Source organism: Trifolium pratense, linkage group LG4 (assembly GCF_020283565.1).
Source record: "Trifolium pratense cultivar HEN17-A07 linkage group LG4, ARS_RC_1.1, whole genome shotgun sequence".
Classification (NCBI taxonomy): Eukaryota; Viridiplantae; Streptophyta; class Magnoliopsida; order Fabales; family Fabaceae; genus Trifolium; species Trifolium pratense.
In genome coordinates, this window is record NC_060062.1 from 15,914,925 (window position 1) to 15,987,013 (window position 72,089).

General features: G+C 33.7%; 6 protein-coding genes and 1 non-coding gene across 8 annotated transcripts in view; 5 read left to right on the forward strand and 2 right to left on the reverse strand.

Moving 5' to 3' along the window:
• The first annotated feature begins 14,842 nt into the window (after nucleotides 1–14,842).
• Nucleotides 14,843–16,852, forward strand: LOC123922176. The gene is made up of 3 exons (XM_045974921.1): nucleotides 14,843–15,195; nucleotides 16,256–16,709; nucleotides 16,837–16,852. Exons 1-3 carry the CDS (start codon nucleotides 15,186–15,188, stop codon nucleotides 16,850–16,852), a joined length of 480 nt encoding a protein of 159 aa, XP_045830877.1. The 5' UTR covers nucleotides 14,843–15,185.
• Nucleotides 16,853–26,612: 9,760 nt separating this feature from the next.
• On the forward strand, nucleotides 26,613–28,213 carry LOC123924641 (arogenate dehydratase 3-like). The gene has a single exon (XM_045977596.1). It carries the CDS (start codon nucleotides 26,769–26,771, stop codon nucleotides 28,065–28,067), a length of 1,299 nt encoding a protein of 432 aa, XP_045833552.1. The 5' UTR covers nucleotides 26,613–26,768; the 3' UTR covers nucleotides 28,068–28,213.
• A 7,567-nt stretch (nucleotides 28,214–35,780) lies between these two features.
• On the reverse strand, nucleotides 35,781–35,861 carry TRNAL-AAG. Its single transcript has one exon. It is a non-coding gene; the product is annotated as a tRNA-Leu (tRNA).
• Nucleotides 35,862–51,705: 15,844 nt separating this feature from the next.
• On the forward strand, nucleotides 51,706–54,583 carry LOC123921889. Its single transcript, XM_045974592.1, has 2 exons — nucleotides 51,706–52,361; nucleotides 53,933–54,583. Exons 1-2 carry the CDS (start codon nucleotides 51,959–51,961, stop codon nucleotides 54,121–54,123), a joined length of 594 nt encoding a protein of 197 aa, XP_045830548.1. The 5' UTR covers nucleotides 51,706–51,958; the 3' UTR covers nucleotides 54,124–54,583.
• A 2,889-nt stretch (nucleotides 54,584–57,472) lies between these two features.
• Nucleotides 57,473–59,622, forward strand: LOC123922177. The gene is made up of 5 exons (XM_045974922.1): nucleotides 57,473–57,638; nucleotides 57,735–58,076; nucleotides 58,539–58,834; nucleotides 58,916–59,363; nucleotides 59,594–59,622. Exons 1-5 carry the CDS (start codon nucleotides 57,473–57,475, stop codon nucleotides 59,620–59,622), a joined length of 1,281 nt encoding a protein of 426 aa, XP_045830878.1.
• A 982-nt stretch (nucleotides 59,623–60,604) lies between these two features.
• On the forward strand, nucleotides 60,605–64,896 carry LOC123921425 (histone deacetylase HDT1-like). Its single transcript, XM_045973964.1, has 11 exons — nucleotides 60,605–60,823; nucleotides 61,040–61,107; nucleotides 61,599–61,804; nucleotides 62,319–62,350; nucleotides 62,441–62,476; nucleotides 62,571–62,683; nucleotides 62,962–63,021; nucleotides 63,129–63,320; nucleotides 63,439–63,526; nucleotides 64,260–64,359; nucleotides 64,471–64,896. The coding sequence occupies exons 1-11, from the start codon at nucleotides 60,811–60,813 to the stop codon at nucleotides 64,499–64,501; spliced, it is 939 nt and encodes a 312-aa protein (XP_045829920.1). The 5' UTR covers nucleotides 60,605–60,810; the 3' UTR covers nucleotides 64,502–64,896.
• Nucleotides 64,897–72,058: 7,162 nt separating this feature from the next.
• The window catches only part of LOC123920020 (glucomannan 4-beta-mannosyltransferase 2-like), a 6,492-nt gene continuing 6,461 nt past the window's right edge, over nucleotides 72,059–72,089 (reverse strand). For both annotated transcript variants that reach the window (XM_045972100.1, XM_045972099.1), the window contains one exon: nucleotides 72,059–72,089. This exon is cut by the window's right edge and continues 536 nt beyond it. The gene's annotated coding sequence lies outside the window, so the exon portion shown is untranslated.

A 72,089-nucleotide genomic window follows, 5' to 3' on the forward strand; every position in this document is an offset into this window, starting at 1 on the left:
ATTAGAGACTTTATCATTTTAAAACACTTCAATGTCTCAACTCATCACTTGAAGAATCCTGTTGTTAAAGAAATTATTTGGTTGCCCCCCTGTTTAATTGGATAAAATGTAACATAGATGGTGCTGCAAAAGGGAACCCTGGTTTAGCTGGTTGTGTAGGTATCTTTAGAAACCATGTTTTAGATATGCTATACTATTTTGCTGAACCTCTTGGTGCTGCTACTTCCTTTCAAGTTGAGTTATGTGTAGTCATGTCTGCAGTAGAGATTGCACACAAGATGAACTGGCATAACTTATGGATTGAATAGGACTCAGCTCTTGTTGTGCTTGCTTTCAACAAATCCAACATTATGGTTACTTGGAATCTAAGGAACAGATGGAATAATGTCATGTCTCTTTTCAAGCATATGAATGTATAGTGACTCACATTTATAGAGAAGAGAATCAAGTTACAGATTCTCTTGCAAATCATGGTTGTACGTTATCTTCTTTCACTTTTTGGTTGCATGTTGAACAACAAATTAGGTCTCCCGAGTTTTAGAATATGTAATTGATGGAGTTTTGATTTTTGTCCCCTCCATTAAAAAAAATATTATAAGTTTAATTTTGAATTATCAATATACAAAGTATAAATCCTTTTGGAGAGTTTTAATTCAATTTTTTTTTCCTTTTATAAGTTTAATTTTGAATTATCAATATACAAAGTATAAATCCTTTTGGAGAGTTTTAATTCAATTTTTTTCTCCTATTATAAGTTTAATTTTGAATTATTAATATACAAAGTATAAATCCTTTTGGAGAGTTTTAATTCAATTTTTTTTTTCCTATTCTCCAATTTTGAAACTAAAAACAATAATCTAGTCAAAAAGGTTCCCCCGTTGAAAATTTGGCCAATAAAATTTGATCGTGGACTCGTAAAAATGATTTCAATTTTAATTTGAATATGTGGTGGTTAAACCCTTTGACTTGTTTAGGGTTGTGCTCGGTTAATTAAGATGGCGATTACGTGTTACTTTTTGACGTTTGTGTCTTTATTTTTTTTTTGATAAACTTTTTGTATTTATTTGTTGTTAGATGCACCTTGTGCTTAATTTGTTTTAAATATAGTTATTTGGCTTCTTAAAAAAAATAAATTAGATTTTGATAAAAGAAAAGTTCTTATAAATCCTAAGTATCCTATATAGAGATACCAATAAATATATCATCAGTCAAGTCCCCGTAAATTTAACTCAATTAACAAGGACATTATATACAATACTAGTATATAAGAACTGAAGTTCGAACTTTGGTAATTCAACTTATCCATCTTAAAAAATGCAATTTTAACCACTAGACTACGCGGAAAAATAAAAGACCATACAATGTGTGCTCAATAATAACAATAATATATGAAAATGTAATTGGAGACAGTGCTCAAATATAAAAACTAAATGCTTAAAAAAAAATAAAAAAAAAGAGATATGACAAAATTTTCGGTCAAAAAAGACATAGTAAATAGTATATCAATTACAAAATCCACAAGGGATGCTAAAAGAGAGCTTAATTCTTCATATATGGTCACAAATCCACAAATTGGTGGTTTATCATATGTATATAAATTAATCAGTCTAAACACCGAGTTCAAGTGATTAACAAATTCCTCTTAAAATAAATTATTCGGAAGAACTTGAGTTCGATTTCTAGTGAGAATAATTCTCGACAAAAATTAATTGGTGTTTATTTGATTAAAATTTATAAATACCAATCTAAAGAACATAAAATATATACGTATACCGGTATGCTAGTTAGAATGGACGCAAATGAAAGATAACCATTGACATAGTTTATATATATGAAACCTACACCACAAGAATGGCTTATATCATATGTTGTTCTATATCCTTATCAAGTTTGCAAACTTTATACATTTATTGTCCGAGATTTTATGTTAAGAAAATACTCTAATGGTCCATTCAAGATATATCACAGTCACAAGCTCTTGAATGTTTAATCATATTCATTCATTCTTATAAGAGTATTAATTAGTGCAAACTAGATTTGTATTTAATTTAAAGCTTTGTGGTTTTGGAGAATAAGGTGCATCCACGATCCATAACATTTAGACACAACATATTTTCAATGCAAGAAAATATAAAGACAATACGAATAGATATTTATCTGTTTTTCTTTTTGTTGGTAATGTTGGCTTTTTCCCTATATTTTGGCTTCAAATTAAGTTGTTGTGGAGTCCTATTCTTGGGGAAAAAGCATATGAGTTGGTCCACTCTTTTTCTCTCACTTATCCCATAATCAGATATACACACTTTAGATGTAACTAAATTGTGCTTAAGTTCAGCCCCCAAAAAGTGCAAATACGTTCCAAGACCTTGTGATGGGCAAGATTCTATAAATAGAACGTATTCACACTGTTTCATGGTCACCGAACCTGCTTTCTCTCTTCATCGAATTCACACCATCGAGTTTGAGTAAGTAAGGGTTTGGAACGTTGAAACAGAAAGCTTGCAGCATCAACAAGCAAGGAGACTAAGCAATGGCTGGAGGTTAGTAGCTTTTAATTTTGCTTCCGCTTCTGGTTTAAACATGTTATGTGATATTGTTGTTATATGATATGAAACATGTTTAAATTGATTAGAACTCGTATAAGTTTTACATTTGGTATCAGAGCCTTCTTATACCTCTGCCTTGCTAAATCGTTTCCAACGATGTTTAACTATTTCAATTTTTGGATATTAAAGTTTGTTCCTTTTTAAACCAAATTAAAACCGGAAACATATTGGAAACGATTTACATAATGGTTCTGGATAATGTTTCATCGTTTTCGACAACAAAATTGGCCTGAAACCGTCGGGTTTCCGTGCTGGATCGCGGGTCAAAAAGGACCCGGACGAAGGTTGAAGATGACACTTTATAATTATTGTATATTTAATAAATATTAGGTTACTGATTTAATAAACAATAATCGTCCTGGCCTAGTGGTTTTATTACTGATTTATACGTGAGTGTCCCGAGTTCGATCCTTCCTGGTCCATGATTTGCGAAATTATTTTTTCTCATTACGCACCACTAGGCTATGCAGCTTTTATTTGTTTTGTTTGCACAAAATAATATTCATTGTGTCTCTCAGTACTGTAACCTATTAAAGGACTGCACTCTTCAGTTTACTGTGCATACATTCAGGTCCTTATTAAGTTTGATGTTGAGTGATTAATAAAATTATGATTAATTGAGAGTAGCCACAGCATCTTTATTTGATTAAAATTTTACATTGAGCTTTAGAATCACTTTTAAAACATCAATTGTAGTTAAACATGCTTATATGATAAAATCTACCCACAGGAACTTTGTTGTGTTTGTGTGTTCAATTAGGATAAAATATCAAATTACTGTTGAAGTACAAAAGTAAGTATATTTTATCGTCTCCACAGGGACTGATGCGATATCGATGCCGTTCAACAATCAATATAATTTCAAGTAAAATGGTTTGAAAGATGTTTGATTACGAAAAGTTGCGAAAACATGAAAGTAGTAACAATGAGTACGTTGACAGAGAGATTAAATTGCTGGGATTAAATTTCAATCACTCATTCATACATATTCCCTTAATCAGTTACACATATTCAAGCTACTTATCAATATCATCACGTATTTACTCATCGAACGTTTCCGTCCCCAGATAACGTCGAGAAATCTATTAAACCTATCAAACCCTAATCCCTCGGGTGCTTAATCGATCCAATAGCATTAAGTTCCAATACTTTAAGTGAATATTAAATCTAAGTCTATTCCTAGATCTTAGCTTTTAATAGATTTTATCCTAGAGCAAGATTCAAAACATATATTCCTATACCATTTCAAATCCAAAGATGAAAACAATAACAACAAGGATAACATCAATATTGATTTGTAACTAGAATATATATAACGCCATGATCAAGAAAAACACATATTAATAGAGTAATTTACATTCAATCCCAACAACAAGAGAAATTAGTTACCCATATTCATGAGAACTTTACAAAAGATTAAGAAGAAAAGAGATGAACAAACATTACAATGATGATTCCTCAACTATTGTTGTGTATCCACCTCCAAAACCCCTTGAATCTGCCTCCTAGGTCTCTCCTTGATGAATTTGAGTGGTGGGAATGGTATATCTTCTGTTTTTCTGCATCTGGTATCTATTTATAGTGAAACTGGATTTTTAAGCTGGCCCAGCCAGCTATAGCTGGCTCAGCCAGCTACCTTACTTCATAGCTGGGTTTGCTAACACGTGTCCTCTGAGTCACCTCCCAGCTCTTCTGGCTTTCTCTGGCTGGAGCCAGAAATGTTTTACCAATACAACAGGGTATGTAGCTTTATCTGGCTTAAGCCAGAAACTCTCTGCCAATTCAACAGGATCTGTAGCTTTCTCTGGCTTAAGCCAGAAACTCTCTGCCAATTCAACCAAATTTCTAGCTTTCTCTGGCTTTCTCTAGCCCAGCCAGCATATATCAGTTCAAACATTAATTCTTCATCAAAAATTCAACTTTAAGTACAAAAACCTGTCAAAATGATTGAGATTAAAGATAAACTAACCAAAATTAGATCAACACGTATATGTACAAGTTCTTGGGGACTTATATACACAAATCTTGCAAAATAAGTCAATAAGTGCATAAATTATATATGTAAAATTACTACTTTTTGGCACTTATCAACTCTCCCAAACTTAGGACTTTGTTTGTCCTCAAACAAAAGGTAAATTCAAAACATAAACAAGCTCAAAATTTACAATCTCAAGAGTGGGTTTGTGATCAATCAAAGTTTGAAAAGCTTCTTCTTTTAACATGAGTAAAGCAATGTCAACTAAAGACTAATCCTCAAAATATTCAAAGAAACAAAGCATGATCATGAAGTGATTGTTATGCCTAAGCAAAATTCTCAACATTCTTATCAAACAATTAAGATTCAAGTGTTACCTCAAATTCCTCACAACTATATCACTCAAGGGCAAGTGTTTCACTCAATCCAAGCAATGTGCACGTAACAATTCAATTCAAACATTCATCCAAGCAATATCACAAAACATGCTATCAATCGTGGATCACTAAGGACTTCATAAAGCTTGTAACGGGGCTGGGCTACAAAAATTCATTGTTTTTCTATGGATTCAAAAAGCCTCAAGGATAAGAGAGCATAAAACTTGCATAATTTCATCTCATGATTCATTCACTCCCTTTCACTTTCCCCTCTTTCTTTTATGGTGATTCTTTTGTTTTGACACTTCTTCATAAAACTTGTTTTCTTTTCTCATTTCTTTTGAATTTCAATTGTGTCATACAAATCTTTTTCAACAATTATTTATTTTATTTTTTTTTCTTTTCATTTTCAATCACCAATTCAACTACTTTTTCAAACCAATTTATTTATTATTCTTTCAACCTACTTCTCCCAACTTGAATCTTGACATAACCCTTAATGAAATATAATTGCTCTCTTATCCTAAGACAAGGGTAGAGTAGTTGTTTTTCTTTTCTTTTGGTTTCAGGGTTTATAAAACAAACAATTTTTCAAAATTTAAGGCTCAAAAGGGGACACAAAAGATCACTATCTCACAAGGTAGGTTAAATTTGGTCAAGTAGTTATCACTCAAAAAGAAACAAGGCCTTGATCATATCCACAACATCAAACACATCAGTGACAGCAAGATTAAGTTAAAATCAAACGAGCATACACAATTGCCGGCTCTCAAATATTTATGTAAACAATGGAAAGTTCACACATTCTCACCCGGCTAGATTGGATAACACAAGCTTCAATCATGTTCAACAAAAATAATGAGAATCATCTTAGGACAAACAACACAATTCAAGAACATGTTGAGTTCCTAAGCATATTTCAAACATTAATCAAAAGTTGATATAAAGCTCTACAAATCAAAATTATCATGTTTGCTCATTGGTTTACCACAAACCTGTCTTTTGAATCTTCAAAGCATGTGAGCTTGTTTAAAATGACCATAAAACATTCAAAATAAACTAATTAAACAATAAAGAAGTAAATGACTGAAAGCTTTTAAATTTTCACTCAGTTTTGATGAGCTTTTCAATCATCCACACATATGCTCAGCATCATCACCTGCATCACCCTTAGCACCAGCACCAGGCCAATCAACATAAACCAGAAACTTGAGATTCATAGTGGTGGCTGGGCCACCAAATTGCTGGCTAGGCCAGAGTAGCAGAAAACAAAATTTTCCTGCATAATTTCTTGTGCACAGCTGGTCCAAAATCATTCCTTTCTTTAAACACACAAAATTCATAATAAAAACATAAATTACTTACAAAATTGGGTTGCCTCCCAACAAGCGCTTCTTTTACGTCACTAGCTTGACGCCTTTTTTGTTAGGGTGGCCAAAATGAGACGGAAAGCACATCATCCGTCTTTTTCCTTTGATTTGGGAGGTACTCCATGAATTTAAGATATATATGTTGCGGAGTCCATATCCTCCCCAATTGCTTCTTGTTGAACAAGACACAAATTTCATCTATGACTCGATCAATCTCCGCCTTGTTCTTCATCTCCTTCTTTTGTTCACATGATTCTTCCTTGTTAACTAATCCTTCATTTTCTTCTGCTACCATCATCATTTTTTCATTATCAACAATATTGGCCTCCACAGTACATGGAAAATCTTGAGGAAGTTCTACGTCGTGTGGTGTCTCTAGTTTTTTCATTGTTTTCTCTACACCACATCCATCACACATTTTCTTTTCCTCATTGTTTTCAACACCTTCCACACTCCCTCTACATTCCTCATTTAGAACATTATCTTTCTCGTCAGGAATGGTTTGAGTATTGGTTTGGATTTCCACATTTTGCTGATTAGACATTTGTTGTGCCAACTGACCAAGTTGATTTTCCAAATTTTTGGCTTGTGCAAGACTATTTTTCAGATATTGTCGGTGGTGGTCTTGCATCTGTTGCAGCTGTTGTTGTTGCTCATGCATCTGTTGTTGTAGTTGTTGCATTTGTTGCTGCTGCATTTCCATAAATTTAATCATGGTCTCTTCCAATCTAGCCTCTGGAGTTTGCCCATAATTATCAGGTGGACACTGTTGATATGTTTCGTACTCATCCGGAATATAGAAGTTGTTATAACCATGATCAGTCATGGTTCTTTTGTGATGGTGAATCTGAAAAAGGATTGAACTAACAAGAAAAATAATTCTTTGTCTAGCAAAGAAGGATTAGTGCAAGCAAAAACTATACAAATATATACAAATATGTACAAATACATAAAAGAATACAAATTGTTGCAATGCTCCAATATCTAAACGCCAATCCCCGGCAACGGCGCCATTTTGTTGAAGTACAAAAGTAAGTATATTTTATCGTCTCCACAGGGACTGATGCGATATCGATGCCGTTCAACAATCAATATAATTTCAAGTAAAATGGTTTGAAAGATGTTTGATTACGAAAAGTTGCGAAAACATGAAAGTAGTAACAATGAGTACGTTGACAGAGAGATTAAATTGCTGGGATTAAATTTCAATCACTCATTCATACATATTCCCTTAATCAGTTACACATATTCAAGCTACTTATCAATATCATCACGTATTTACTCATCGAACGTTTCCGTCCCCAGATAACGTCGAGAAATCTATTAAACCTATCAAACCCTAATCCCTCGGGTGCTTAATCGATCCAATAGCATTAAGTTCCAATACTTTAAGTGAATATTAAATCTAAGTCTATTCCTAGATCTTAGCTTTTAATAGATTTTATCCTAGAGCAAGATTCAAAACATATATTCCTATACCATTTCAAATCCAAAGATGAAAACAATAACAACAAGGATAACATCAATATTGATTTGTAACTAGAATATATATAACGCCATGATCAAGAAAAACACATATTAATAGAGTAATTTACATTCAATCCCAACAACAAGAGAAATTAGTTACCCATATTCATGAGAACTTTACAAAAGATTAAGAAGAAAAGAGATGAACAAACATTACAATGATGATTCCTCAACTATTGTTGTGTATCCACCTCCAAAACCCCTTGAATCTGCCTCCTAGGTCTCTCCTTGATGAATTTGAGTGGTGGGAATGGTATATCTTCTGTTTTTCTGCATCTGGTATCTATTTATAGTGAAACTGGATTTTTAAGCTGGCCCAGCCAGCTATAGCTGGCTCAGCCAGCTACCTTACTTCATAGCTGGGTTTGCTAACACGTGTCCTCTGAGTCACCTCCCAGCTCTTCTGGCTTTCTCTGGCTGGAGCCAGAAATGTTTTACCAATACAACAGGGTATGTAGCTTTATCTGGCTTAAGCCAGAAACTCTCTGCCAATTCAACAGGATCTGTAGCTTTCTCTGGCTTAAGCCAGAAACTCTCTGCCAATTCAACCAAATTTCTAGCTTTCTCTGGCTTTCTCTAGCCCAGCCAGCATATATCAGTTCAAACATTAATTCTTCATCAAAAATTCAACTTTAAGTACAAAAACCTGTCAAAATGATTGAGATTAAAGATAAACTAACCAAAATTAGATCAACACGTATATGTACAAGTTCTTGGGGACTTATATACACAAATCTTGCAAAATAAGTCAATAAGTGCATAAATTATATATGTAAAATTACTACTTTTTGGCACTTATCAATTACATGTCTTGATTTACCCGCAGGAATTAAGATTTCATGTTTGGTAGTTTTATCATAAAGTTGTTATATAAATCTAATATGAGTAAAACTTTAGCTCACAAGCAAGTGTTATGTCACTGGATTTATATATAATTAAGATATGATTTGCATTGGTAAATCATATAATTTATTTACTTTGTCTCAATTATGGTTAATGAGCATGTTTGTTGATTTATGCAGTTGTTCAATCTGCAAATTTCTCTGACTTTAAGTGTGAAATTCCCGAGCTAAGCGGTGATAATTACAAAGTCTGGAAGGAGAGAATTCTTCTTCATTTGGGCTGGATGGACATTGACTATGCCATAAGGAAAGATGAACCAGCTGCAATTACTGCAGCCAGCACGCCAGATGAGGTTGATCTTTATGAGAAGTGGGAGAGGTCTAACCGCCTCTCCGTAATGTTCATAAAGACAAAAATTTCTGCCAGCATTCGGGGTTCAGTAGAGCAACACGAGAATGTCAAGAATCTTATCGCTGCCATTGATGAACAATTTGTGTCATCGGATAAGGCTCGCGCCAGCACCTTGATAATTAAGTTCTCTAACATGAAACTCACTGAAGTGAGGGGAGTGCGTGATCATATCATGCGTATGAGGGATATAGCGGCTCAACTTAAGAGTTTGGAGGTAACAATGTCTGATTCTTTCCTTGTTCATTACATCTTATGCACTCTTCCTCATCAATATGGTCCTTTCAAGATATCCTATAACACACATAAGGATAAGTGGTCAATCAATGAATTGTTGACCATGTGTGTTCAGGAAGAGAAAAGGTTGATGATGGAGGAAGGTGAGAAAGTTAATTTAACTGTTCAAGGAAAGAAAAAGAAGGGATCTGCTAAGGATAAAGGCAACATCCCTCCTCAGCCAATCATAAAGAAAGAGTCTAAGTGTTTCTTCTGCAAAAGGAAAGGGCACATGAAGAAAGACTGCATAAAGTTTAAGAGTTGGCTAGACAAGAAAGGTACTCCATTTACATTTGTTTGTTATGAATCTAATATGGTTAATATAAATCATAACACATGGTGGATTGACTCTGGTTCTACAATCCATGTTTCGAATACCTTGCAGGGTATGCAAAACCTCAGGAAACCGGTGGGAAGTGAACAACATGTCTATTCAGGAGGGCAGGCGCGTTCACATGTGGAGGCCATTGGAACGTGCAATTTAATTTTAAGCAGCAATTTTAATTTAGTTTTAGAAAAGACCTTTTATGTTCCTAGTTTTTCGAAGAATTTGATTTCTGTTTCTAGACGCGCGCCTCTTGGCTATTCATTTAATTTTAAGGATTCTGGTTTTACTTTGGTTAATAAATCTGGAATTGTTGGTTATGGTGAATTGCGCGATGGTCTTTATTTTATTAATTTACAAAATAACGCTGCTTATAATTCAATGCATATTACTGCTACTGCTGGTTTGAAACGATGTGTTATGAATGAAAAATCCTCAATGTTATGGCACCGAAGGTTGGGACACATCTCAATCGATAGAATTAAGAGATTAGTAAATGACGGGATACTTAGTACCCTAGATTTTGCCGATTTCGAGACTTGTATAAATTGCATTAAGGGTAAGCAATCTAACAAGTTCAAAAAGGGTGCACATAGGAGTTCAAGCCTATTAGAAATCATACATACAGATATTTGTTGTCCAGACATGGACGCAAGTAGTCCGAAATACTTTATCACCTTTATAGATGATTTTTCACGGTATATGCATCTCTACTTACTTAATTCTAAAGATGAAGCTTTAAAAGCATTTAAGGTTTTCAAGGCTGAAGTAGAGAAACAATGTGAAAAACAAATTAAAATCGTGAGATCTGATAGAGGTGGAGAGTACTACGGTAGATACACTGAGAGTGGACAAGCAACCGGTCCATTTGCAAAGTTTCTTCAAGAGCATGGGATTGTTGCCCAATACACTACACCTGGATCCCCTGACCAGAATGGTGTGGCAGAAAGAAGAAACCGAACATTAATGGACATGGTAAGAAGTATGAGGAGTAATGTCGATCTTCCTCAATTTTTGTGGACAGAAGCTTTAAAGACGGCTGCGTATTTATTAAATCGAGTTCCAACCAAGGCTGTGTCAAAGACACCATTTGAATTATTCAAGGGTTGGAAACCGAGTTTGAACCACATACGCGTTTGGGGTTGCCCGTCTGAAGTGAGAATTTATAATCCACAAGAAAAGAAACTAGACCCAAGGACTTTTAGCGGGCATTTCATTGGATATGCTGAAAAATCTAAAGGTTATAGATTCTATTGTCCTTCTCTTAAAACTAGGATTGTGGAATCAAGAAATGCAAAATTTCTTGAAGATCACTTGATTAGTGGGAGTGATCATTTCAAAGATATAATATCTGAGAAAAATCACCATGAGGCTGAATCTTCTAGATCAAGTGATAGGCTGTTTGTCATTCACACCCCTCAAGTACAAAAGGGTGTTAGACAGACAACAATTGAAATTCCACAAAATGTTAGAAATGATCACGTAGGTCAAGTTATTGATGAGGAACATCAAGAAAATGTTGAACAACCTGTTATTGAACCAGTTGAACAACAAGATCCTCAAGAAGATAATGAGATAACATTAAGAAGATCTACTAGAGTCAGAAGGCCAGCAATTCCTAATGACTTTGAAGTGTATCTACAAGAATCAGACTACAATGTAGGAACCGAAAATGACCCTGAAACGTTTTCACAAGCCATGAGTTGCAAGGAATCAAACTTATGGCACGATGCTATGAAAGAAGAGATGAATTCAATGGTGTCAAATAAAGTCTGGGATCTTGTCACGTTGCCTAATGGTGTAAAAGCCATTGGATGTAAATGGGTCTTTAAAACCAAACGAGACTCACAAGGCAACATTGAAAGATATAAGGCAAGACTTGTTGCCAAAGGATTCACTCAAAGAGAGGGAATCGACTACACAGAGACCTTTTCTCCTGTGTCTAAAAAGGATTCTTTTCGAGTAATTATGGCATTAGTAGCTCATTTTAATTTTGAGTTACATCAAATGGATGTGAAAACAGCATTCCTAAATGGTTCACTAGAGGAAGAGGTTTACATGAAACAACCTGAAGGATTCTACTCTAGTGAAGGTGAGAACTTAGTCTGCAAGCTTAATAGATCCATCTACGGATTAAAACAAGCCTCTCGCCAATGGTATTTAAAATTCCATGAAGTAATCACTTCATTTGGTTTTGAAGAGAACGTCATGGATCAATGTATATACCAAAAGGTCAGTGGGAGCCATATTTGTTTCCTTGTGTTATATGTGGATGATATTTTGCTTGCGACAAATGATAAGGGTATGCTATATGAGGTGAAACAATTTCTCTCAAGGAACTTTGATATGAAGGATATGGGAGAGGCATCTTATGTCATTGGCATTAAGATCCATAGAGATAGAAATCGAGGCATTTTGGGTTTGTCTCAAGAGGCCTATATCAATAAAGTTCTTGAGAGATTTAATATGAAAAATTGTTCACCGAGTGTGGCTCCCATTGTGAAAGGTGATAGATTTGAATTAAGTCAATGCCCACAAAATGACTTTGAACGGGAACACATGAAGAACATCCCATATGCTTCAGCTGTAGGAAGCCTTATGTATGCTCAGGTTTGCACCAGACCTGACATTGCATATGCTGTTGGAGTTTTGGGAAGATATCAGAGTAATCCAGGTGTTGACCACTGGAAAGCTGCAAAGAAGGTAATGAGATATCTTCAAGGAACAAAGAATTTCATGCTCATGTACAAACGAACAGATAACTTGGAAGTAATTGGCTACTCCGATTCAGACTACGCTGGTTGCATTGATACCCGAAAATCAACATCGGGTTATGTTTTTATGCTAGCTAGTGGAGCTGTATCTTGGAGAAGTGCAAAGCAGACATTGACGGCTACTTCCACTATGGAAGCCGAGTTCGTTTCTTGTTTTGAGGCTACCTCGCATGGTGTATGGTTGAAGAGTTTCAAATCTGGGCTTAGAGTTGTTGATTCTATCTCAAGGCCAATAAAGATGTATTGTGACAACTCTGCTGCGGTTTTTATGGCTAAGAACAATAAAAGTGGAAGTCGAAGTAAACACATCGACATCAAATACTTAGCTGTAAGAGAACGTGTTAAAGAAAATAAAGTGGTCATTGAACACGTTAGCACAGAGTTAATGATTGCCGATCCTTTGACTAAAGGCATGCCACCAAAGAATTTCAAGGATCATGTAGTACGGATGGGACTTGGTTCCACGATGTAGTTTTAAGTAACTTTTGTTATTTTGATGAAACTCTTATTCAGTTTGAATTTTTCTTCTTTTGTTATGTGCACATTTATTAATTTTGAGAAAAATTCACTTCATTTAGACCAGAAATAAACATGTGGTTATTTCATTAAGTTGGGGATTGATATTGAGAGACTTGATATATTGTAATACATGGAAGATACTACTCATAATAAGAGGACATGTCGCCATGATTCCTATATTTAGTTCCTTGTCATGATCGATTATGGGTTAGATGGACCAAGTGGGAGAATGTTGGCTTTTTCCCTATATTTTGGCTTCAAATTAAGTTGTTGTGGAGTCCTATTCTTGGGGAAAAAGCATATGAGTTGGTCCACTCTTTTTCTCTCACTTATCCCATAATCAGATATACACACTTTAGATGTAACTAAATTGTGCTTAAGTTCAGCCCCCAAAAAGTGCAAATACGTTCCAAGACCTTGTGATGGGCAAGATTCTATAAATAGAACGTATTCACACTGTTTCATGGTCACCGAACCTGCTTTCTCTCTTCATCGAATTCACACCATCGAGTTTGAGTAAGTAAGGGTTTGGAACGTTGAAACAGAAAGCTTGCAGCATCAACAAGCAAGGAGACTAAGCAATGGCTGGAGGTTAGTAGCTTTTAATTTTGCTTCCGCTTCTGGTTTAAACATGTTATGTGATATTGTTGTTATATGATATGAAACATGTTTAAATCGATTAGAACTCGTATAAGTTTTACAGCTTTAACATAGCCTTGGAGTGTTTTGCTAATGAGGGATTATCCCTTTTAGAGTTGTATTTATTTGTTGTTAGACGCACCTTGTGCTTAATTTGTTTTAAATACAGTTATTTGGCTTCTTAAAAAAAATAAATTAGATTTTGATTAAAGAAAAGTTCTTATAAATCCTAAGTATCCTATATAGAGATACCAATAAATATATCATCAGTCAAGTCCCCATAAATTTAACTCAGTTAATAAGAACATTGTATACAATATATAGGAACCGAAGTTCGAACTTTGGTAATCCAACTTATCCATCTTAAAAAATGCAATTTTAACCACTAGACTACGCAGAAAAATAAAAGACCATACAATGTGTGCTCAATAATAACAATAATATATGAAAATGTAATTGGAGACAGTGCTCAAATATAAAAACTAAATGCTTAAAGACATAGTAAATAGTATATCAATTACAAAATCCACAAGGGATGCTAAAAGAGAGCTTAATTCTTCATATAATATATGGTCACAAATCCACAAATTGGTGGTTTATCATATGTATATAAATTAATCAGTCTAAACACCGAGTTCAAGTGATTAACAAATTCCTCTTAAAATAAATTATTCGGAAGAACTTGAGTTCGATTTCTAGTGAGAATAATTCTCGACAAAAATTAATTGGTGTTTATTTGATTAAAATTTATAAATACCAATCTAAAGAACATAAAATATATACGTATACCGGTATGCTAGTTAGAATGGACGCAAATGAAAGATAACCATTGACATAGTTTATATATATGAAACCTACACCACAAGAATGGCTTATATCATATGTTGTTCTATATCCTTATCAAGTTTGCAAACTTTATACATTTATTGTCCGAGATTTTATGTTAAGAAAATACTCTAATGGTCCATTCAAGATATATCACAGTCACAAGCTCTTGAATGTTTAATCATATTCATTCATTCTTATAAGAGTATTAATTAGTGCAAACTAGATTTGTATTTAATTTAAAGCTTTGTGGTTTTGGAGAATAAGGTGCATCCACGATCCATAACATTTAGACACAACATATTTTCAATGCAAGAAAATATAAAGACAATACGAATAGATATTTATCTGTTTTTCTTTTTGTTGGTAATGTTGGCTTTTTCCCTATATTTTGGCTTCAAATTAAGTTGTTGTGGAGTCCTATTCTTGGGGAAAAAGCATATGAGTTGGTCCACTCTTTTTCTCTCACTTATCCCATAATCAGATATACACACTTTAGATGTAACTAAATTGTGCTTAAGTTCAGCCCCCAAAAAGTGCAAATACGTTCCAAGACCTTGTGATGGGCAAGATTCTATAAATAGAACGTATTCACACTGTTTCATGGTCACCGAACCTGCTTTCTCTCTTCATCGAATTCACACCATCGAGTTTGAGTAAGTAAGGGTTTGGAACGTTGAAACAGAAAGCTTGCAGCATCAACAAGCAAGGAGACTAAGCAATGGCTGGAGGTTAGTAGCTTTTAATTTTGCTTCCGCTTCTGGTTTAAACATGTTATGTGATATTGTTGTTATATGATATGAAACATGTTTAAATTGATTAGAACTCGTATAAGTTTTACATTTGGTATCAGAGCCTTCTTATACCTCTGCCTTGCTAAATCGTTTCCAACGATGTTTAACTATTTCAATTTTTGGATATTAAAGTTTGTTCCTTTTTAAACCAAATTAAAACCGGAAACATATTGGAAACGATTTACATAATGGTTCTGGATAATGTTTCATCGTTTTCGACAACAAAATTGGCCTGAAACCGTCGGGTTTCCGTGCTGGATCGCGGGTCAAAAAGGACCCGGACGAAGGTTGAAGATGACACTTTATAATTATTGTATATTTAATAAATATTAGGTTACTGATTTAATAAACAATAATCGTCCTGGCCTAGTGGTTTTATTACTGATTTATACGTGAGTGTCCCGAGTTCGATCCTTCCTGGTCCATGATTTGCGAAATTATTTTTTCTCATTACGCACCACTAGGCTATGCAGCTTTTATTTGTTTTGTTTGCACAAAATAATATTCATTGTGTCTCTCAGTACTGTAACCTATTAAAGGACTGCACTCTTCAGTTTTCTGTGCATACATTCAGGTCCTTATTAAGTTTGATGTTGAGTGATTAATAAAATTATGATTAATTGAGAGTAGCCACAGCATCTTTATTTGATTAAAATTTTACATTGAGCTTTAGAATCACTTTTAAAACATCAATTGTAGTTAAACATGCTTATATGATAAAATCTACCCACAGGAACTTTGTTGTGTTTGTGTGTTCAATTAGGATAAAATATCAAATTACATGTCTTGATTTACCCGCAGGAATTAAGATTTCATGTTTGGTAGTTTTATCATAAAGTTGTTATATAAATCTAATATGAGTAAAACTTTAGCTCACAAGCAAGTGTTATGTCACTGGATTTATATATAATTAAGATATGATTTGCATTGGTAAATCATATAATTTATTTACTTTGTCTCAATTATGGTTAATGAGCATGTTTGTTGATTTATGCAGTTGTTCAATCTGCAAATTTCTCTGACTTTAAGTGTGAAATTCCCGAGCTAAGCGGTGATAATTACAAAGTCTGGAAGGAGAGAATTCTTCTTCATTTGGGCTGGATGGACATTGACTATGCCATAAGGAAAGATGAACCAGCTGCAATTACTGCAGCCAGCACGCCAGATGAGGTTGATCTTTATGAGAAGTGGGAGAGGTCTAACCGCCTCTCCGTAATGTTCATAAAGACAAAAATTTCTGCCAGCATTCGGGGTTCAGTAGAGCAACACGAGAATGTCAAGAATCTTATCGCTGCCATTGATGAACAATTTGTGTCATCGGATAAGGCTCGCGCCAGCACCTTGATAATTAAGTTCTCTAACATGAAACTCACTGAAGTGAGGGGAGTGCGTGATCATATCATGCGTATGAGGGATATAGCGGCTCAACTTAAGAGTTTGGAGGTAACAATGTCTGATTCTTTCCTTGTTCATTACATCTTATGCACTCTTCCTCATCAATATGGTCCTTTCAAGATATCCTATAACACACATAAGGATAAGTGGTCAATCAATGAATTGTTGACCATGTGTGTTCAGGAAGAGAAAAGGTTGATGATGGAGGAAGGTGAGAAAGTTAATTTAACTGTTCAAGGAAAGAAAAAGAAGGGATCTGCTAAGGATAAAGGCAACATCCCTCCTCAGCCAATCATAAAGAAAGAGTCTAAGTGTTTCTTCTGCAAAAGGAAAGGGCACATGAAGAAAGACTGCATAAAGTTTAAGAGTTGGCTAGACAAGAAAGGTACTCCATTTACATTTGTTTGTTATGAATCTAATATGGTTAATATAAATCATAACACATGGTGGATTGACTCTGGTTCTACAATCCATGTTTCGAATACCTTGCAGGGTATGCAAAACCTCAGGAAACCGGTGGGAAGTGAACAACATGTCTATTCAGGAGGGCAGGCGCGTTCACATGTGGAGGCCATTGGAACGTGCAATTTAATTTTAAGCAGCAATTTTAATTTAGTTTTAGAAAAGACCTTTTATGTTCCTAGTTTTTCGAAGAATTTGATTTCTGTTTCTAGACTCGCGCCTCTTGGCTATTCATTTAATTTTAAGGATTCTGGTTTTACTTTGGTTAATAAATCTGGAATTGTTGGTTATGGTGAATTGCGCGATGGTCTTTATTTTATTAATTTACAAAATAACGCTGCTTATAATTCAATGCATATTACTGCTACTGCTGGTTTGAAACGATGTGTTATGAATGAAAAATCCTCAATGTTATGGCACCGAAGGTTGGGACACATCTCAATCGATAGAATTAAGAGATTAGTAAATGACGGGATACTTAGTACCCTAGATTTTGCCGATTTCGAGACTTGTATAAATTGCATTAAGGGTAAGCAATCTAACAAGTTCAAAAAGGGTGCACATAGGAGTTCAAGCCTATTAGAAATCATACATACAGATATTTGTTGTCCAGACATGGACGCAAGTAGTCCGAAATACTTTATCACCTTTATAGATGATTTTTCACGGTATATGCATCTCTACTTACTTAATTCTAAAGATGAAGCTTTAAAAGCATTTAAGGTTTTCAAGGCTGAAGTAGAGAAACAATGTGAAAAACAAATTAAAATCGTGAGATCTGATAGAGGTGGAGAGTACTACGGTAGATACACTGAGAGTGGACAAGCAACCGGTCCATTTGCAAAGTTTCTTCAAGAGCATGGGATTGTTGCCCAATACACTACACCTGGATCCCCTGACCAGAATGGTGTGGCAGAAAGAAGAAACCGAACATTAATGGACATGGTAAGAAGTATGAGGAGTAATGTCGATCTTCCTCAATTTTTGTGGACAGAAGCTTTAAAGACGGCTGCGTATTTATTAAATCGAGTTCCAACCAAGGCTGTGTCAAAGACACCATTTGAATTATTCAAGGGTTGGAAACCGAGTTTGAACCACATACGCGTTTGGGGTTGCCCGTCTGAAGTGAGAATTTATAATCCACAAGAAAAGAAACTAGACCCAAGGACTTTTAGCGGGCATTTCATTGGATATGCTGAAAAATCTAAAGGTTATAGATTCTATTGTCCTTCTCTTAAAACTAGGATTGTGGAATCAAGAAATGCAAAATTTCTTGAAGATCACTTGATTAGTGGGAGTGATCATTTCAAAGATATAATATCTGAGAAAAATCACCATGAGGCTGAATCTTCTAGATCAAGTGATAGGCTGTTTGTCATTCACACCCCTCAAGTACAAAAGGGTGTTAGACAGACAACAATTGAAATTCCACAAAATGTTAGAAATGATCACGTAGGTCAAGTTATTGATGAGGAACATCAAGAAAATGTTGAACAACCTGTTATTGAACCAGTTGAACAACAAGATCCTCAAGAAGATAATGAGATAACATTAAGAAGATCTACTAGAGTCAGAAGGCCAGCAATTCCTAATGACTTTGAAGTGTATCTACAAGAATCAGACTACAATGTAGGAACCGAAAATGACCCTGAAACGTTTTCACAAGCCATGAGTTGCAAGGAATCAAACTTATGGCACGATGCTATGAAAGAAGAGATGAATTCAATGGTGTCAAATAAAGTCTGGGATCTTGTCACGTTGCCTAATGGTGTAAAAGCCATTGGATGTAAATGGGTCTTTAAAACCAAACGAGACTCACAAGGCAACATTGAAAGATATAAGGCAAGACTTGTTGCCAAAGGATTCACTCAAAGAGAGGGAATCGACTACACAGAGACCTTTTCTCCTGTGTCTAAAAAGGATTCTTTTCGAGTAATTATGGCATTAGTAGCTCATTTTAATTTTGAGTTACATCAAATGGATGTGAAAACAGCATTCCTAAATGGTTCACTAGAGGAAGAGGTTTACATGAAACAACCTGAAGGATTCTACTCTAGTGAAGGTGAGAACTTAGTCTGCAAGCTTAATAGATCCATCTACGGATTAAAACAAGCCTCTCGCCAATGGTATTTAAAATTCCATGAAGTAATCACTTCATTTGGTTTTGAAGAGAACGTCATGGATCAATGTATATACCAAAAGGTCAGTGGGAGCCATATTTGTTTCCTTGTGTTATATGTGGATGATATTTTGCTTGCGACAAATGATAAGGGTATGCTATATGAGGTGAAACAATTTCTCTCAAGGAACTTTGATATGAAGGATATGGGAGAGGCATCTTATGTCATTGGCATTAAGATCCATAGAGATAGAAATCGAGGCATTTTGGGTTTGTCTCAAGAGGCCTATATCAATAAAGTTCTTGAGAGATTTAATATGAAAAATTGTTCACCGAGTGTGGCTCCCATTGTGAAAGGTGATAGATTTGAATTAAGTCAATGCCCACAAAATGACTTTGAACGGGAACACATGAAGAACATCCCATATGCTTCAGCTGTAGGAAGCCTTATGTATGCTCAGGTTTGCACCAGACCTGACATTGCATATGCTGTTGGAGTTTTGGGAAGATATCAGAGTAATCCAGGTGTTGACCACTGGAAAGCTGCAAAGAAGGTAATGAGATATCTTCAAGGAACAAAGAATTTCATGCTCATGTACAAACAAACAGATAACTTGGAAGTAATTGGCTACTCCGATTCAGACTACGCTGGTTGCATTGATACCCGAAAATCAACATCGGGTTATGTTTTTATGCTAGCTAGTGGAGCTGTATCTTGGAGAAGTGCAAAGCAGACATTGACGGCTACTTCCACTATGGAAGCCGAGTTCGTTTCTTGTTTTGAGGCTACCTCGCATGGTGTATGGTTGAAGAGTTTCAAATCTGGGCTTAGAGTTGTTGATTCTATCTCAAGGCCAATAAAGATGTATTGTGACAACTCTGCTGCGGTTTTTATGGCTAAGAACAATAAAAGTGGAAGTCGAAGTAAACACATCGACATCAAATACTTAGCTGTAAGAGAACGTGTTAAAGAAAATAAAGTGGTCATTGAACACGTTAGCACAGAGTTAATGATTGCCGATCCTTTGACTAAAGGCATGCCACCAAAGAATTTCAAGGATCATGTAGTACGGATGGGACTTGGTTCCACGATGTAGTTTTAAGTAACTTTTGTTATTTTGATGAAACTCTTATTCAGTTTGAATTTTTCTTCTTTTGTTATGTGCACATTTATTAATTTTGAGAAAAATTCACTTCATTTAGACCAGAAATAAACATGTGGTTATTTCATTAAGTTGGGGATTGATATTGAGAGACTTGATATATTGTAATACATGGAAGATACTACTCATAATAAGAGGACATGTCGCCATGATTCCTATATTTAGTTCCTTGTCATGATCGATTATGGGTTAGATGGACCAAGTGGGAGAATGTTGGCTTTTTCCCTATATTTTGGCTTCAAATTAAGTTGTTGTGGAGTCCTATTCTTGGGGAAAAAGCATATGAGTTGGTCCACTCTTTTTCTCTCACTTATCCCATAATCAGATATACACACTTTAGATGTAACTAAATTGTGCTTAAGTTCAGCCCCCAAAAAGTGCAAATACGTTCCAAGACCTTGTGATGGGCAAGATTCTATAAATAGAACGTATTCACACTGTTTCATGGTCACCGAACCTGCTTTCTCTCTTCATCGAATTCACACCATCGAGTTTGAGTAAGTAAGGGTTTGGAACGTTGAAACAGAAAGCTTGCAGCATCAACAAGCAAGGAGACTAAGCAATGGCTGGAGGTTAGTAGCTTTTAATTTTGCTTCCGCTTCTGGTTTAAACATGTTATGTGATATTGTTGTTATATGATATGAAACATGTTTAAATCGATTAGAACTCGTATAAGTTTTACAGCTTTAACATAGCCTTGGAGTGTTTTGCTAATGAGGGATTATCCCTTTTAGAGTTGTATTTATTTGTTGTTAGACGCACCTTGTGCTTAATTTGTTTTAAATACAGTTATTTGGCTTCTTAAAAAAAATAAATTAGATTTTGATTAAAGAAAAGTTCTTATAAATCCTAAGTATCCTATATAGAGATACCAATAAATATATCATCAGTCAAGTCCCCATAAATTTAACTCAGTTAATAAGAACATTGTATACAATATATAGGAACCGAAGTTCGAACTTTGGTAATCCAACTTATCCATCTTAAAAAATGCAATTTTAACCACTAGACTACGCAGAAAAATAAAAGACCATACAATGTGTGCTCAATAATAACAATAATATATGAAAATGTAATTGGAGACAGTGCTCAAATATAAAAACTAAATGCTTAAAGACATAGTAAATAGTATATCAATTACAAAATCCACAAGGGATGCTAAAAGAGAGCTTAATTCTTCATATAATATATGGTCACAAATCCACAAATTGGTGGTTTATCATATGTATATAAATTAATCAGTCTAAACACCGAGTTCAAGTGATTAACAAATTCCTCTTAAAATAAATTATTCGGAAGAACTTGAGTTCGATTTCTAGTGAGAATAATTCTCGACAAAAATTAATTGGTGTTTATTTGATTAAAATTTATAAATACCAATCTAAAGAACATAAAATATATACGTATACCGGTATGCTAGTTAGAATGGACGCAAATGAAAGATAACCATTGACATAGTTTATATATATGAAACCTACACCACAAGAATGGCTTATATCATATGTTGTTCTATATCCTTATCAAGTTTGCAAACTTTATACATTTATTGTCCGAGATTTTATGTTAAGAAAATACTCTAATGGTCCATTCAAGATATATCACAGTCACAAGCTCTTGAATGTTTAATCATATTCATTCATTCTTATAAGAGTATTAATTAGTGCAAACTAGATTTGTATTTAATTTAAAGCTTTGTGGTTTTGGAGAATAAGGTGCATCCACGATCCATAACATTTAGACACAACATATTTTCAATGCAAGAAAATATAAAGACAATACGAATAGATATTTATCTGTTTTTCTTTTTGTTGGTAAAGCCATCTAACAATATTTTAAAATGAATTATCTTTTAATATTCTGAAAATAATTTAAATTACCTTATTTTAATATGCATAACTAATAAAGGACCTTCAATTTTGTTTTGAGAGGGCCTCATTGCAAACTTCGCCTTAGGCATCTAAATTGTTTTGAGAGTATCTCAAATATCATCAAAGTGTTGCAGTAGAATTGTCCATTGGTGAAGATGTCAAGCAATTTGGTAACGCAAAAGAACATGTAATATTTGTACTTGGCCACTTGCACAAAATCCATCTCAATGCTTAGTACATTGATGTTGAACAGCGTTGCAGAAAAGATTAATTGCCCTTACATTGTCAAAATAGATTAAAGTGGCCTTCCAGATAGGACAATGAAGCTCCAAAAGTAAGCTCCTAAGCCAACATGATTTGAAAAATACATTAGCGACTCCATGGTACTTAGCTTTAGCATTGGATTGAAACAAGGTTGGTTGTCGTTTCATAGACAAAGAGATTAACGTATCCCCTAAATATACACAATATCCAGACATGGACCTTATAATGTTTGGACAACCACCCCAGTCGTCATCAGTATATGTAGTGAGTTTATCAGTGAAGGACGGAGAGATGTACACCGAAAGTGACACTATAAGAACACATCATTTTATTGGCGGATTTAATATACACTTATTGGCGGTTTGAGTCCTCAATAAGTTTATGACGGCCCAAGCTGCCAATAACTAATTAAAACCCTCAAACGATAAAAAAATAATATTTTTTGAACTACCTATTAACTTAGTGGCGGCCTAAGCCTCCAGTAAACAATGCCAGCATGGTCAGTTACAGACGGGCCAAAACGTTGAATTATCACCGAGAACTTAGTGAAGGCTATGGCCGCCACAAAGTTTCACGAAATTTAAAAAAAAAAAAAATCCACTACAACCCATATTCAAATTTTTTGTTTGCTTGTCATACAAAAGTGGTCAGGTTTGGAGTTTTGCTCCTCCTCACCTTAATCAACAACAACACTATGCTCCTTCAAAAAAAAAATCACATCAACTCTCAAGAATCAAGCAAAACCCACCAAAGCAAAAATCCCAAATTGATTCAAAACCCCCAATTTATTCACCACTAGTTGAAACCCCAAATTGATCTTTCTTCGATTCCATTTTAACATAGACAAGAGGAATAGATTTGGAAAAGCGATCAAGAATTTTTTTATCGATAAGTTATGGAATAGATCTGGAACAATGATGAACAGTGCTGGGTTTTTGGTCGAAGAAGAAGTTCAACACGCCCAGAAGATTCACATAGAACCAAAGCAATTTGATTTTATTTTGAGATTATTCTCTTGAAGTCTTTGATATGGTTCTTGCATATGGTTTAGTTGAGAGAATGAAGAAGATGAATAATTTTATGGTTCTTTGATCCGACTTTTTTCATAATAATTTTATTAACTTTGTGGCGGTCATGGCCGCCAATAAATTTCGTCTCTCTCCTTTTTGGTGGTTCTAGCCGCCACAAACTTTACCAACGTCCTATTTATTGACGTTTTGAAGCCGCCAGCTGGCCGCCAATAAATGGTAAGTTATTGGCGGTTTTTACCACTTATAGAGAATTTTTGACCCTTAATAACTTTTTTTTTTTTTTGTAGTGTGAGAGTGCCCATAACATAGTGAATATTTCGCTTCAAAGCAGTCATACTTTATGCCCTTGGGTCATATGCATGAATAAACACAATTGTTGAATGATATAAGAGATATAAGGCTCTAGTAAGACTGTAATATTCAGTTGGATCATGATATCAATTACTTAAAAATCCACTTATGTAGAAGATAGTTTGCATGAAGACATGCATGCTTTCTTAATAATTTTTTTGGCATATTTATTTTGTGAGAGAAGATGCCTCCTAAGTGTCGTGTAACAGAAATACCTAAAAAATAATTCACGGTACCCAAATTCTTTATAGACAATTTATACTTAAAAAATAACTCAAGAATAACTTCTTCCACATAAAAAAACTAAATAAGGTGTGCCATCGTCTCAGTGATAAATGAAGAGTGATCTGAGTTATTCTGAGAAAAATCCAATGTCAGTTTATACATAATAGTTTTAGAAAAAATATAGAAGTATGTAGAGCTGTCAAAACGAGGCGGCCCGACCCGTTTTGGACCGGCCCGGTCGGGCTTCGATCTTTATCGGTCCGGGCTAAAAAGCTCGGATAAGAAACAGGCTATAAAAATTAGTGTCTGAGCCCGGCTTGGTACGGGTTGTCGGGCTTTCGGGCCAGCCCGAATTTTTTAATTTTTTTATTCTTTTAGTGTTCAAACTCAACTTATAAATAACTAAAAAACTACTACATTGTGTTGTGCATACAAAAATTGAACATTCAAATTAACTAGTACACTATCGTAATCATTACTCTTATATTATAAATACACTATATAGGATCAAAGTTTCTCACGCGCCTTATTTTTACTCATCCGCTACCTATGAGTTTCTCGCACGCCATATTTTTACTCACCCGTTACTTACGAGTTTCTCGCGCGCCCTATTTTTACTCATTCCCTACCTAAGAGTTTCTCGCGCGCCATATTGTTACTCATCCACTACTTAAGAGTTTCTCGCGCGCTCAATTTTTACTCATCCGCTACTTACGAGTTTCTCGCGCGCCCTATTTTTACTCATCTGCTACTTAAATAGTAAAAATGAGAAATTTGAGGAAAAAAACACCGTCCGCTACTTAAGTAGCAAATGATATTTGAGACACTCGTAGAGTGGCAAAAGAAACTTTTATAATACAAAGTTCAAATCATCCAAAACAAGTTACATATAGTATTTAATTTTTTTTTAAAAAATTATTATAATTTATTCGGGCTTGCGGGCCGCCCATTGCCCATTTGGGCTAGCCCATATTTTTAACGAGCTTTATTGGGCCGGACTAAAAAGTCCGAAAACAATTCGGGCTAAGATTTTCGAGGCCCAAGCCCGATAAAAAATCGGACCTGGCAGGCCGGCCCATTCGGACTAACTCATTTTGACGGTTCTCAATTATGAAATGAAGGTTAAAAAATGAGAAATCAATATTTTTATGGATAAGGTAAAAAAGAAGTTAGATATTTTTTTTTATCTAATATCATGATAGAGAAGAGCGTCCACATTCTTTAAAATTTAAAGGGTACGAAATACCAACATTCGTTCATTTTATATGTCTCTTATTTATAAAAAGAAACTATAATTTTGAAGTTACGTATATTGCTTAAATGATTTTTTTTCTTTACTTAAAATCTTTGATTTTGCCCCATTCATATTAATCGATGTACTTGTTTTTGGTACAAAGTGGATGTATCTTTTTTTACATATACAAAGTAAATGTACATACCTCACAACTTCTCATTTTTCATGTATAGAAAAAAAATTATAAATGATAGTATATAATAAATAATTTTCCTTTTGACTTATTTTTCTTCATATTTCCTTAGACTTTTTATTTTTCAACTAACCCAAACTTCAATTTCGATATATATATATATATATATATATATATATATATATATATATATATATATATATATATATAATGTCCCTACTAATTGAGCTAATATCACAAGATTATTCCCTTTGACTTAGCTTTAATTATAAACTAGCGGTCAAACGGGCATGTTCCGTGTCCGTTTGTGTGATCCGTATTTTTTATTTTGTCTTATGGTGAGTTTGTTAATAAAAAAATTTCGCTGCTAAAAAAAAGACATGACTATATTATGGTGAGTTTGTTAATAAAATATTTTTGCTGTTAAAAAAAAGTCAAGGGTATTGTTCGTATTATCCAAAGTCCACACCAAAATATTTTGTATCATCTTTATATATAGGTATAGATAAATACTCCCTCTGATCCTTACTTTAAGAAGAAATCCAATTTTTAGATACATTAAAAAAATTGATGTATCTACACTACACATTAAAAAATTAATGTATCTAGACTATATTATAGACTAGATATATTCATTTTTTAATGTATCTAAAAAAGTCAATTTCTTTATATATTAAGGTATCATTTGACCTGACTTTTTTTCCTCTTATAAAATTATAATTTTGACTAGTATGAACTTATAAAATAACATAAAACTTAATTTATATTGCATAAGCTATTTACATAAGCTGGAAAAAAACTAGGCCAAACAGAGTCTAAGAAATAGAGAAAGTATTAAGTTTGTAGATTCGTTGAATAAATGATATATAAATCCTTATTCAATGAATTTAAAAATAAATATTTTTTTTATACATGTAAATATTCTTATTCTTATAAGACATCATGATTAAATTAAGGTAAAGAAGTTAAAGAAAGAAAAGGAAATACCCTTGGGGGTAGGTGTAGGATTGACCGAACAACCTTACAAACTCACCATCCCCTTCAAGACTTGGCATTGTCACATTTAACACCACTTGCATTCTCCAACTAATATATAAACCCCTTTAACCCCTCTTTCATTTCTCAGCTTGAGGTTCCCTTCTTCAAAGAGAACACCAAGCTTCAAAGTGGCAATTAAGTAATTTTTCATTTTCTAAATAATAATTATGCATACCCTCGCTTCACCTTCTTCAACTAACTATCTGAACCGGATTCGTCCCTCGTTAAACCGGTTCGGTCCTACTCAAACCAGAGGAGTAGTAACCGTTAAATGTGGTTACGGTTTCGATTATGCGAATTTCACGCAAGGTTACGGCGTTGGTTCAAACCGAGCCGATTGGCAAAGCTCATGCGCAATTTTAGCCAGCAAAGTTATTTCACAGCAAGATAACGGTCATAACAACTCCGGCAACGGAAATGAAAACAACCACGTCAGCGCCGTTAACGGTCATAACGCCTCCGTGACGGATCTTCAACTTGTTCCTGTCAGCAACAACAAGTTAATTCAACCAAAGCCGTTAACCATCACCGACCTATCTCCAGCTCCGATGCACGGCTCACAGTTACGCGTCGCTTATCAAGGCGTTCCCGGCGCGTACTCTGAAGCCGCCGCCGGAAAAGCTTATCCGAACAGTGAAGCCATGCCGTGTGATCAATTTGAAGTTGCTTTTCAATCGGTTGAGCTCTGGATCGCCGATCGTGCTGTTTTACCGGTGGAAAATTCACTCGGCGGTTCGATTCATCGAAACTACGATCTCCTCCTCCGTCACAAACTCCACATCGTCGGAGAAGTTCAACTTCCTGTTCATCACTGTCTTCTCGCTCTCCCAGGGATCCGAAAAGAGTATCTCACACGTGTGATTTCGCATCCACAAGCATTAGCACAGTGCGAAAACACGTTAACAAAACTCGGTCTCAACGTAGCGCGTGAGGCCGTCGACGATACCGCCGGAGCAGCGGAATATATCGCAACAAACAATCTCCGTGACACGGCGGCGATCGCGAGTGCACGCGCTGCGGAACTTTACGGTTTAAATATCCTTGCTGATGAAATTCAAGATGACCCGAATAACGTGACCCGATTCGTTATGTTGGCCCGAGAACCCATAATTCCGCGAACGGATCGTCCATTTAAAACGAGTATTGTTTTCGCGCATGATAAAGGAACTTCAGTGCTTTTTAAAGTGCTTTCAGCTTTTGCTTTTAGAAATATCAGCTTAACTAAGATTGAATCTAGGCCTCATCGTAGCCGTCCGATTAGAGTTGTGGATGATGAAAGTGAAGGAACTGCAAAACATTTTGAGTATATGTTTTATATTGATTTTGAAGCTTCTATGGCTGAAGTTAGAGCACAAAATGCACTTGCTGAGGTTCAAGAATTTACCTCTTTTTTAAGAGTTTTAGGGAGTTATCCTATGGATATGACACCATGGAACTCTCCTTCTACTTCTCATAGGGGAGATTAATTACAATTTAATTTATAAAATAAAATTTATATATAAATGTGGTTTGTGATTGTTAATTGTGTTATAAAATTACAAATTTGTGAAGGGAAAACAAGATCACAAATTGTTTCATTTTTTCCATTTTGTGTATATTTTTTCATTTTGCCTTTTTGTTTGTTTTGTTAATTTTAGAATATTAATGTTGTTTTGTTTTACATTGTACTTGATTTGTGTTTTGAGTTTAGGGTTGGTGATTGTATATTTTTAGTTAAAACAATGGTACTAAAGTTAGGTGGCTTGATTATTAATAATGTGTATATGTATGGACCAAGATTTACTAATTACTACTATAGCAACAACATGCAGTTCTACAAAATTTTAAATCTTGATCATTTATTTGAAATTAGATAGTTTAGATTATACACTAATAAAATTAATCGGAAATGATTTTGGACGTTGTTTGTAAATCGGATGGTCATGAGCAGTAACTGCATGACGCGATTATTGCGTGTATCCGTATATGTATGTATCCCCAAAATATTCTTAGATGTATGTTCAGGACTGTCCCGGATGACAATTTGGAGTCTTGCTCGAATATTAAAAATACCCTTTTCTCTATTTAAATCCTAAATGACATAAAAACACAAAAACAAAATAATTATCATCATATTTAATATTAATTAAATTTTTTGTAAATATTAAAAATAAATAATAATAATTATTATTATATGACGTTAAAATTTTGAGAACCAATAGAGCCGTATACCCGGTATATGGATGTGGGCTATCTGACCATGTGGATGTTGGATGTACCTTTCTGTTATAGATAATAATAATATTTTTATATTTGAAGTTTTTGCACGTGCGGAAATCAAATTTTACCCGAATATATGTGTATTTAATACTCAGATCAATCATCATGTACACATGCATGAAGCTGAGGGTTGGTTTGTTGGGGTAACATTATAAATCTTGTTTTTACTTCAAGCTTTATAATTATATGTATGTTAACGTCTAAGGTTGTGGGTTGTGACTATATTCCTTTCTGTCCGTTGACTAAGATGCCACGCAATTTTCTTTGAAGTTTTTGGTCATTTTTTTCTTTGAAGTTAATTAATTTATATATAATAATATAAGGAGTTAGTTTTTCTTGGCTTAAATATTGTTCTAATATAAAAGAGAGGGACTTTGCTGATTGATCTAATCAAGAAACAAGAACGTTAACACAGTTATGGTTGCCTAGAGTTTTAGTGAAGAGGAACTCTTGGGTAATACCAAAAAATTGGTGACTCTATTTGATTACCTACACACACGTTTCACAAATGGTAAAAAATAAATAAAATTAATTAATATGTATTTTAAAATAATTGAATTACATGTATTTTTATATGAGTGTGACTAAATAAATTAAACTGACCAAATATTTTTGACCATACAAATATTTATACGTCTCAATGAAATTCAATCCTTAGCAGGTAAAGAATTGTACAGGCCGGTACCACGCGGAAAGTGACATTATGTCTGTTGATTGGAAACCTTCATGTGGGTTTACATCTTGCAGGCTCCCTTGGTAGGAACTTGGGCTCCGCTAGTCGGTTATCATAGGCTCCACGCTTGTAGCTTTGGGGTTACTGACCTCACGGTACTAAACACATCCCTTGAGTTGAGTGTCACGGGAGAAGGTGCTATGAGTAACCATGCAGGATATCAACCTCATGATCGATACCATCGAATGCAGTTCTCGATCGAGCGTCAAGGTCAAAGGGCGAAGGTATTCTGTGACCAAAGCTCGAATGAATCACTTCAGTTTTTGATTCCTTCATCCTCTTCTCCTTTTATGTTTATGAGATTGCAACTGCATCCATAATTTCTTCCTCAGAGTTATGTGTATCTACCTTCCAAACTCATTTTTATCAGCAACAAACAAAGATGATGTGTTGTGCACGTTGCAAGAGTTTTTTTTGGAACATTGAAGAATGTGGCCCATAAATGGATCAATGGCTTTCCCACAACAGGGGTAAAGATTGAGGAATTCAAGGTTATGAAGATCGATGATGCCTGGGTTTATAGATAAAAAAAAGGTGAAGATCGGAGGATTTTGAGATTTTTATTTTGTTAATAAAATGGTCTAATTTACCTGTTTAGAGTTGCTACGTCAACATTTAATAGAGTTTAACAAAAGTACAAAAAGGATAATATTAAGAGTCTCATATTAGATAAGATAAACCCTAAATATAATTTTTTATAGTTGAGCACAATCTTTATCTTACAAATTTATTTTAAAAAGTAGAGTTAGACCCAAATTCTAAGAGACAATGACGTGCACATTTTGAGATTTAAATGTCCTAATTGGAAAAAAAAAACTTAAAAGACCTATTTGACAATTTGGGCTAACTTAAAAGACCTATTTGATCCACCTATTTTATTAAACTTACGTTCCTCTATTTTTATAAATCAATCTTTTTTGCTAAGACATACATTACTCTTTGAAGAATTAGAGATATTTATCCAACAACTAAAAACAACAAAACATTTAAATAAATTTTTATGGTATACTCACAAACTAACTTTTATAATTCAACCAAGATTTGCCCCCTAAAATTGTGATCTTTTTCTCCAAAAATGGTGATTTATTGTTTCCACCTGTAACTTCAAGAGAAAATATCATTGTTTTGAATAAAAGAAATGGCTTAAAAAAAATAAAAATCAAAACTACGATAAATATGATAATTGACTGCTAAAAATATCAATTTTTAAAATAAATGAATTATTAATATTTATATTATGGTGTTGGCATCTGGTTTTTAGAAAAATACACTCGGTAATTCAAAGTTCGACCGTAAAGTAAGTAATGTCTTCCAAAAAATTGAGCTCGAGTTTTTTAAAATGAGTTGTCCCCTATTATTGTAATGGAACGGGAAACTAAAATTGCTGTTTAAACCTAAACTTTATTGGAATAAGTACTCAAGATCCAAAACCTTTCACATCATGAGAAATGAGAAACATATACATGTATATATGATTAAATAAAATGGTAGGGGAATTTAGCAATGATTTTTTATTTTGAAAAAGGGTGATGGTTAGCAATGGAATTATGATAAGAGAGAATATACTGTTTAATTTATTTTAGTCGGCAGAGTTGGTTTGAGATTTGAGAAAGAGGGTTAGGTGAGGAAGAGAAGGTAAGATGATGAAAGGAGTGTATATGTGTGGTAGCCTGTTAGGTAAGTGTGAATGAATTAATGTACTTAGTTATGTTTAAGTGTTACTAAATTTTATGATTTGATTAATTAATTAATTAATAGGCAAATGAAGCATCACAATTCCCATTACCTCTTGCTTACGTATGTACTCCACAGCTCTCATAGCTAAAAAAAAAACTAGCATATAATAAGTGATTTAGACACAAAAAAATTCATCATACACCAATACAATAATCCTTAAATAAATTGATACTATTGGCCAACAGACAAATCAGCTTAAAATTGGAATTAAATTTAGGGTAATGTTAAGGTGGATAATTTTTATGTGTTTTACAGTTGATAAATGCTTAAAATTATATTTTATCATTTGTTAAAAAAAATTATTTTATAAAAAAGATATATATTTAAAATTATAAGAAATTCTAATGAATGTTGTTCTTGCTAAGATGATTTGTGTGAATGTCTAGTCAACATGAATGCTGAGATAGAGTTTAGTATAGCGTGATAGTAGAACGTATTGTCTCTAGCAGAGGGATTTCAATATATACAGGCATCTCCCTCTTGGGAGGAGATCCGCGCCTCCTTAATAGGAGGAGGGGGTTGAGCTCTCGGGCTATTCAACTCATCTGGGCTATTAGCTTGGAGTCGTGGGCAGCTAAGACTTAGTTCACCCTTATCCTCCTAATACCGAGCCGAGTAGGCCTATTGGGCCGTTTGTTCCCTGGACGGGGTGAGCCCAACCAGTGGAGGGAAGCATCCCAGTGCAAATGTTGATAAGGTTTTTTTTTTTTTTTTTTGTGAAGAAGTTAAATGAATAATATATTAAAATCTCTTTGAACACAAAGCGTGTCAAGAGAGTAAGAAAAATTGTTACAATAAATAAACACAAAAAACAAACATTACAATGAACATACTCGATACAAGCCGGTGGATTTAACATCCAAGAATTTAAATCAAAACAAAAATTCATTCTTTTTACTTTCAACCACCACCAAACTTGTCACTTGAAATTATAAAGCAAACTATCATGAGAAGATTCCTTGTGACTGAATATTTTGTTGTTTCTTACATTCCAGATAGTCCACACAGTAGTTAGCCAAATTGCTTGAAAGCACAACCTAATATCTTTGCCGGAAACATGACTCGCACAAAATTGAAATGCTAGAGAGATGATATCATTAGGGAGAACTCATTGCACACCTAACCATTGAGAAATACCTCTCCACACCAAACTAAAAAATGTACAATTCAAGAATACGTTATTTAAATCTTCAACAACTTTTTTTTTAGATATATTAAGAGCGTTCATATATCAAGTTATAAGTGGACATCTCAACTATGTTGGCACCCCCACCTATCCCCTTCCTCTATCTATTAGCTCATATGTATTATTATGCAAACATTATATCTAAGGAGCCTCCAAGCAAAAGTGGAAACATTCAACAGAGCAAATTCTAATAATTGTCGACAATACTCTTTAAAAAGATGTCATTAATTTAATGCGAGTTACATATTTAAGCATTTTTCATTTTTTCCTTTTCTAAAAACATTTGTAAGCATTTTTATTTTTTTAGCAATAGGATTTTTCTTTATTTAGTCATGTACTAGTAAATTTTATAACTTAATTATATGTAAGTTGAGCATAAATTATTCAGTTTAACTAATGTAACTTGACTTCTTTTTTTTTTAACAGCTAAGCAAATATATAGCGATAGAAAGATTGAAAATAAAGTATAAGCGCTACTCAACTCATACATGCTGCATAAATATAAATAGTACTCTACCAATCTATAGAAAAATCTCTAAGCCAAAACGCACAACAAAGGTACCCCAAATCCAAAGAAGAAATAGAAGAAGGAGCAAGTCTTTGGCTTAAATATAAATAGTTAATCTTAACCGAATACATACTTCCTCTATCCGGAATGTATTCCCACAAATCCTCTTCACGAGCTATAGATGTTGGGGGCCAACGCTCCAATTAAATTTCCATAGAGTTCATCCTCTCAAGAAAAGAATTATCTCCACCACAATAACTTCCACCGGCAAGTACCATCATACCAATCGCCCATTTTTTTTTCAAATTATGTATCCGACACACTAGACCGTCTAATCTGATTCGGGGTCAGTGTATCACCCATTTTTGTAACTTGGCTTATTGTTTAACAATATCATACATCACGCCGTCAACCCACAATGTATTATCGGACCATTGTGAATATAAAGTTTTTGGTATCATGTATTACGTTTATCGAATAACTAGCGGCCAGACAGAGCGTGTTCTGCACTTGTATGTGTCTATTATGCAAACTTATGTAAACAAAAATGTTTTATGTAATGGTGAGTTTGTTAACAAAAGATTTTTGCTGCTAAAAAAAAAAACATGTCTTATGTTATGGTGAATTTGTTAATAAAAGTTTTTTGTTGCTAAAAAAAAAATCAAAAGTATTGTTGGTATTATGAAAAATCTACACTAAATTTTTTTGTATTTTCTTTGTATATAAGTATAGATAATAGCCTCGTTAAAGTTACTATTAAATTTATCTTTTTTTTTTTTTAAAAGCAATGTGTATAAGAGTATTATTGTAGTTTTAGTGGTAATTATATTTCTCAAGTTTATGAGATTGACCTTTTGTTAAAAAAAATGTAGCATATATCTTTGTGTACTTAGTTTGATGGATGTAAACTACATCAAAATACCGATTGATTTGGATTCCAAGAAAGAATTTGAGTCCTCCCATCATTCTCATATTAAATTCCTTCTACATCAACTTTGAATATTCTTGTCAAAGCTTAGCATTAGTGGATTTAAAAATAATATCATTTACATAAACTTGTACTATCAGAATTTCATTCTTACGTGACATTCTAAAAATAGTTGTGTCCACTTTGTCTCTTTCAATACCATTTTCATGAAGGAAATTACTTATCCTATCATACCAAGTTCTAGAAACTTGTTTTAGAGCATAATGTGACTAGAGATTTCTTCAGTTTATAAAATATATTCTGGATACTTAGTATCCTCAAAGTTTTAGGTGGTTGTTTAATATATAATCCTCTTCAGCAATAAAACCATTTAAAAATGCACTTTTAACGTACATTTGATATAAAATAACAATATGATTAACAAGACTGAGCGGTCCAAATAATAATAACTTCAGAATCAGTACAAATGACAAGATAAAAAAAAAACACACCAAGATTGTTTACCGGTATACGGTCCAAATTCACCTACGTTTGAGGGAGAAAGTAGTTCTCTAATCCACTATTAATGAGTCGTTTCAAGAGTACAAGAACATGGTTTCAAGAGCTCCACAAGTTCAAACCATATTTAATTTTCTACCTTTTCCTCTTTGAGAGAGTTAAAAAAGTGACCAAAGAAATTATCATCAATTGCTCACAAGATCAGGATCCCCAATTTCTCTCATTTACCCTCTTAATACCTCACTTGATAATCAAACAGTTTTAAGAAGTTGAGTTAGACCCAAATTTTAAGAGACAAGACGTGCACATTTTGAGACTTAAAGGACCTAATTGAAAAAAAATAAAAAAAACCTATTTGACAATTTGGGATAACATATAGGACTAGTGTAATTTTGTCTAATAAAATATAAGCTTAATTGCACTTTTGATTGACCAATTTTATCAAACTTACAAAAGTAATTCCTCCATTTTTATAAATCAATCTTTTTGATACATAGTTATCAAATTTTTATAATTTTTTGGTGAGATTTACATTACTCCTCGAAGAATTCGAGATATTTATCCAACCATCAATGAGAAGTACTACATTACATATAATCTTAATCCTAACTCTAAAATCCAACCCAAAAAAAGTACTCGACCTTTTAACCTTTGATTTCCTAAAAACATTTTTGGTTCGTCTCTAGTTCTATTTTTGTGTCAAAAAAATGCAGGACTTTTATACTAGATTTATGGTAGCCCCTAGCGGTCAACACCACCAGCCAGGTGGAAATTCAAATTTCTCGGGGAAAACTCTGTTGATTTAAAATGCAATAAATAATTTAGAGATTATTCTTTAAATTTATTTTATTTTAAAAAAAAAACCATAAATTAAGGTCGAAAAAATATTTAAGTTAAAAACAGTTTATGAAGATAAAAATTTTGTTAGTGAGAATTTTGTTAAAGTAAACCGAATATCCTCTGCATACTAATCTTTCGAGTCTTGTAGGGTCTAAATAAGCGGCAAACTCTCTCCAAGAGTTTTAATGCAGCTGCATTGCCAAACCAGAGATCAAACTCAAAACTTTAATTAAGCTAGGAGAAACCCGTGTCATCTCATCTAAACACTTTTGAGTAATGAGATTTTTTTTTATCTAATCTAAAGTACAAAACCACCCCTGCTCTTTTTTTTGTCGAGTTTATTTTCTTATTTTTCTAAACATCTCAAATATTTTTGGGTTGGGCCAACAATGAAATAAACGAGTTTATGAAGTGTGAAGATATGTCACTTGTCACATATCCGATTCGTTAGAATTAGAAAGATAATAAAGATTTAAAAAAATGCAGAATTTGTTGAGAGTGGGATTTGAACCCACGCCCTTTCGGACCAGAACCTTAATCTGGCGCCTTAGACCAACTCGGCCATCTCAACCTTGTGTTGTTTTAGCTCGTCTAATGGTTCTAATAGTCTGGTCATTTGGGAAAATAAGTATAATACTTTATCCGGTCCAATATATAAGAGAAAATTTACTTTTTAGATTCATTAATAATCTAATCCATAATATGGTCTAGATATATTAAATTTTTAATGAATCTAAAAACTAAACTTTCTCTTATATATATAGGACCGGAGGGAATAATAATTTTAAACTTAATTAAAGTCAAAATAATATGTGTTGTCAATATAGTATAATTATTTGTGTATATATTTTATTTATTTGACCCATTAAATATAACATAGTATATTTAAATAGTTTACTAATTGTACTCAAATAACTTTTCAAATAATATTCAGAAATTATTCCATAATGTGGCATGCTATGAAAGTCTCCTCTAAAATTTATTGTTACACTTACTATCATGTAAAGGTTGAACCATTGAAAGCATACAAACAAAATTTAAAGCTTACATTTGAAGCATACAACATCATTTAAAGCATTTGGAGCATAGGAATTAATTTAAAGTAAAATTTTTGCAAGTGTAAAAACAAAAGAAACAATTTAATGTAAAGAAGATAAAGATAGAGCGTGGAACCTTTGAACCTCTAAAATGAAGGAGAAAACTTGAAGGGATGCCTTTTTTTTTTAATGGCACTTGAAGATATGGCTATTTTTTGCTTAAGATGTCTGTTTTTTCTTAGAGTTACTCATAATGTAAGTGTACTTTAATGAATTAATTAAATGATCAAGTAGTGAAATAATTAAACACAAAAAATATCAAACGTGGCGGTCAAAGGGAGAAGGGCAATATAGTCATAACCACATCATATTTCTTTCTTAAATTGTATAGGAGATGCCATGTCGTAGAGAAGATAAAGCGTCAAAAACGTGATGGAAAGAGTCACAAGGATTAAGGCACATAATTTACCTCTTTATTTACGGATTCAAATCTTTTTTTCATTCTTCTCTAGGACAAGAACTAGAACCTCCAATGGTACATTTAACTCGTCACCATTTACAATGTTTTGGTAATAGTTTCTCACAAAACATACTAAATTACAATGATTCATAATGGACATTTAGTTTACAAAAGAACATGACTCTAATACAACTTTATAAAGGCTTTGTCTAAAATGAAACAGCAAGATAAGTATTGCATGGTACACAACATTTCTTAATCATTTGATTTAGAGGTGTACCAAATTTTATTGTAGGTCATCAGCACTAAATTTTTTTTCTTTCATAGACCTCCGATGTCTACTTGGCTTGCACCAATTATCTTTCATTATCATTTCTCCAAGATTTATTTTCTCAGAATGAGACTCGAAGAATGGCGGTGAAGAGGTTGATTTGTCACTATCCTCGCAAGACTTTGATGCTAATGACCATTAATTTTTTTTAAATAACTCCGTTCATCTTGTTTTCATTGATACCATAATAAACAATTTAATTTTTGAATAACAGAGTGTAAACGATGGCAGATGGATCCGATTATAGTAGGCAAAGAAAAATGGAGGTGGTTAAGATAAATTTCCGGCGCGGCGGACACGATTCTTGACACGGTGGTCAATAACAAAAATACTCCGACTATAAAATAAATTTAGGGGTTCTGTTGCGGATGTAAATGGGAAGGAAATGGTCGGTCTGATTTCTCCATATATGACCCACGGTGGCCGGAAAATAAGAGAGAAGTTGGAGGTGGAGGTTTCAAAATCATCTCTCTGATCTGGAATTAATGTAAGGTAGTTGAGAGGAAGAAAAAAGGAATTAAGTGTTGATGATGTCACGGCCAATCGACGACGGTAGGATGCAGGTAGCTGGCCGTCGGGATCGATGGTGAAAAGGGAGGAAGAAGAAAGGACTGCAAATAGAGGAGAGAGAACTGATTTTTTTTTAAATGGAAATTAGAGAACAAAAAATTTAATTATAAAGTACAGACAATATATTGTTGAATATCTTGATCCAACGGATGTAACAAGTGTTGCATGGTGCAAGACTTAGATGTCTTGTGTATAAAGGAATGAATAAAGTTGTATATTGCATTACGTTTAAGGGTTTACAAGAGGTGTATATATACACAAGTATAGTAACCTAATTGGAGTAAATTAAGGAACAAATATCTCCAACAATTAAGGTGATTGACTCTATAGACTTTATACAAATCCTAAAATAATAATGATAATAATTAAATACTAATTATGATTGATATCCTCCCGCAAGTTGGGCGACCTGGAAGAAAGATGCAACTTGGATAGTAGAAACTCGAACCGAGGGCGAAGCAGAGGCTTGGTGAGAATGTCAGCAAGCTGGTCGTTGGTAGAGACGAAGGAAACACGAAAACGGCCACGTTGAACGTTTTCACGGACAAAGTGATAAGCTAAGGCTATGTGCTTCATTCTGGAGTGGAAGACAGGATTAGCACTCAGATGTGTAGCACCAAGATTGTCGCAGTAGATGACAGGACCAGCTGTAGGAGTGTGACCAAGTTCAGTGAACAAAGAGAGTACCCAAAGGAGTTCACTGGCCGTGTCGGCCAAGGCTTTATACTCAGCTTCAGTAGATGATCGAGCAACCGAGCGTTGCTTGCGGGAACTCCAAGAGATGGGGGTGTCGCCAAGATAGAGCAGGTAACCAGTGGTAGAAATATAATCATCTTTGTCACCCGCCCAGTCCGCATCTGAGTACGCATGAAAGGTCAGGGGAGCAGTCGCGGAGATGAAAATGCCTTTGTCGCAAGAGCCGGCCAGATAGCGAAGTAGGCGCTTGAGAGCCAACCAGTGCATGGTGCTCGGGTTCTGCATGAACTGAGCAAGTTTGTTGGTCGCGAAGGCAATGTCTGGTCGAGTAAGACTCAAGTATTGGAGACTTCCAACTAGTGCTCGGTATTCAGTCGGGGAGGGCAAGGGATCACCAGAGTTTTTGAGCAGCGGAGGAGTTGCAGTTATTGGAGTGGACGCTGGTTTAGCTTCTGTCATGCCCGACTTTTGAAGGAGATCAGTGATGTATTTCCGTTGTGAAAGAAACATGCCCGCAGTGGAAGGAATGACTTCAACACCCAGGAAATAATTGAGATAGCCAAGATCTTTCAGTGAGAAACGGGCAGCAAGTGTAGCAATGAGACGAGACAATTCTGTCGAGGAGCTCCCCGTAACAATGATGTCGTCGACATAGATGAGCAAGTATAGTGTCGCGCGTGGTGTCCGCTGAATGAACAAGGAAGCATCGGCGGTGGAATTGACGAAGCCAATGGAGAGCAGGAATACACGAAGTTCCATATACCAAGCGCGAGGAGCTTGCTTTAACCCGTAGAGCGCCTTCTTTAGGCGACAAACATGATCAGGGAAGCTTTTGTTAACAAAGCCAGGTGGTTGAGCCATGTAGACCTCCTCGTTGAGCGTCCCTTGAAGAAAGGCATTGTTAACATCAAGCTGGCGGACGGACCATCCTTGTCGAACTGCCAAGGCGAGGATGATCCGAATTGTCACTGGTTTGACGACGGGGCTAAATGTTTCTGTGTAGTCACAACCAGGGCGTTGATGGAAACCCTTAGCGACCAATCGAGCCTTGTACCTATCAATGGACCCATCTGGATTTCTCTTGATGCGAAAGACCCACTTACAACCAACCAAATTTGGAGCAGAGGAACGACCAACGAGTTCCCAGGTGTTGTTGCGATGTAGGGCATCAAATTCAGCCAACATGGCGGAACGCCAGTCCGGATCACGAAGGGCTTGGGTAATAGTACTAGGTTCCATCGGGGATGAGGGACGGACATGGAGGTTGAGTTTGTGGATGGGTTTGACGATGTTGTTTTTGGACCGGGTGATGATCCCACCGCCATGGGGTTCAGTGGTCGTTGTGGGGGGAGAGATCGTTTGTGGTTGTGGGAGCAATGTTGGCTGTAGGGAGGAAGAGGGGTCATTACTGGTCGTTTCATTGCTCGTTGTATTTGAGGACGAGGATTGGGATGTGGTCGGGGAGGAAATGCCAGACGGGGAGGGAGGCTCAACAAGTGAGATATCCGGGGATGTGGGATCGGTGCTCGCAGTAGGTGGAGCGATGGTCGGCAAGACGGGCAGTTGGAGGGGACCAGTCTGTGAGGTCGTGGACGTGATCGGTTGGGCCACCAGTGAACGGAAGGGGAATTCAGTTTCGACGAACTTGACATGGCGAGAGGTGTAAATCCGTCCAGTTGAAGGATCGAGGCATAGATATGCATGTTGATCAGCTGAGTAACCTACAAAAACACACATAGTAGACTTTGGAGCAAGTTTATGGTTAGCATAAGGTTTAATCCAGGGAAAACACAAACATCCAAAACATTTTAATTTATGATAATCCGGACTAATGTGTATGAGTTTAGAGTAAGGTGATTGGTGCCCGAGGATTGGGGTAGGGAGACGGTTAATGAGGTAGGCTGCAGTGGTCATGGCGTGAGGCCAGTAGGTGAGGGGAAGGCCAGCGTGGTGAAGGAGGGAGAGACCGGTTTCGGCAATGTGCCGATTCCGCCGTTCAGAGATGCCATTGTGTTCGGGTGTATGAGGGGGAGTGGTGTGGTGACTTATGCCATGAGTACTTAGAAAGGAACGAAGACCAATGTATTCGCCACCATTGTCAGTGTATAGGACTTTTATTTTGTGTTGGTAGAAGTTTTCAACTAGTGTTTTAAATTTGGGAAAAATAGATTGCACATCAGATTTTAGTTTCATGGGATATAGCCATATATAGCGAGTATAATGATCAACAAACAAACAATAGTAACGAAGACCATCAATAGATAAAACAGGGGAAGTCCATACATCAGAAAAAATTATTTCTAATGGATAAGTAGATGTAAGCGTAGATTCATGAAAAGGAAGTTTATGACTTTTATTAATTTGGCATGAATTACAATCTGATTGCGGAAATTTATTTGAACCTAAAGAAAAATGATGTTGAATAAATTTAAAGATGGAAGTTGAAGGGTGTCCAAGCTTGTGATGCCAGGAAGCAGAGGATTCCACTTGGACGGTGTGGGCGGAAGGTGAGGTCGTGGGCAACAGATAAAGTCCATTCACACAAGAGCCTTTATGGGTTGTTTGGCGTGTCTGCAAGTTCATGACATAAAAAGAGTTTGGTAAGAAAACAACGGCAGAGTTAGTTTGTTTGGTGAGTTGAGAAACAGAAATGATTTGTTGTTTCATGGAGGGAACATAAAGAGCATTAGACAAGGATAAATCATTAATTAAAAGTGTTCCAGAGTGAGAGATGTTTAAACCTGAACCATTCCCCATGAAGAGGGAGTCGGGGCCAGTGTATGGATGGTGAAGTGCCAGATTTGTAAGGTCGTTGGTCACATGATGTGTTGCTCCACTGTCGAGCAGAAAACCAGGCGAGGATGTGCCAGCAGTAGCGGTGTGGGCCTGGGCCTGGCCAGTGGTGCTCGGAGAAGAACGAGGAGGTGCGGGGACGCTGGGGTGTTGGGTCCGAAAGAGTTGGCAGTCAGCGAGGACGTGTCCCTTGATGTTGCACCATTGACATCGACCAAGGAATGGTTTGCGATCACCTAGGCGTTGGTTGGTCGGTGCAGGTGCCTGACTTGGTCGAGGCTTGTTGTTGGTCGACCTTGCCTGAGCGTGCAGCGCAGTAACAGGAGCAGGTGATTGGCGTTGAGCAGCAGCAAGAGAGAGTTCCTGGATGAGGAGCTTTTCGAGGAGATCATCAAAGGTGATTGGAGTGTCCCTTGCGTTGACCCCATCAATGACTGCTCGGTAACCGTCATCAAGGCCGCGCAAGACATGGTCGGTCATGTCCTCGACGGAGACAGCAGATCCGAGAGAGGCGAGGAGATCAGCGGTTTGCTTCAGAGAGTGCATGTAGGTCGTGATGGATTGAGTACCTTTCGAGGCCATCCGAAGACGTTCCTTGAGTTGTTTAAGATGACTGCGGGAGGCTTTGGCATAGGTGTTCTTGAGAAGCTCCCAGAGGTCGTGCGAGGTCTTCGTCTGGGACACCAAGGAGGCCACCTCGTCGGAAAGAGTGGTGAGGATGGCACCATAGATGAGGCGATCCTGGCGACGCCATGTTTGAAAAGCAGGGTTTGGTGATGTTACCGGAGGCGTTGCGGTGGTGGTGATCGTTGCTGTCGGCGCAGGGAACGATCCATCAGTGTATTTGAGGAGATCAAAACCATCAAGGAAGGCTTCTACCTGGAGTTTCCAATTGAGGTAATTGGTAGGGAGAAGCTTGGTGACACCGCTGAGGGTGATACACGAAAAGGGTTTGGAGGGTTCATAGGGGTTAGCTATGGAGCGAGAGCCATCGGAAGCCATGGGAGGCAAAGTGTGACGGCAAAGTGTTAACAGGGTAGGGCTGGAACGTTACCAACTGATACCATATAAAGGAATGAATAAAGTTGTATATTGCATTACGTTTAAGGGTTTACAAGAGGTGTATATATACACAAGTATAGTAACCTAATTGGAGTAAATTAAGGAACAAATATCTCCAACAATTAAGGTGATTGACTCTATAGACTTTATACAAATCCTAAAATAATAATGATAATAATTAAATACTAATTATGATTGATATTGTGCACCGTAGACATCGCCCTTTATAAATAGTTAGAAGGATTGTCGTTTTTCAATAGTTATAAGTTTTTTTTTTTTTTTGGTAGAAATAACTTTTTTTATGTATGTTATAACTTTTTTGTGTTTTTTTTTTCTTTTCACAACTATAACTATTTTTTATTTAGTTAAAAAAATAATAATTATATTTTATGTTATTAACAGGGCCGACCCTTGTGCATATATGTGTCATGAAAATGGGGTCTCAATATTTTTTTTATATGATACTATTAGTAAATGAGGTACAAAATGAGGAAATGTGGAATTCGAGTATTTTAAATTCTCTTCATTCTAAAGTAAGAGATTTCTTAGTTACAAAAGGTCCTAAAATAGATTTTTTATTTATTGTGAAGTGTCTTAAAGAAAAATTTGTAGACGCTTTCTAGCGAATTGGTATACTTTAATTTTATCAGACTTTTTTATATTAGTGTCAAAAATGATTATTTTTTAATGTTATATTGATATTATTTGCAATTTAAATCAATAGCAATTCTTTTAAAAAAAAATTATTAGGATCAATTTTTAATAATTACACAAAATATCCAAATAATCAGCTGACCCTAATTATTGATATTATTTACAAATTAAATAAAAAATTATTCTTTTTTTATTTTATATATTTTTATTATATAAATTATGGGTCATGCTAAACCGTATATTGGAATACATTGATACTTGTTATACATATTCAAAAAAGAAATAAAGGCCAAATTAATATTGATAAAATAATTTTTTAAATTAGTTTCACTGTTTCTCCTATGACAAGATATAGCAGTTGATATAGCAGAACAGGGAGGGATGCCAATGCTTAACATATGGTTTGTGATTGCAGATGCCAATGCATTCAATTTCTATTCCATTTTGCCACTTATCCTGGAAATGGTAAGAGCGAAGACATGTCCCCTGTGTCCAATCACAGCCCGACAACCACCTTACATCCCCATATAAAAGACATTCATGCGACCCAAAAATTCATACATTTTTTTTCTTCTAAGAAAGTCACCAAGATACTCCTTCCGGACACACATATAATCAAAAATATATTTTTTAAATTTATTGAATAACAGATGATATTTGTGTCCGGAGGAAGTAAATCATAGGTGTCAACAATTTACCAAGTTTTCTCAAAAAATAAAATAAAAAACTACTCCCTCCGTTTTCGTATAAGTGTTCAGTTAAAATGATAACACCAAATTAAGAAAGTAGATTTTTTTCACCTCATTTTCCTATTATACCTTCATCTAAATTCACCAATAAATTCCTATTTTTTTTTTCACTCTTTCAAATAAATTTATTGTTATTAAAAAAAATATTACTTCAATGAACCATTATTATAGGTAACAAACTCTGTTTAAATGAAATAAATGAATTAGAATTTCAGACTTTCAGTGTTATAAGCGGTATTATTAATAATAATAATAATAATAATAATAATAATAATAATAATAATAATAATAATAATAATAATAATAATTCAATCTAGATAACAACAACAATACCCCTAAAATAACGCAAAGGCAAACACCCCCGCACCCCCAAAACATTTGTTGATGCATATAAATCGGTTCACATTTATGATCCACCTTTTAAACTCTTTAAGGGCTCGTTTGGTGCACAGGATAAGAGACATGATAGGATAACTGTATCATATCCTGTCTCAATCCAGTGTTTGGTGAGACAGCAGGATATGATGAGTTAATCCTGAAGCTTATCTTATCCTGTTTCTCTAGTTAAAATTCTTATCCTGAATTTGAGCTGGGTTACCAGCAGAATAGGATAAGAAGAAAAAAAATCGTTGATTTATTCTATAAAATATATTTTAAAATAAAAAACTGAAAATTAATAAAATAATTTGATAGTAAATTAATTATAAAATAATTAATTTTTAAATATATATATGTGATTTTCTCACAAGGGTAATTTTGTAATTTATATAATCTAAAAAATCAAAATTCTCCTAAAATTACAATATTTTAAAGTAAAATAATTATTAAAAAATTGCAAAATATGAATATTAGTTTAAATTTAATAACAACTTAAATATAATTCTTTTGCAATGGTAGTTTTATTATTTACATATGAGATATATCATATATTTATTAGGTTATCTAACGTGTATAATTGAGTCATTTATTTGATCATGATTCATATAAAAAACTTAATTTGTTTATTTTCTCATGATTTGTATTTAAAATTTAAAGTTATTTGATTACTTATTTATATTTTTATTTATAAAATTCAAAGTATTACAATATAATTTTTAAAAAATAACAATTGTTTTACAAGGGTAATTTTGTCATTTAAATATGTTATGTATCTTATCGTATTGGTATGAACAAGTATGTATTAAAAATATGATATAATAGTTATCATGTTTGTTATCCTGTGTGCACCAAACACAAGATAGGATAACTGAGGATAACTGTTATCCTGCTGATATCATATCCTATCACTATCCTGTTGTATATCATATCCTGTCACTATCCTATCATGCGCACCAAACGGGCCCTAAATGTTTGTTAGCTATTGTGAATTGATCTCACCTCTTCGATATGATGGTTGTGAAGAAGGGGTGTACCTACCTGCAAGTCACTCTGATGCTCAAATCAATGTTTAGGTGAAGTGAGAGGTTTGAGATGATAAGATCAATGTTTACTAGAATTGAGAGGTTTGAGAGGATAAAAATAAGATATCAAACCCTTCTACATGAGAAACATATATTTATATACAGTCCTCAGCACGAAGTAGTTTAATTGATAGCAACCAATACATTATTGAAAGGATGACCGAATTCAAATCCCAAAACTTTCATTTTTCACATTTAGAATAGTGAGATTTAGACTCATTGTTGTCATTTTTGACACAGTTTTCCACTGTTTTAAATCACGGTCATTCATTTTAGATCGAACAGCTATAACCAATTTGTCTTCAATACATCTTATTCATTAATTTAGATCGGACAAATATATTTAGATTTAGTTTTGGTTGCATCTCTTAATGTCTCTATCCTGTTGTCTTGGAATGAAGCAGTTTTGTTTCTAAAATCCAAGAGTTCTAGTGGCGAGACGCGAGATCCCAAGACGGAATATATTGGAAGCATTTGCTGATATTTTAATCTCCTGCTCTGCTGAGGTGCTTGGATGGTTTTTTAGCTTGGTTTTTAGCAGGGTCGAGCTTAGCCTTTGTTCAATTTTCTTATGCCAGTGACTAGTTGAGGCGCCAGTGGAGTCTGATTGGTTATGTATTCGGTTCTAGTTTGTATTGTATTGTTGTTTAGTCTTGGTGTGAGTTGCCTTGGTGCTTAGTTTTGAATCTCTAGTAGCTAGATGATTTTGCTCTTTAATAAATTTTGCTTATTAAAAAAAAAAATAATTTAGATCGGACGATTAATATCATTACTATTACTATTACTATGGCAACGAGTTAGTGCACTTAATTCGGTGTGAGTGTAGCCAGCAAAATAGAGTAAATTGTCGAATACTTCCTAAAATTTTAAAATTCGTCAACTACCCCTGAAATTTGGAAATAGACAAATATCCTCTGAAATTATAAAAAGTCAATCAAATTACCTCTGACGTAGACTCTGACTGGTAGTGTCAGGGAGCAATTTGATTGACACTACCAGACACTACCAGTCAGAGTCTACGTCAGAGGTAATTTGATTGACTTTTTATAATTTCAGGGGGTATTTGTCTATTTCTAAATTTTGGGAATATTTGACGAAATTTAAAATTTGAGGACATATTTGAGAGTTTACTCCAGCAAAATAATATAAAAAAGAATACTCGAAATTAGTACTATTTCGTTTGCCATGGGTAGTGGCTACTCCTACATTACTCAGACAGAGTCTGTCTTGACTCTTCATTCAGTTTCTCTCACACACACACTCACTGTTGCTTTAATCGTGCTACAAAAACAAACCATGACTAACTAACCCTTTTCAATTTCTGCTGAAAAATCCAAAATCCAAAACCCTTTTCCCTAATTTCCTTCATATCAACAACCTCAATGGCTTCTTCCACCACCCCTCCTCGCTATTCTAAATCCCAAATGTACTTGTTCAAAATCCTCCACATCATTTCCTCAATCCCACCCTCCAACAAAAATCGTCTTCCTTTTGATTTGAATCTCACTTTCTCTTCTGAATCTCCCACTAAAACCACAACCAACAACAACAACAACAACAACGACGAAAGACGACAACAACAAGAACATGAACAAGAACAAGAAGAACCAGAAGAGAAAGTTGTTGATCAAGAGAAAAATGTTGTTGATGACGTGGCAGCGGAGTTGGAAAACGAAAATGACATAAAAACAGAAACGACGTCGTTTCCACGTGGCGATTGTAATAACTGTTTTGATTTACTTATTGAAGCGGCGAGAGTTGTATCTGAAAAAAACAACAACGAGTCTGAGTCTGACTCGGCTGAAGAGAAACAAATTGGAACCGAGTTAATGATGACTCAGAGTCGTTGTGAAGAAAATGAGAGAGAGCCGGTGGTTCGGTCTAAAAGAGGGAGGCATCAATTGTTACCGTGCCGGTTCAGAGACTCGGTGGTTGAACCGTTGAAACGCACCGCTCGGAAAAATAAGAGATTGTCGTTTACTACTAATGCAAAGAAACGATTGCTTCGTTAAAGGGTAAATTTTTTTTTTATTTTTTTTTGGGTAAATAAAAATTGCTAATTTTAAGTAGTGTCTTTATTTACGTTTGTTTGAGATGTCTGTTCAAAACGATGTATCGTATGATTTAAGGATGTTTATTTGTGACAAGGTTACAAGGACATAAAAATTATAAGTTTAAAAATGTGTCTTGCAAACAAATCCTAAAACTCAAGTGCATGAGGATATATAGCATAATGACTCTATTAGTTAAGAAAATTTTCATAAAATATATTGAACACTTTTATAATATCAATTAATATTATAAATGTGACACTAGCTTGTTTACTCTCATTTCTTATCATGACCGAATAATGTTGTGGTTTGGTCTTCTAGATTAATATCACTTTTTATGAGAACTCTCTATATTTTTTTTTTTGGTGAATAGAACCCTCTATATTATTCTCTCTGTATATTTGTGATAATGAGATGTTGATAAAGAGCGCTAGTGTGACTTGAAGACCATAACTTCCTTATTCATAAACCCAATTTAGGGTTAATTATTGGTATTTCTATTTTAACTTATCACTAAAATAAAATTAGTCATTAGTCTATATACATCAAAGGTTCATACCCTATTAAATACTCATAACTCCATTTTAGCCAAATCTTAATATATCACTTTTAATTGAACTTATTACCTTCAATGACACTTCGCAATACATAATTATTCACATATAAAACCAATGTTGTCCATCAAAAAAAAAAAAAGACCAATGTTGTATTAACGATCTAACGGTAATGTCCTATCATGATATAGCTGGAGAAATTAATACAAAAGTAAAAGTAAGTTTGATCAATGTAACTACTATAGTAACTACTATAGTAAAAGTAAGTTTTTGTATATTAATTATTAATTAATTAAACAATTCTATTGATAAGTCGTTTTTATATACCCGCATTACATGATTAATACTATAGTAACTACTATTTGGCAGCAGTTATTTTTAGATTAAGCCGTAAGAACCTAACGAAGACTAGTACTAGATTAGTCTCTTATAGCTTTCTTTGGAAGCATGGGTTGATCATGCTTCGCTCACCATCTACTTGCTTCTCCTAAACCTTGTTGAATTAAGTCATTTACCCAACCAAAAAGTCATTATGTATAAATAAATATAAATACTCTTTTCGGCCTTAATTATAAACAAAAATTTACTTTTTAGATTATTGAATAAATGATATATAGTTGGACTATATTATAGTTCAAATATATCAGTTATTTAACTTATAATTAAGGCTGAAGGGAGTGCTGAGAATAGAGTGGAGAGTCAAGGAACATGTATAAGTGAATGCGAAAATTAAGAGAGTATAAGTTTCGATTTAATTCGTCTACACAAGTAACATGTTTAAAGTTAGGATTTAATTTGTCAAAAAAAAAAAGTTAGGATTTAATTCGTACACGGTTAACCAATTGTATCCAGTATCCGTTCAACTGTTAATGTTTTACTTTTGTGAAAGACATATTTAAAGTTGTACATATTGTAATGTGCTGACAAAGTAAAATTAAACTAATTACATAATTAAAATAAAAGTTGAGATATTACCGACAATAATTAGTTAAAGCAGTAAGGGTTTTGACATCTTAAGCATCTGGTAAGGGATTTGGTTCTTGGTTTTTTGGTTCTCGGTTTTTGCGTATAATAGAAATTCGGTTGAGAGGGAAGAATCAATCTTATGTATCCCACAAATTTTTCGACGAAAATTAGTTATCATTATGGATGGATGTGATTTCACTGGATGGTGATGTCACCGCATAAAATCAATTCCCAAGACCAATGAAACAACTTCAGTCCAAACAAACACTAAAATATATATCTTTAATTGTTACAATTAAAGACAACAGGTTGCGGTGGTTTGAGATTAGAAGTGATCAAGGTAAAAAACATTAGGGAGGTTCAATGCTTATGTTGGCTTTGTGGTGCTTTAGAATGTTTGTGAATGACTCGTGGCCGTGGTTATATGAAAGTATATTTTCATGTGGATACCAACGTTACTGTCGACACTTTGAGGAAGGATAGCATGGGTAGCGTAACTGGTTGATTTTGTTGCAGGCTTTAAACAATGATATACACGTGTTAAACCAATCTCATGTTTACAACGATGTTCTTTAAGGTATGATTTTTGTTTTTAATGGAAATAAATTTTTATATGTGCTCCTGATTTCCATTTTACGGTCATCGTTAATAGCAGTGTAAACTTGATTGTGGGTGGGTATTTTTGTGGATGAAGGTTGTATAGCTGCTCCTTTGGAGTTTTGGAGTTATTTTATGCTAGAGTTTGTATGTGATTGTCTGTGCAACTTTCGAGTAAATAATAGTTTGAGACCTTTACAACCCTTCATAGAAGGAGGGTAAAGTTTTCTCATTGTGATGCTAGGTTTGGACATTATTAATGAATATTCTAATTATCGAGAGAGAAAAAAAAAGTGGTGAAAACTTCGTATACCTATGTTATGATAACCAAAAAATGCGTTCAATTTAATCGTTATGCATGTCAACAAAACTCATATCCGGTTGAATCTGTCCGAGATTGACAAGGAAAATCCAATTTCATTGTGTTTGATTTCAGATTTTCTCCAATTTCAAAAGATAGGATGGAGACCGGGCGAAACTAAAATATTTGAACCTGGTTGGATATAAGGTTTTGGATATATTTTTCACCTTCATTAAAAATTGAGGCGGATACAGATATATTTAAATCCATTCAAATTCAGATAAAGCAAAGACCGGAGAAGAATGAAGATCCTCTCAAATATAAATTTAATTGGATATAGTCCAGTTTAATACGTACCTTTCATTAATTTTATTTGGTTTACAATATAGAACAGAAAATCAAACGTTAAACCTCATGAATAATATACTATCCAAACTCCAACTAAATATATACTAATAGTTTACCTTTTAATTTTTTTTATTTGAGTGAAGAGTTCACAACAAAAAGGGATTGAATGGTTGACATATAAACATGAGCTAGAGTCATATGCCCCTCTTTGTTGACATGCTGCCTATTAATCGTATGACTATAAATACACCGAAATGCATACTACTCCGTATATAAGCAAAAACTAACTTTTTAGGTTCATTATATATTTAATGTATTTATCTTATAATATAAACCAAATACATTAAATATGTAATGAACCTAGAAATGTGACTTTTGTTAATATATTGTTACGGAGAATGTACACCGCATCCTCATTGAGACATTGCCACTATATTTTAGGAAGATATTGCCATTTGCCTGATGCATTGTCGCGTCAATGTAACATCTATTGGTGTGCTTGTTTGTTTTGATGTCGGCAAAAGTTCTAATATTGCTCTAAAAAATCACATAAATGCTAAATGTTTTTTAGGGTTATGCTATTTGAATACTCCTTTCGATCCTTAATATAAGAGAAATTTTACTTTTTAGATTTATTGAAAACTTAATGTATCTAGTCCATAGATTCTTATAATGAATCTAAAAAGTAAAGTCTTTCTTATATTAAGGATCGGATGAAGTATTTAAAAATAGTAAAATAATGTTTTTTATTTTACAAAAGTAAAGTAATGTATTTAAAACACCATATATAAATTGTTTGGTTCAACCATGAATTGTCACTAAAGTAAAATTGTTTAATTGACCGAATTTTTAATGTTAATATCACGTTTATTTTTAAGAAGTTAAATTTGCTTATCCAAATTGACATTATAGAGAATCGAACCTTAGATTTCAAGAGGAGTACACTCCCAAGTCCCAAGTCAATATCAATGCACCAACCCAAGTGAGTTGTTAATATCACGTTTTGACTTGAGATCATCCATTTATTTATTTTTTTCTTATTCGTATAGTGAAATAAATGTGGTTTTTACACATTTGTTGTTTCAATTTTCATATTGGTATTGTGAATTTTATATTTCAATTTTGGTGTAGTGTATTTTGCCTTTGTGTGATGTTTATTTGTTTTAAATCGAAAGATTAGTTTCATTCTAATGTAGGTTAAATCAAATGACTTCAGTGTTTCAACTTTACAAATTCAAAGATATTAATATTCCGGACAGTTCGATATAGTCATATTTTTCTGTTTATATAATTTATTATTTTATATTATTAACATAAATGTTATGATAATATCATTTATTTTTCCAATCTTAAATTTTTATTATACAGTCCACAAATCCTAGTTCAACTGACAGAAATGTCGAAATTGCTAGTGTCAGACGTCATGACTGAGGTTCGATCCTTGGTCCATCCACTTTGTGTGTGTGAGTTTTTAATGGTTTGTCATTTCGTCTATGTACAAAAAAAATATTATAGTATTATATCAATTTAAATAAATAAATATATCATTTATTTTTTTTAAAAAAAAAACTTATAAATTGTTTAGACAGTAGTGTGGGAATTTGATTTGAGCCACAATAATCAACCATCTGAGTTCTCCATCGGTGAATATTGTGATGCTTTATGCAACGTTTATTTAGCAGGAAATTCATCTATATTTATTTTTTAAAATAAATATTTAACCCTATAAAATAATAATTAAAAAAAAGACACGTTTCATTTTCGTTTTATATAGACATAAGACCGCCACTCTCTGCCACTTTACGTATAAAAAAATCCAAAAGATTCAGAGGCTCACACTCCAAGTCTCCATTCATCAAATCTTCATAGTTTTCGTAACGCTCAAAAAATATATTCTTCCCGTTTTACCCTTCTGGCATGATAGCTTTCAATAACTATAAACCACAGAACCAAATCTCTTCACCACTCACTATAGATATTTCAGATACCATTGATTGAAGTTGAAAATACCACTTTACCCCTCACTGTAAAACACTCCGATGCCGAACCTCAACAACAACCTTACCAGTCCGGTGGAAAATCACCGGCGAGGTAAATTACCAGAGAAATCGTCTTCTTTTTACGGTCAGAATTCTGCGACGGCGGCTGGTGTAAAACTCCGGCGGCCGAAGACTATGCCGGAACTTGGACCGGATAGGAAGCGTGCGGCAATGACGACGACGGCGGCTGAGATTTTTCCGAAACAGCCGCCGAAGTTTCTGCTTAAGGTTATGATGATAGGGAGCCTTGGTCCGGTGCAAGTTTTGATGACGCCGGAATCGACGGTGGGAGATTTGATAACGGCGGCGGTGCGGTTATATGTTAAGGAAGGTCGCCGTCCAATCTTGCCGTCGAATGAGGCTTCATACTTCGATCTTCATTATTCTCAGTTCAGCTTGGAAAGTAAGTCATGGCTTCGTTTTTAATAATTTGTTTGTGTTTAAATTTAAATATATTTTTTATTCACAATTTTGTTTTATTTACAATTTTAGAGCCAGTTTATTTTATTTAATTTTTATTTTTTTAAGGTTAATATTTTTTTGATAAATTAACAACATCTAAATATTAAAGTAGAGATTAAAATTTGTTTATAGAGGTTATTGTGAATTTTAGTACTAGTTAAGAAAAAGAAATGCTAGAAACCAATATGTTAATTGTGTATTTTTAGAAAATAATAAAAATATTATTTTCAATTTTCAAAAATGTATCATTTCTATCACACAAAAAAGTGTGAATCTACATAAATAAATAAAAAAACACTAAAAAGTCTAATCTACTTGGAAGGTGTGATGATATCCACTTTACTTGTCAATTCAATTGTCAGCTTACTCAACTTTAGCTTCAGACTTATGCCAAGAGAAAAATTATCTTCAAATTTACATATGTTGAAAAATTGTCATATTTTTAAATTAATACACTTCCTTAGTCCTTGTTATAAAGAAAAATATATTTTTCAGGTTAATATTTAATGCATTTGATTTATTATTTGATGTATTTGGTTTATAATATGAACTAAATGTATCTAATATTTTATGAATCTAAAAAGTAAATGTATCAGAAGAACTAAATTTTTGTGTCAATCGTGACAATATGGTTTAAATAATTAGCGGGTTGATCTAGAGTAATCAGAAAAAGTGAACAGATGTCTAATAGCAAATCGTCAAAAATATAAACTGTACTATATCATATGGTGTCAGAAGAGAACACCTTTTATAGAAGGGATGATAGATCCATCGGAACATTGAATTGTGACGGCTACAAGATAATTACTCATTAATACTCCTTCCGATCTTTAGAGAGTTTACATTTTAGATTTATTGAGAATCTAATATATTGTATTCCAACACCATTAATTGTCGTGGAGGCAATACGATTCGAATGGGAGGTGAAAGGCTTGGCGCACCTTTATGCTTTTGTGGCATGTCATTGTAGCGAGCTCTCGAACTTTGGAGCAATCCAGAAGTGGTCACAAGAAATTGGATTTGGTGTTGTTAGTGCGTAGTAATGCATCTGAACTTTCTGATCACAAACTAGCGAATCAAATCTTTTAGCGATTGTTTTTTTCTATATTTAATCTGCGAAGTTCGATCATAAATCAACGATCAATATTTAAAACAGCGTAAAACAGTGTGCTTGCTTTATCTACCGCATGCTATTCAAATCCGTGGTCACAACTTCTTGCTTGTTTAGGTGTTGACACCTAATAATTGATATTGAGTGGTTTAGACATTGCTGTTTTATTTTCTTGGATACGTTTTTGTATCCGAACCTTTTTAGACTCTTTGTATCATACAGTATTTCTTTTAGAATTTCTTGTGTTTTGAAAAATATTTTAAATTTTCAAAGAAAAAATTATAAATAAATTTGTAAATAAGATAGCAAATGAAACAAAGTAAAGAGATGAAAAGTACATATTAATTTTTATTTTAATATAATTTTTGTAGGATGGAAATTGATCTGTTTCATTAGTGCAGGTTTAGATAGAAATGAGAAGCTGAGGGAAATTGGATCAAGGAATTTCTTCATCTGTCCAAAGAACAACATTGGAGAGAGTGATGGTGTAGATGATAGCGTAACGGTGTCGTTTGGTTCGTGTTCCACACAAGCTGAAAAACCGTGCAAAGGTTTCGGTTGGTTGAGTAAGGTGTATAGTTTCTTGCTATGAAAAACTGATAATAATGATTCGGTGAGAATTAATCATCACTTGCCATGATGCCAAGTGCCAACAGCAACATTTAGTAGTATATTCAATAATTTTGTATTTATGTAATTTTATCTTCAAATTTTTCAATAATTTTTTCATTTTTTATTTTCAAAATAATGCGCATAAGCCTGTTAGGACGGATATATATACACTAAAGCTAAAAAAGGTGAATCTGCAAACAATTTTGCAGCACCTAGGTTAATAGCTACATGGATCAGAGATGACTTCGCCAATGATACTTCTCTTCCGTTTCGGTGAATGGAAGAGAGGTTGTGTATTTGCAGGTGCTCCAACGCTAAGTTAGTAAGGATGACTAATAGAAAGCACGCTACAATTAATTACTGTATATATAATGTGATGTTCATTTATTAAGTTAAGTTCACGTGGACTATTGTTAATGTTTTTTCAAAATTATATGAAATAAGTTTATTTCTTTTAAAAAAAAGTTCAAAAGTTTATGTGAGTTTAACTCAGTTTTTTTTACGAAGAGTTTAACTCAGTTGGTAGAAACATTAATATTGTATAGAGGAGTGCTAGCAACACACTTCAATAACAAACACACTCCAACACACTCTCTTTTATTGGTTAAAATTTATATGGGTCCCATAAAAGTTATATGGGTCCACATTTTTTTATGGGACCCATGTGAATTTCAACCAATAAAAGAGAGTGTGTTGGAGTGTGTTTGTTAAAGAGTGTGTTGCTAGCATTATTCTATTGTATAAATTTGAATTTGAACTTCAAACACTTTATTAATTGACAGTTGAATTATTAGCCAATAGCCACTAAATCACTTAAAAATGAAAGAAGAAAATGTTCAAAATAAAGCCGTGAATGACATCAATGAATGAGTTGGCCGGTTACTTGTGTTACAAAAAGGTCGGCTACGCAGTTCATGTTGTGTTTTTTGCTTCCTCTTACTTCGTTTTCTTTCTTTACGTTGTTGTTTCATATTTTTCCTGCATGTTAAGCAATTTCGTCATGGAAATCTACCTACGATAGGTCTACATCATTGATGTTGATATTTTTTGTCGACATATCTTTTTATTATTGGTATACCATAATAGTACCATGATCAAATGAAAAGGTAGTAGATATTTTCGTCAAATAGTAATAAGATGCCAATAAAAATCTTTGTTAAATTTAATTATTCCGCAAACCATCATTTTAATCAATATCTATAATTTATAATATGAATAAAGTCAAGACTATTTGTCTTTCTTTCTCTTCCAAATACTCTTCTCTTAGACATTCTCAATTCTTATGCATTTGACATTTAATGCTATTATTACAATTAATTTTTTTGACAATATTCCACAATAAACGTTCATACATTTTAAATATAGTTCACTGTTGTCAACTTGTCGTTCCTAAATAATAATTTTTTAATATATATTATTGTTATTATTATTAAATATTATATTTTACATCAAACTTGTTATTATACTTTTTTTATAATATTAATATTTAATTAAAAAAATATAATTTATAATTTCGATAGCTAAAAATGGATCCAAATTAAACCATACTAGATTGGACCAGATCTTATTATTTTAATCACTTTTTTTTAAGCAAAATGAAAAATATATTAAATAAAATAAAGTGATACAAAGATTGGGGGACATCACAACAACTGACCCAGATAAAAAACAAATCGTGATAAATCAAAACAGTCCTAATAAATCTTAACAAACAACACTCATCTCGAGCGCAACCCAACGAACTTGCGCACGGGTGCAAAACCAAGTTAAAAAAAAAGGAGAAGAGTGAAAATCTGCAGAGAACAATTAGGCTACAAAGTGGCGAATGGAACGACCGCCAACACAGAATCCACAACCACGTACCAACAACTCATCCGAACTGAATTAAATTAAATTTAAGTAAATAAATTGCCACCAAATTTACAATTACCGCTCACAATTAATATGTCGACGCAATGTTGTTTTATACCAAAAAAAAATGTACACTCGGCTTTTATTTATTTTTTGGCAAATTACAGTTGGCTTTTATTATTATTATTTTTTTTTTTTGCAAATTTATTTTATAAAAAAAAACCCTTACACTTTCTAATTCATTTTATAAAATGACAAATTAACATTTGTCAATTTTTTTTTTATAAGCGTCAACGTTGTGTGTTAGTTTTTGCCAATTTAGTATTTTGAATTTGGATCCTCTCCAATTTTCCTCTCATTTCAGCTTCAGCTTTTGATTCCATTTTTATCATTTCGCTACCTAAGCGAACGTTATAAAAGTAGGGTTTTTCGGAGGGTTTTCACTATCTAAATAACGGACGGGATATTTTGATAAATTTATATGCCGCGCAAGAAAATAGATAAAACGACTAAAGAAATTCTCTTCTATCTCAGTAACAGGGCCCGCCCAAACGCAAAGCTAATGAAGGTGTGACTTTAGGCCCCAAAATTTTAAAAAATTATAAAGCCCATTAGGCCCCCAAATGTAACAATTGTATTGTATAATAATAATAATAATAATAATAATAATAATAATAATAATAATAACACTGTAAAAAAAATTTAAAAAAATAAATAATAATAATAATAATAATAATAATAATAATAATAATAATAATAAAATCCTCATATGCATAAAAATGTATCCAGTTCAATTGACTTCATGTGCTGTAATGTTAGCCTAATGTCACCGGCTTAAAACTCTGTGAGTGCATTTTCATTTGCATTTTCTTTTGCTTTACTATTACACCAAGAAGATATTGATCGCAGGCAAGCTCAATTAAGTTACTTAGAGTTTGGGAAAAATAAGTTATAAACTAGCTGATAGCTGAAAAGTTAGTTTATAGTTGATGGCTGAAAATTATCTAATTGAAATTAAAGTGTATGATAAAATTAGTTTTTAAAGTAGTTAATAAATATAAAATGACATAATTGATATAACGGATAATTTCTTTTTTAGAGTGGGTAGTTATTAAATTAAATGGTAAAAATGGAATAAAGTATAAAAAACTATAAGTTATAAACTCAAACGCTACTTGAAATAACATCTGAAAAAAAACTATAAGCTAGTAAAAAAAACTTGTTACCAAACACCTCTAATTTTTTGAAACAAACTTATAAGCTCATATAATAAGCTATAAGCTAACTTATTTATATTACCAAACACAGTAGTAGAATTTACTAGCTGGTTGCTAATTACTATAGTGCACTTTACCATTACTTTGATTTTTGTATTAACGTATCTTATATCCAAATATCGCTAGCTCCGGCCTATATCGCTTGTGGGCAGCCTTTATAAAATTTTGGCAAAGGTGTTAGCGAACCGGTTGCGTCTCGTGATGGGCAGTGTGATTTCTGTTTCCCAGACGGCGTTTGTTAAGGGCCGGCAGATTCTTGACGGCATCCTTATTGCGAATGAGGTTGTGGATGAGGCCCGCAAGTCTAAGAAGGAGTTGCTTCTCTTTAAAGTTGATTTTGAGAAGGCTTATGATTCTGTTGATTGGGGTTATTTGGACGCTGTAATGGGGAGAATGGGATTCCCGACCCTTTAGAGGAAGTGGATAAGAGAGTGTGTGTGTACAGCTACTGCTTCTGTCCTAGTCAATGGTAGTCCAGCTGATGAGTTTCCTCTAGAGAGGGGCTTAAGACAAGGGGATTCGTTGTCCCCTTTTCTTTTCCTGATGGCTGCGGAGGGTTTACATGTGTTGATGGAGGCCATGGTGGAGCGTGATTTGTTTACGGGGTATAGTGTTGGCGAGATAGCTCCAGTTTCGGTGTCGCATCTTCAGTTCGCCGACGATACGTTATTGATGGGGACAAAGTGTTGGGCGAATGTTCGTGCTTTGCGGGCTGTCCTTGTGCTATTCGAGTCTATGTCGGGTTTGCGTGTTAACTTTCACAAAAGCCTGCTGGTTGGGGTTAATATCCCTGATTCTTGGTTAGGTGAGGCGGCGTCAGCTCTGTGTTGTAAAGTGGGAAAAATTCATTTCCTTTATTTAGGCCTTCCTATTGGGGGTGATCCGAGGCGCTTAGGTTTTTGGGAACCTGTTTTGGATCGTTTAAAGAATCGTTTAGCGGGATGGAGGAGTCGTTTTCTCTCTTTTGGTGGTCGTCTAGTTCTGCTTAAATCTGTGTTGACCTCTCTGCCTGTCTATGCTCTTTCCTTCTTTAAGGCTCCCTCAGGTACTATCTCTTCTATTGAATCTATTTTGATTAAATTTTTTTGGGGGGGAAGTGAGGACTTTAGGAAAATATCTTGGATTAGCTGGAAAACTATATGCTTACGTAAGGAGTATGGGGGTTTGGGGGTGAGGCAGCTGAGAGAGTTTAATCTTGCCCTGTTAGGCAAATGGTGTTGGAGGATGCTAGTGGATCGAGAGGGTTTGTGGTTTCGAGTGTTGGCAGGCCGTTATGGAGTTGAGCGAGGTAGGCTGTGTGAGGGTGGAGCGCGTGGGTCTACATGGTGGAGGGAGATGGCGCGTATTTGGGATGGCGGAGGAGAGCTAGGGGGAGGGTGGTTCAGAGAGCATGTTTCGAGAAAGGTGCGGGATGGGTCCGATACTTTTTTCTGGACCGATCCCTGGGTGGATGGAATCTCGTTGCGGGAGCGATTTGGGCGGTTGTTTGACTTGGCAGAAAACAAATCGGCTTTAGTGGCTGAGATGTTTATGCAGGGTTGGGGGATTGGAGGAGCGGCGTGGGTGTGGCGGCGTCAGTTGAGGGCGTGGGAGGAGGAGTTGTTGGGGGAGTGTCAGTCTTTACTTCTTACCCTCTTTTTGCAGGACCATGTTCCAGATAGGTGGAAGTGGCAGTCTGCCCTGGATGACGTTTATACTGTTCGTTGTGCATATCAGCTGTTGACGACACGGGATGCAGTTACTTTGGATGATGCGTCAGGTCTTATTTGGCATCGTCAGGTTCCTTTGAAGGTTTCCATTTGCGCCTGGCGACTCTTGCAGGACAGGTTACCTACCAAAGCAAACTTGGTTACTCGAGGGATTTTATTTGAGGCGGGAAATCATTGTGTTTCTGGATGCGGAGAGGTTGAGACGGCTCAGCACCTGTTCCTTTCTTGCAGTACCTTTGGTGTTCTTTGGTCTCTTGTTAGCTCTTGGATTGACTCTTCTTTGGTGACAGCTCAGACTATTCCCGATCATTTTGTTCAGTTTACATACTCAACAGGTGGTCTTCGAGCACGACGTTCTTTCATACAGCTTATATGGCTGGCTTGTGTGTGGGTTATGTGGACCGAAAGAAATTACAGTTTATTCAGAGACTCAGCAAACACAGTGCATCATATGTTGGACAAGATCAAGACTTTTTCTTTTAGGTGGTTGAAAGCGACGAGTAGTACTTTAGCTTTGAACTGCCATAATTGGTGGTTTAGTCCTATGCTTTGTTTGGGCTTTGTATAGTTTCTTTTGGTCCTTGTATTTTGACTTTTTTGTAACCTTACTTAGTCTTCCTTGATACGTCTTGTGCTGAGTAGACTTTTGTTTATATAATGATCTCATTTTGACTTGTTCAAAAATATATATATATATATATATATATATATATATATATATATATATATATATATATATATATATATATATATATATATATATATATATATATATATATGGAGCAAGTGTAATCATAATTCAATTAATGAATCATTTCATCTTATCATTTCATTCTCATATTATTTACTGCTCTTTTTTTGTTGTGAAAAAGTAAATGATTGACTTCCTTTTTTATTTTTAATAAAATGCTTTACAATCTGGATAATGTTATTTATTTCAATATTAAAACATTGTCTATACCATAATATTCCAATAAAAAAACTATACCATAATATAAAAGAATTATTAAAAACAAATATACCAATTTTAATACATATAAATTATCAATACATTTTAATTTCTTTAGGGTTTATGTACAATTCTTTCAAGTCAATTTCTATATTGGATTCGTTTTTATATGTAGGGCTTCCCTCTAGCTTCAATTAGACATCTATTAGTGGACGGTAAAATTAATTTCTCGAATTAGTTTATCCTTAAATTGGATATCGAGTTTCAATAAAAAAAATTACTAATAATAATTAAGGTAAACTTTTTATTTTACTTGTTTTATAACAAATTTTTTATTTTACTTTTTTTTTATGTAATAGATCTCATTTTAATATCTGTTTTAAGTCTCACATAGTATGTTGGACAGACCCTGCTTAGCAAACGCGGTTGTCAAAGTTTCTCTATTGTATTTATTTTAATATTTGTTTTAAGTCTTACAAAAAGGACCAATTTAATAATTGTTTCTTATAAAAAGGGTATAAATGGAATTGTAACAATAAATTTAATGATTGTTTCTTATAAAAAAGATCAATTTTTTTTTTCTCCAAATTATTCCTTATAAAAAGGACCGGAGGAAGTATATTGTACTAAGACTCATTATCTCCAATATATTGTACTAGACTACTTTGATAAAATGAAAAAAAAAATGTGTTTCCATTTTTTATTTTATTTTTTCATACAGAATATTTTTCCCTTATATGTTAGAAACCCTAATACGTCTATATAAATATGTTAGAAACCCCATAAACCCTATTTTCATTCTTCTGCAAACAAACGAGTTCCCCTCTTTTTTCACTCCCTTTCTCTCTTCTCGCCTCTTTCTCGCTCAAATCTAATCACAAATGGAGTTTTGGGGTATCTCTCTCTCTCTCTCTCTCTCTCGCTTTCGATTCCAATTTTACTTCACTAATTTCACTTTCTAATAGTATTGTACTGAAATCTCAACACCGATTGTATTCTAGTAGTATTGAATCTATCGGTCATAGTTAGATAGGAAATTTTCATTTGTTAGATATTTTTTTGATTTATTTTTCGCAATTTCGTCTAATTATACATTGTTTTGAAATTTAGGTGCTGAGGTTAAAGTTGGAGAATCTGTTAAAGTTGATCCAGAGTTGGGATACATCCACATTTCTCAGGTTATAATTTGTTTATGTTATTTCATCACTATTGTATTATTAGTTATTTCAACTTAGTTGTTGAAGAAATGTGATTATGCGGTTATAAAAATTAATTTTGTATAATTGATTTTACTTAAAAGTAAGTTGAGTGTAAAGTGGTTTATATTTGAATATATTTGCTTAAAAATGGATGGATACATATGAAGCACGGATACCTCTATGATTAGGCGTGTCGTTGTCCGTGTCAAGTGTCAGTGTCGGAGTCTGTGCTTCATATACATTAATGTAAAAGTGCGGAAAAAACACATTTAGACTTAGAAGGTAGAAATCCTAGGTTCAAGTTAGGATCAATTTTGGGGATAAAATTAATTTTACTCGAGAGGGACCAAAGATGTCAAAATCAAGTTTACATTTCCAGAATCAATTTTGGCTGTTGCAAACTTGGAAGCAAACATAGGTTATGTTGTTTTTTAAAAATAGTCTGATAAGGTGTAACTTGTTATTTTCAGGCTGCACTCGGGGAAGTGAAGAAAGACAAAGCAACTGAACCGGTTGTTGTGTATGTGAAAGTTGATGGTCAGAAGCTTGTTCTGGGAACTCTTATTAAGGATGCCATTCCTCACACAACTTTGAATATAGTTCTAGACAGGGTGGCTGAACTTTCCCATAATTCAAAAAATGCTGCTGTCCATTTTTCTGGATACAAAGTTCTTGAGTAATTTTTCGCACTCTTGTGGTTTATTATAAATTGGTCTACCTTTCTATAGAGAATGTTTATTTGGATCTTTTGTATTCATTTTATGTTTTTATTTAAGTTAATATTTGTGTAAGCTTCTTTAGAGAATGTGTTTGGACCTGTTGTTTTCATTTCATGTTTTTATTTAAGTTAATATTTGTTTAGCTTTCGTTAGAGAGTATGTGTTTGGAGATTTGACCAATTTTAAAAACCGGACTAGAAACTGAGTAGACATATTTGGGCTATGGTTCAGCTGTCCTAAACAGCTTGATTCGAGACAAAACCGTGATTGGACTGTTAACATAACTGAGCTGTAGTAACTGCTAGTATAAGGTTCAAACGGTTGAAATGTTTGGTTTGGATTTTTAAAACACTTGTTTGGACATGTTTTTTTTGCTAATCATCCTAATATATCCATGTGTATCATGCCTCACTACTAATTCATCATTTATCTTTCTTTTTCTCTCAACTTCTGATGTCTTTCCTGTGGCAGCGATGGAGATTTTGACGACTCTGACGAATCTGGTGAGATTCAATCGTTTGTTTCAAAATGTTATTCTTGTTCTGGATAAGTCGGTTTCTCAAACTTTGTTTTGCTTTGTGTTATTTGTACAGATAGTGAAGCTGAACTTGCTCCTTTGACGGAACCTGGTAGATATTGCTCTTAATCTGAAGTTTATTACATAATATAATACTTCTTTGATTACTAATAATTATCATCTTTTATGAAACTTTGAATCAAAAGCTGAGGCTGCAAAGGAGCTTGGAAAACCTGCTGCTGAAACTGGTGCAGTGGCAAAGCAAGTCGTCAAGCGTGTGAAAGTTGAAGGTGAATCTGATTCTGATTCTTCTGAGGAGGTATATTAGTAACTTCTGGTTTAAATTGCACTTTCATGTAATTCGTTCTTTATGTGTGATGTATCATTATTTTTACTTTGCTATCTTATATCTTCAAAAAGGAAATAAGATGCTTTTTCTTCGAGTTTATATGAGTCTTTTTGGTAAACATTGGTTTTATATTGTATAAGAGAATAAATTTTTTGAACGAAATCTCGTATGAGAAATTGATTGTTTCTTGCTGGTATATAGTGTTATTTGAGATTTTTTATGGTAAATTCTTTCATTTGTCATTTTAGTTTGATTCTGATAGTGAGGACAGTGAAAGTGAAGAAGAGACTCCCACTCCTGTTAAGAAGGTAATCAACTGTTGTACAATGCAGTTCTCTGTTTTGTTATTTATTATCTTATGATTGTATTATGAACAGATTACACCAGTACTTATGCATGTTTTCATGTTTTGAAGGTGGATCAGGGCAAGAGCATCAAGGGAACAAATAAGAATGCACCAAAAGCCCCAGTTCCTACCAAGAAGACTAAAATTGCTACTCCTGAAAAGACTGATTCTGATTCTGATGACGATATTAGTGATGAAGATATCAGTGATGATGATATTAGTGATGAAGATTCTAGTGATGAAGAGACTCCTGTTCAGAAGGTAATCTACTGCTGTACAATGCAGTTCTCTGTTTTGTTTTTTTTATTCTCTTATGATTGTATTATGCGCAGACTACACTAGTACTTATACATGGTTTCATGTTTTGAATGTGGATCAGGGCAAGAATAACAAGAGACCAAATGAGGCTGCACCACAAACTCCAGTTTCTGCCAAGAGAGCTAAAAATGCTACTCCTGGAAAGACTGGTAAGGTTATTAAACATACACACACGAGCACACAATACTTTGCATTATATATTCAGCAAGTGTTTGGGCATTATGAGAACTCATGCAACATGTGATTAAACATAAGCTGTTTTTCATAAGCTTATTGAAATAAGCTAAAAATGTTTATAAGTATGTCATAACTCAACGTATATTCAGAAGCTCAACAAAAGACATCAAGTGCTTGTGTCACATGATAAATCCTCAAATAAAATCCATAGAATCTATTCTGATTGATTAGTTTCCCTTGCAGTTTTCCCGTTTAGATGACTAAGTCTGTTTTTAGATGCTTGGTTGGTGCTGTGTTTATGCCAATGTTTTCTTACATTTGTGTGTTCATGATAAATTTATTTGCTTTGAGCGCATAACAAATTATTTCTATTTTCGTTGGCATTATATGCTTGAATGGTAAATGTAATTGGTTATAGTAATTGTTTATATTTCTCCCTATTTAATATTCTTTTATGCAGTGATCATATCTTGATTATATTTCATCCTGTTTAACTGGTTATAGTAATCTGTCTTACAACTCTGTTTTTAGATGCTTGGTTGGTACAGTGTGTATGCGAATGCTTTTCTACATTTGTGTGTTCATGATAAATTGATTTGCATAACAAATTTATATCTTCCATGGCATTCTATGATAAATGTAATTGGTTATAGTGATTGTTTATTTTCCCCCTATTTAATATTCTTGATTAAATTTGTGTTGTAGATGATAAAAAAGCTGTACACATAGCCACTCCCCATCCTAACAAGAAAGGTGGAAAAACTCCTCAGAATGGTGCTAAGGATCAGTCTCCCAGTTCTAGCAAGTATGATTTTTTCCTCTTGAAATAGTTAAACAAATATGATTTGACAAAGCTGATGAATAATTTTGTTTGTTAGATCATGACTTAATTATGATTTTTTAATGGTATTTTCAGGTCTAAAAAGTCCAAGCAAGGCCGTCGTTGAGTTATTGCATTGATGACCGTATTCATGTAGTAATTTTCCCTTATATTACAGTGAGTATGGTGAAAAAAATTGATCTTTTATCCTAGCTTTAGACTACAAGCTGCGGAAAGTTTGAGGTGAAAACATAGTTTGGAAATTTTTGATGATACTGTTTAACATCCAATATATTCACATTATTGCCTTTAGATCTTGGTTGTAAATTGGTTTTTGGAGAGCGACCGTTAAAGTTGATTTTGTATTTTGCCGTTATGGGTGACCGTATTAAACCTGATGCGAAGCTTTCCTTTTCACTGGCATTCTGATTTTCAGTATTGTTATTGATTTCCTTCTCTGCTAACAAAATACTACATCAACTAGATTCTTAATCAAACGTGTAACTGATTTTATTTTTGATCAATGTTCGATTACTCACTCTTGCAATTCTAATACACTTGGAGTGTGTATTCTGATGTTTGAATTATTATGGGCATGTTTGTTTGAGATTTTAAAAAAAATGATATTTTTTTTAAAAAAATCATTTTTAAGAAAATCATTTTTTTTTAGAGATTTTGAAAAAAATCTAAAGTTATTTGCCGTTTGTTTACAATCATTAAAATCTATTTTTTTTAAGATGGTGAGGGATGGTGAATGATAAAAAAAAATTGATTTTGATAAAAGCTAATGAAAATAGATTCTCATTTTGATGAAAAAAATGATTTTTTTTTACTAAAATGATTTTTGAAAAAATTTGAAACAAACACAAGATAAAAAAAATAGATTTTTTTGGAGAAAAATCTGAAACAAACATGACCTACTTTTAAAGTAGTATAGTTTTTTCATGCGTTATTCTGCAAGGTGGTTATCAAATTTATTTGTCTATTTAAACCTAAGTGTGTGTTTGGTTTGACGGTAAAAAGAATTGGTTCTGGCAGAAAAGAATTGGTTCTGGCAGAATTAAGTTTGATAGAATTGATTTTGATAAAAGTGAGTTGAGGTTAATTGATTTGTGTTTGGATACATTAACTTGAAAGTGATTCTCAACATTTGGTGTTGTTTGAATAATTTAAATTAAAAGTACTTTTAGATGTGAAATTACCAAGTTGTCCATCTCTCATCAATTCGGTAAAAATAATATCTCTCAAAAATTAAACAAGAATTCTCTAGAACCCCTCATTTAATTAATTATAAAAATATATAAAAAGGTAATCAATGGTTGTTGTCTTGCAAACCGTCAGTTCATCTCTAACGCTCGCCATCCATGCTTGCCCCTCTCAAGTTGTTTAATTTCATGGATGACATAATACTTTGTTGATTCTTCTCTTAAATTCAGATTTTAGTTTGTCAATTTTTTTTTTTTAATTTTTCATCTGTGTTCTTCTCATTCTTCTTCTCCCACTTTTTTTTCCTCCAAATCTGCAAACATAAGGAGAAACTGTTCCGGAGAACAAAAAAATTTGAGGCTTGAAGAAAAAAAAATTTGGATCTTGAGTTGAAGCATGGGTAATTAGGTAAAATATATATGTCAGCAAAAAACCAAACTCCAAAATTGCTTTTAGTTAATGCAGAAGCTACAATTTGTGACTTCCATTAAACTCACGTTTTGACAATGGAAGCACGTTTCAGAATTTGCTTTTGATTGTATCCAAACATCATAGAAAATGGCAAACTTGCTTTTGGAAGTTGAAACTCACGTTTGGAAAGAGGAAACGCTCAACCAAACACATACTAAGTCAGATATCTGCAAATGTTGATTAACAAATAGAAACAATTGCAATATTATAGAAATCAGGGAGGTCCTGGGTTTATTCTGCTATATTACTACTGATGTAATCATTGCCCAGGATCAAATTTTACTATGTTCTCAATTAAAAATTAATCGAATAAGTAAGAAATAGATTTTTTCTTAAATGCACCCTATATTGCCCTTACAACCTAGATAAAGGGAATAAAGAAAATGTGACTAGAGAAATGAAAGAGAGTTTTATGATTTCATTGTATTGCCGATTTTTTTTGGTACACTTTACATCTATTCTCTAATTTTAATTAAGATTTGGGGTCTATCGTCTTAATTTAATGTTCGTTTCATTTTTCTAGTTCGGGTAGTCTTCTCTGTTACACTTACAAGGTCGTTTTTCGTTTCACAATTGCATCATTCTAAAACAGCCACTTATGTATGGAGGGAGTTAGTTTCATATCAAATCGACTCTGCTGATCGTCCTCATATGGCTACTCTTTCATAAGGTGTTCGACTTATTTCATCTGCAACATCTTACTTATCTTTGTACATGCATAGTCCTGAATGGGACTTCCCAAATTCCACACCAAGCCCAGTATAACTCGCGATTCTGAAGTCCGGTGTTTGCCTCTTTATTCCCTTTATTTCCTTCCCACTAGGCTTTATTTCGTTCAATAGATAGAGGGTCAATTCTAATCTCTTACTTCGTTTACTATGTCGTCCTTAAAAAGTGTCTCACTTTGCTCAACCAGTCGTGGGTCTCGCCTGAGCTGAAAGGCTTCTTTTTAAGGAAAGGTTTCCTCTCTGAATTCCTCAAAGTGCTTGCGCATTAGGTCAGTGTATACACTGTTGCATCACTTGCTATTGGCGTCCGATTCACTCGTCATTGTCACTTGCACCGTTTGTTGATGTTTATCCACTTACTCCTAAAGTATCAACTGTCTTCCTGACTTTATCTTTAAAATACATGTTTATACATATAGCAAACAAATTTACTTTTTTTTTTATATACAAACTGTTCACGATCGTTACCAATAGATTTTGTTGATTGCTACAAAGATCGGTTGTCTGATGCGGTTCACGCTGGTAGACATGAAGCTTGAGTTTTGGATTTTTCTTTGATAGAGAAAGCTTGGGTTGTGGAATTAATACACGACATATGCAGCATATGCAAAATGAATTTTCAAAATTGGCTGTTGGAGGAATCCATTTGTTGGAAGCTTCTCACACGCTAGATTCATCAAGACTTGAGTCGGCCTGATTGTTCGAAAGAACTTGGTATTTAGATACTCTGTGTTGACGGTAGTAATCATTAGTTGTGCTAATGAGGTTCACTAGTTTTGGCGTTTCTTATGTTCGTGGTGCTCAGCCACGTTGATTGATCATCCCTCGATTTTGCTTTTGATTGGATCCGAGTTGCTTTCAACAAGACGTGATTCTTCATAGATTGATACATATTACACCTCTATTGTGCTTGATCTATCTCAATATTCGTATCATTCCTTGATTTCGAACAATTCAGCTTGAAAAAGCCACCATCGCTTGCTGCTAGCTGCAAGGAGTAGTGGGTTCTTAGACCGTTTTCGTGTTGACAGTCAGTTCATTCACTCAAATATTCTACGACTTCTATTTTGTGTTTTAGGATTAAGTAGAAGTTGGCATGCTTCATTGTCCTACATGCATTTGTGTGGACTCACTGAGTTAGGTCTATGTCCCCCTATATATATATATATTATATATATATATATATATATATATATATATATATATATATATATATAATAAAGAAACATAGACAAAGGATAGGGGTCAAGTGCGCTTTATCCCCTGAAATATAGATGTTCTTCGCATTATAAAAAAAAAAAAACAATGAGTAAGGGTACTATAGTATACCCATCCATGTACCCGCAATTTTTTTTAAAAAATACACCAACCCTGATGATAGCATTAAAATATGTCTAAATAATAGTAGAACTAGTACTTTATTTAAATGAATCATATTATTTTATGAGTTTTCTAGAAACTTCTATTACTTTCTCTTAATTTTGTAATTATAAGACTTGATGCTTGGAATGTGAATAAATGAGTGTTTTTAATGCATATTGTCGTTTGCTACTTAAGTAACGGATGTTATAAAAAAAATTATAGGATGTCTTTGGGGTACCCGCTGCCTAAGTATCGGACATGAACATTTTGGTAAGTTCGTAGGGTGCGCAAATAAATCGATAGTGTGGCAAACAAAATTTTTATTTTATTTTATTATAATACAATATGTATATAAAAACATTTGGGCTCTAGACCATTGGCCCCAAAGCTTATATATGTTCAGAGTTGGCCCTGTCCAAAGAATTCAGTTGAAACCCCCTCAAACCCCTACCTCCATCCTGCATAATATTGACAAAATACTATGAGTCAAATAATTAACATGTTAGAGACTAAACTGTGAGTAACTGGATTTCAAATTTATCTTTAATTTTCGGTTTGATTCTTCTTGTTCTTGGTGTTTATGATTGGGAATTATATGGTTTGCTATTCAATGGATACTCCATGGCAGCTTGGGATTTGCGCAACCCACTTGAGCATTAAGTATTGGATAGATCCTTCCAATTTCCATGATCCAAAGGTTGGGTCATATCATATCATATCACTATAGTATTATGGAGCCCATTTATACTCTGTATTTATTATATTATATTATATTTTTATATATTTTAAGTTTGCTAATCAAAGTCACTCGATCACATGCAAGAATATATCTTTTATATGTACTCATAAATAAGCTAAGATATGTATTCTGGTTGACCAAAAAAATAAACTATGGACTACATATATATATATATATATATATATATATATTATGCATTTAAACATTGAGTCCTTTGTTAGTTTCATTTATTTCACAAGACAAACAGAAATAGAGTCTAAATAATTTGAATCCAAAGTCATTAATAATGATCATTTATAAATCTATGAATGAAATTCTACATAAAAACAACCCTAATAATAGATGTTGGCCAATATTGCCATCAGTCGATTATAAGTTGATTCAAATCCTGCAAATATAAGAGTTTAACTCCTATTATCAATGTAAAAACTTCGTTAATTAGTGGATAAGTACCTCTATTAGCACAGTGTGACTCTTGAGGTCTGTCCTGATTCTAATGAATCTCTGAGACCCGGTTACTCCCCTAAACCTATTTTTCATATTAAAAAAAAAAAGAAAGAAAATATATAACTGAGTGTTACAAACAATAAAAAAAATGCTCACTTTAGAATCAATGCTTGGAAATAGGACAGCTAGATTATAGGACACAAGGAGGATCTGATGCTGTGTTGAAAATGAGAAACAATACAATATAAGTGAAGCAATCTGATGACATGGAAAAAATGTTGAAACTTGAAAGGCCAGCTTGACAAGAAATATATATAGTATTTGAGATCAACATAAATAAAGAAGGAAAAATTAGCTGTTGCTTTGAGTTTCACTCTTGTTTTATAGCATTAGGATTAGGACAAGCTTTTGAGAAGAAAAAAAATGAAAATCTTAACTTGAAAGTTTCTATCGAATAAAGAGGACAATCATTGTAACTTACCTTTTTTAAATAATGGGTAAAAATTACCATGGCCTTTTCAATGATCTTAAGAAACTTAATTTAGCACCTACTTTTTTTTTTTTGGTACATAGCACCTACTTTATTACAAAGAAAAAACATTTTGACATCAGATTTTGATGTTAAATACGGCATTTTTTTAGTTTTTGTGTAATTTCATATTGTGTATGTAAAGGATAAAAAGTAGGAGAGATATATAGATCATAAAAGATAAAAAGTAAGATATATAGTGTCGCATAAAGTATATATTATGTAACACAATTTTTTATTATTACCCACAATTTTACGATTCTAATTCTAATGAGGACACATTATTGTTGCAAGTACATTTTAAGAATAATGGTAAAATATTAGTTATATATTAATTTGTATACATTAATAGTACACTTTTTTTTTATATAAGTTCATTTTGCAAATATTAATTTATATATTCATATATATCGATGGAGTAATTTTTTTATAGATGCTTTTAATCAGACAAGCCAATTTTTTAAATTAATCTCTAAAATATCTCGCAATCGAACTATAGGTTATTGGGTTTCATTTTTCTGAAAACCAAGGTTAATATTAAAAAACAAATTAATCACTAAAATATCTCTAAATATTATAGTGTTAATTGGAGAGGATCCTCTCCCGTACATTATTTTGTCCAGTGAAATCTTAGTCCCACAATGAATTATTACTGTAATTTTAATTTTTTTTATTTAAAAATTAAATTATTGAATTTGGGACTGGACCTCTGCGATGAAAACTGCACAGGAGAGGACCCTTTCCTGTATTACACCACCTATGCATAAAATTAATTGAGCATGTTTCCTTTCTCTAATATTATAAGTGTTAGTACTGAAATTACGGATTATGGATTGCGTGTGAGTACACAATTAATCTCCTCTACTAAAAAAATAAGGCATTAAATTAAAGTGATAAAAAATGAGGTAAAGTTTCACAGACAAAGACACTTTTGCTTGAAGTAACAAAAATGACAATTCATGATTGTTGTCATCACATGTTACATGAGAGTATACCCAAAAGATGTTACATAAAAAAAGCATACCCAAATTAAGCTACATTGATTTTTTTTAATCTTTTAGTAAAACCCAAAAGGATCCTTTGCTGTAAAAAGAACATCATCATGCATTAAAAGACATTGTTGAGCTAAAGGTTATGATAGGGATAAAAAATTTGAACCAATTGCATGGTGACACTTGGCATAAGAATATTGGTTAGTGGAAGTATAAGATGGAAAGAAATTATGATTGATGTTGTGGTTTTATATTTTTATATAAAAACAACAAACAGCACATGATATGTTGCATGTGATTTCTTATCCTAATGTTTATTTTTTATAATATAAATTGAAGTTATGACAAAAACTGAAAAATATGAAAATGGTATCCCATGCTTTTCTCACATAGTAATATGTCTATTAAGTAATAAGGGGGGAGAAAAATGAAAAAGAAGAAAATGACATGTTATTTTGGAAGAATTCTAATAGCGATTGTACCTTAAAAAATAAAAGTGTTATAAAAGAATTAAGCACTAAGTGTGAGTCAATAAAATTATATCCTTCAAAACATTTTGATTTGTAGCATATATTAAGGGATGACCTCATTTTACTATATAAGAGCATCTTTCATTTTTTTTTGTGTGGAAATACTATAAGAGATCCTTAAAATTGGTAATTTTTTAAATTTATTATTGGAGTACACCAATATGATAATTTGGCATATATAGGGATGGTTACAACTGTCCTTGAGAGTGAAAAAGATAATTTAGAGGATTTTGTTGGATCTACCGTGAATTTTTATATTTCAGCAATTACGTCGAAAATTGAATAAGTTATTTTAAATTGATTTGTCACACAAATGTCTGAACCTTTATGAAGAATGTGGTTGGTAAAATAATTCGCAAAGAATGAAAAAGGTATAATTTTTTGCGAGCCATGTTTTTGGTTCGTAAACTTAAAGAGACTGTTCATATCATTTAAGTGCAGTTTGGTTTAATTAGGGGTTCTGATTTTCTAATATATTTTTTTGGAACAATCTTAGATGCATCAATGGAGGTGGTCAAAGTAGTTTTGGCTAATACTTTCTCTCTTATAAACCAATTCATCTCTCTGCGCATAATCGTAGAAACTTATTCTTCAAATAGATGAGGACTATATCTGCAAAATTCTCTCTCAAGATATTTTCCCCACAAGTAACATAGTAAAAAAAAAAGACAAATACCATGTATCAAAAGTTTGCATAATTTATCCACCAAA

Excerpts from the sequence above, each read along its gene's own strand:
- LOC123922177 (XM_045974922.1), top strand. The coding sequence starts at position 57,473 with ATGGGCAGTGTGATTTCTGTTTCCCAGACGGCGTTTGTTAAGGGCCGG. Across the intron at positions 58,077-58,538 it reads TATCCCTGATTCTTGGTTAG|GCCGTTATGGAGTTGAGCGA; the intron begins GTGAGGCGGCGT and ends GAGTGTTGGCAG. Across the intron at positions 58,835-58,915 it reads GGATTGGAGGAGCGGCGTGG|GACCATGTTCCAGATAGGTG; the intron begins GTGTGGCGGCGT and ends CTCTTTTTGCAG.
- LOC123921425 (XM_045973964.1), top strand. Across the intron at positions 61,108-61,598 it reads GATACATCCACATTTCTCAG|GCTGCACTCGGGGAAGTGAA; the intron begins GTTATAATTTGT and ends TGTTATTTTCAG. Across the intron at positions 63,321-63,438 it reads AAGAGACTCCTGTTCAGAAG|GGCAAGAATAACAAGAGACC; the intron begins GTAATCTACTGC and ends AATGTGGATCAG.
- LOC123924641 (XM_045977596.1), top strand. The coding sequence starts at position 26,769 with ATGCATACCCTCGCTTCACCTTCTTCAACTAACTATCTGAACCGGATT.
- LOC123921889 (XM_045974592.1), top strand. The coding sequence starts at position 51,959 with ATGCCGAACCTCAACAACAACCTTACCAGTCCGGTGGAAAATCACCGG. Across the intron at positions 52,362-53,932 it reads TTCTCAGTTCAGCTTGGAAA|GTTTAGATAGAAATGAGAAG; the intron begins GTAAGTCATGGC and ends TCATTAGTGCAG.